Below are 59,103 nucleotides of genomic sequence, written 5' to 3' on the forward strand. Positions count from 1 at the left end.
AGGAACTGAGCGGGTTAGCCCACAGGCACTGGCTAGCCTCATGGTGGGGCACAAGGAGAGACAGCGAATGTGAGGGGCTAACGGATACTGCTACCCAAGTTCTCCGATCGGCACCGCAGGGACGTACGCACACCCACAGTGGAGCACCCACAGGGACACTCCTCGCAGGCGCACCCACTCAGGTTTGAAGCATATTGATGAGAGAGCATTGCGGATGCTTGCCTTGCCTGTGTCCATGTTGTACCTGTTCTCTGCAGTGTGCACTTTGCCGTGCATGGCTATAAATTTCATTAACACTAAATCCACATATTCTGTAGCAAATAACAATGATTTCTAAACTGGATTATTTTTCTCTTTTCCATGTACTGTCAGCAGCTGGTTAATCAAATCAAACCTGGTTTATGCAACTTCTGACAATTACCTTGCTAGTGTGATAAAAGCTGTAGTTTCCATATCTGCTCACTCCACTCGAACATTCCCTCCCCCTGAAAATGCCCACAAAAGGTCACTTTACTTTGTGCTTTTGTTTAAAAAAAAAAAAAGAAAGTTACTATCTGAATAAACTGTCTATTACATAAATGGATTGCACAATACTAACCTGAAAGAGAATTATTCATACCCTGGGTGGTCATGGGGAGAGAGAGAGAGAGATGAATAGCATCTTGAAAAGGTGTATTTCTGTTTGCAGGATATTTAGATTACTCATTCTTCTGTACTCAGCTCAATACCTTTCTTTTTCCATTCATCTGCTTCATTCACGTAACACCTGAAAAACTAGCTACATTTTGCAAATGGCTTAAGAAGGCCTTGATACTATCTGTGCTCATTGACTTTTATGGTGGAAGATAAGCACCTGAATAATACAACTGCACACACACACAGTTTCGGAAATGCACTATGTTAATAGCAGAACACTATAACTGCCCACACTACATACAAGGACTGCACAGTAACAATGTATTTTCATTTGGGACCGAAGAGTAACAAGACTTAACCGTGAACTTCTTGGGAAGTTTCAGATCTGACATTTCAAACACTGAGTATGCCCTGGGATCCCCTCCCCCCTACCCAGTTTTGCAAAATGTTGTTAGAAAACCAGTAGCAAGAATGCAGTTTAAATGAAAAATCATCTGGTTCCAATCTGATTATCACTGAGATTCCAGAAAGTGCTTTAACTGAAGCCTTACCCTGAGCTGATTGTGTCTGCCTCTGCCAGGTGCCGTACAGCTCCGGCTCTCGGTTACCCTTTCACTTGTGGCACTGGTAGGGTCAGTACAGTATTACTGTCTCAACTGGCAGGTGTGTGTATGACTTTGTTATGTTGAAAGGTGTCAATGACTGTCATCAGGTGAGTCTTTGATCCAGAGACAGTCACAGATTTACTGACCGCCAGTAAATGTGCCGCAGGTTCTGATCGATTCTAAGGGTACATCTACACTCTGAGATGAGGGGTGTCATTTCCAGTTTGAGGGGACAGGCCTGCAGTAGTTCAGATTGAGCTAGGTCGCTAAAACAGAGCGCAGTGCGAGCAGCGGGAGTCCAAATACGTGCCTAATGTCTCAGATGGGGATGTACTTGGGCAGTTAGCCCCTCCCACCACCCAGACTGCCACAGCAATGCTCTATTTTCAGTGCATTAGCTTGATCAGAGCTAACACTGGTGCGACACCCAGGCCAGAAAGGTGTTCAGTCAACAGCAGCCTTGCAACTCTGGGTGCCTAGAACTCTATGCTGCTGTGGCTCACAGCCCTGACGCCATCTGCCCACCTACAAGCATGGAGGTCTCTCCCAGGCTTTCACCGCCCAGTTACTCTTTGCAGGGAGGACCTCAACAATCCTTCCAGCCCCAAGTTCTCCCCTCAAAGTGTCTTTCTGCAGTGCACAGCTCTTCTCACTGTAGCATTCACCAAAACCGTATCAAGTTACACCCATCCCTTCGATCACAACACTGAGCTTTTTACAGTAAAAGTAAAACAAGTTTATTAACACACGGGCATAGGTTGAACTGATATAGAGTAGAAGGAATAAGGGTAGAAATGGTTACAAACAAACAAGTGAAAAATGCACTACTAAGACTGAAACTCAACCTAACAAACTAGACGCTTTTCTTCCTAGACATTCCTCACCATAGTCAATCTTCCACCATGGCTGGCTAGTCCTTCACCACGATGGAAAGGCAGAGTTCAAAGCGCTTGGTTTCTTTGTCTCCTCAGGTGAAAGATAACTTAGGGGTTCTTCTCTCCCTTTGTTTATAGCTTAGTAAACCTTTGAAATGTGTTAATCTGAAGTGTACCCCCAGATAAAGTTCCTTTTCCATGCTGGGTGTAGCTGCCATGCTAGCGTCTCCCCCGCTTATGATTTTTACAATGTAAATGCTCTTCCTGCAATCTCCAATACAAATGAATAGCCTACTGTCCTCAGCCACATCTCGCTTGAGGTGTCAGCCTCTTTCCTTTGTCCTTCTTTCAACTTCCCCTGAGATGCCTGATTTAAACACACATTAGTCACATGTTCCAGCACATCTATACAATTCTTTGTAGGTTAACTGTACACACCACGCAAGTACATCAACAATCAGTGAGTTATTGGTTTTCCAAGGATATATTACATGCCATATATTGGATAAATATTATGACAACATTGTATGAGGTGCACTGAGATGGTCAGGCCAGCTGAGACTCACTGCTACATAGGAGGGAACTCCTTGCCATCTGGTCTTGGGGTGCTTTTAGGGTCACAGTCAGTATGTCTCCTGGAGCTGGAAATCACCCTTCCAGCCCAAAGTGTAGACATACCACACAGAAGGAGCAATCAAGCCCCATGAAGTAGTCAAGATAGCTACAAACAATGGAGGGACTGCCCAAGGCACATGGCAGTTACAGCTAAATTACATGGGCTGATTGCAAACTCAGGGACTGGGATATTGGTTTTGCAGCCCGTGTGTGCTGAAGACAGAAAGCCTGAAGAAGCAGCTCTGAGGGAGATAAACCAACCAGGAAAGTTGACAGGAGTTTCTGATTTTGCTGCATTGTGACTGTACTTGTTCCTGATTTTTAGTCAATATATGTGAGCGACTGAGGACACTGACTTAGGAAAAGCCTACTGGGAGCCACAGCCTCATATATCTTGATTAGCTGCATTTCTTAGCATATGCGATACCTAGGGATTCATTTCCTATTGTCATGTGGCTGCCCAAAAGGCAGTTTGATGTATGAAAGTAGAGAAGACAGTGAGAGGATGGATCAGCTGCTGACTGAGTCTTTTAACAAATAATATATTTAGGGCTTCTGATTTTAGATTTTAACCTATAAACACTGATTAAAAAAACATACATGATACAAAAAAAAAAAAAAGGAAAATGAAACTGTTGTATACCAGATAAACACAGGAAATGCTTACTTGATTCGTGTTGACTTCACCCCTTTCCCAGTGCACTTTGTTTGTATAGGTGATATCCCTGTTCCCTGGTTTGTAACTAGGGAATCGACTACAGGGAGCAATAATGCAAACTACAGGAGTGTGATTTCTGAAGCACACTGACCTGCAGCACATTAACTGGTCCTTGTAGATCCTGCTGGTGCCCACTAAAGGTGCCCTAGCGTTTTAGCTTAGTGCTGTTTGAAACAGTCTGTGTATCTACAAAGAGAGCGCCTTGTAAACAAGGTGATATAATCTGTCTGTAAAAAAATGCCTTGGAAAAAATTAAGGCTGAAATTTTCAAAGCTCCATCAGTCAGCTTACAGCAACTTTTGCATTGGCCTTCCCCTAACCACAACCTGTCATATTCGGTATTCTGTAAGGTAATGATGTGGCAAGGGTACACACTTATCTAAAGATCTCCAGAAGAGCAGTCACATTTTTGTGTGCACCTGCTTTCACATGCAATGAGCCACATTTGCACACACAAACCAGGTTCTGTAATGTTTAACTACCCAGCATGTGTGTGTATACAATTGCCCACTTGTGCTTGCAAACATGCATATTGTTTGCACAAATGGGTGTGCTCACACAATGTTTATATGCAGGTTTAAGAGCCAACCCCTATTGGTCTTTAGGCACTTTGCTATTAAAATAAAAAAAAAAGAATTAAGCAGTAAATTCTATTATAGTGTATATAGGTTCTTATATTGCACTCACCACTGTGCTATCTGAGCATCACCCTCCAGTAGTGCATTCAGTAGTGCAAGAGTGACCTTTGGCAAGTCACTTAGCCTCTCTAAGTAAGGGATATCGTTATCCCCATTATCTGTAAAATGGGGATAATGATACCCCCCTTTGTAAAACACTTTGAAATATACTGCTGGAACATGGTTGATAAGACCTCTGTATTCTATTATTTATTAAGCAATGTGAGCACATCTGTCACATGTTACTTGTTTTCTCATCTTCTCCCCAAGGGAGAAGCATGTGTAAGGGAGTATCTTGTTTTGGTATGGACTTTTGTTTGTTTGTATTTATTTTTAAAATATCTCTCTTACTCTGTGTATATGTTAGAGAGGGCAAGGTCAAAGAAATTCTCTCAGCATTTGGAGTGGAAGTGGGGGAGGTTGCTAATGGCCCTGGAGGCCCTGGAGGATGCCAGGAAGAGATTAATGGTCCATAGTTACTGAGGGAATTCATTCCACAATCTCAGACTGCCCTCCCCCACCGAAGTTCTGTCTGCAGAACAGAAGAGCTTTACCCTGATTATCGAGAGTTCCATCACACCACAGGAGTGGAGTTGTTAACCATGGCCTCCATCCTGGAGCGTCAGACTCCTTTTGGTACCTTGGGCCTAGACCATGAAGAGCTTTGAAAATAAGACCCAGAACTTGTTTTGACATTTTATGAAAAGCCAGTGTAGGGAGCAGAGGGCAGGTGTGATGTGCTCATGGTAGCGCAGGTTGCTGAGGAAATGTGCTGCAACGTTCTCTACTAGTTGGAGTTGCTTAAGCACTAACGACTTTTGCGGTGAGGTATATGACAGCGGAGAGATATCGAAGGCATGAGTAAGTGAGGCCAGGTCTTGGTCCGGCACGATGGCATGGCGTCTCCTAAGCCAACTGGAGACAGTAGAAAGTGTTACTCATGGACACTGCTATGTGACGGCTCAGCAACAGTGAGGAATCTCAGATCATTCTTAAACTAAGGACTGAATTGACCAATTGTGGGCATGTACACTCAGCCAAAGGAGACTGCACCATGACCGGCACTTCCCTCTGCCCATCAGCATTACCTCTGCCTTGCGTAGGTTCAGTCTCAACTATCTGTTCTTCATCCATGACCTCATCCAATACACTGACCTCATCCAAGCATGGGGCCATCCTGGTGGTTGTGGTATGCTCACATGTGATGAAGGATAGGCCGAGCTGTGTGTCATTTGCAGATTGCCGGCAGTTGGGTCCATGTCATCTGACCCGTTCACCTAGTGGTTGCATGTAGTTGTCAAAAAGGACTGGAAAGAGAATTGATCCTTGTGGGACAACATTAGTCAGGGGTCTTGTGGTGAAGATGCAGTTTCCCATCACTGCTTATTGCATGTGTCCCTCAAGGAATGACTCAGACAACTTTAGTGCATTACTGTGGATCCCACCAGCTCTCTCAGGACAGAGAGCCGCATCTCTTGGCCAACAGTGTCAAATGCTGCAGAGAGGCCCTGGAGGATGCAAGGAAGAGATTACCCATCCAAGCCACTAAAGCAGTTTCAGGTCCATGTCCTGGCCAGAATCCAGATTGTGCCAGGTCTAGAATACATTAACAACTTACATTAGGGTAGGGATGGAAAAGCTTCAGACTTGGCTCCCTCAGGTCACACACACCCCCTCCCCCCATCTTGCACTGAGCAGATCTTGGTTTATCTGAGCCAAAGTATGTTAGCAGGGATGATGGAGAGCCAGCAACAACAGGATGGAAAGGTCAACAGGAGATCAAAACGGGCCATCCAGGAGTAGAAAACAATCATATCTCGTTAGTCTAACTCAGGGGTGGCCAAAGTGCAGCCAGCTAAGTTCTATCATGTGATCTGCAGACTTCCATCCTTTTTTATACAGAGATGTGGCCTGCCACGATCGAGGTAAAACATTCATTCTATTCTGGTACAAGTAGTCTTCACCTTTGCATTGAGAAGGAGGGCAGCTGAAATCTGCTCCACTTTATGTGAAATGCGGCCATTGGACTCCTGGCAATGTCTCAATCTGTTCCATGACTAGCAGATTCTGGGATGTCCTGCCCTAAACTCACAAGTGCTTAAGATCTGCAGGTTCTGCCCTAATGCCTGATTCAGGACCAATATCACAATACCATTTAGTTTATGAACACTGAGGAGACAGGGGCCCTCACAATGTTCCTAAGACTTTATATATATATATATATATATATATATATATTTAACTGTTGTTTTGAGACCGATACATATGTGCTGTGACTAACATCTCATGCTATAAAGCATGTGAATATCTGAATAGCCCTGAACTTTCTGCACCTGAAATCCAAACCTGAGCATTTTCATCTATTATCCACTTTTTCTTTCATTTGCAGCACTAAGATAATTAAGCCTCATTGTTAGCAGCCATTCCACAGCAATTACCTAGTCATCAGTGTAGCTATATTAGTGCCTCTTTGTGGCCTGAAACCCTGCATCTGTGTTTGAAATTTGAGTCTTACACTCAAAATATCATTCAAGGGGGTGCTGTGTACATAAGTGTGAGTGGTGGGGAGATGATATCCTGATAGGAAATTTGTCTGTTGGTAGGATTCTTCCACTATTATACTGGAGTGGCTGCACTGCTATAGGTCAAGTTGATCATCATTTTCTGTTTACAGGTTGACTATTTTACATGTTCTAAAATGCACATATCAACTTGGTTTGTCTTGAAATTTGCTGTATTTTGTGAGGGTCTGGGGTAGGGTTAGTCATCCAAATTTGGGGTAATTTTATCTAGGGGTTCCTGAGATAGAGCCCTTCACCTAAAAAAATCAGTTGTTTACAAAATCACCTGGGTCTTCTAACTTTTTATTTTGCACACATGTGGGGCTCCGCCTATGGCTGTAATCCTCCCCAACTCATCTCGGTTGCTCTGGACTTAGCTCAGCTAGTGCAGGGCACTGCTCCTTTGGGGAAGCAATATTGAAAAAGTTAGTAAGGGTAAGTTCGTAAATTTTGTTGTCATGAGCTAAACTGATGCTCCTAGAAGAGGGAAATGTGCAAGTGCAGCAAGGCTAGGGCTCTGTTAAAGCTAGAGGATTTGCAGGCCATCCATTGTCAGAGAAACTAGGTGACTCAAGATGATCTGCTGCGGTCATTGAACCTGGATTGCACATGGTCACTGAAAGGTCAAGCCCCACTCTGGGCAGCTTCCAGAGAACATCGGCTGTGCACAAAAGTTGCTTTCTGCCTGCAGGGGCTTCTTTTGGAAATTTCCCTGAAACCAAAGTTTCTGATTGAAGAGCAACATGTTACAGTGCTCTGAGATCCATATGCAGACTCCAATTTTACTTTAATTAAAGATAGAGACGATGCCAACATACACGCTAGCATTTCACCCTCCCAGATGCTCCCAAACGCTTTGAGAACAGAGTGCACAAGGACAACGCTTTCTCTTTGCTATGGCTGAACTCAGGTTTAGGTGAGCAGTAGCAAACAGAAGCTACTTGCACCTGGCCTACACCCAAACATTGAGTTCACTTCACACAAACTGTCCCAGACTTGCCAAATGTTACCATCCTTTCTGAAGATTCTTTACATGATACTGCTTCCATGTACCCCTCACTGTCATGCCTGCCCTAAAAGCTGACAAACCCCATGTCAAGAAGACATCCATGTGCACCTTCATTGACACAACCTACAGAACTCAGCACTGAAATGAGGCACACTTGACCGCTGAATTTGAGCACACAGTTTGTGATTCTGTCTGGATTAGGAATGACCATTTATAATATTACTGATACCGATATTACAGAAGTGCAATAAATATCATATAGGATATGCCATGCAAGGTATGGATAGAAAAGTCATGATTCGCTAAGATTGATAAGCACATTTGTGTTTTATCAGTTTCATATGATATGCTCTAAATATGTCTGGTATATTTGTATTTCAAACCTATGCTGTGTTTCTGGGTGATACCCCCCACACAGGAGGGCAGCAGCACTAAGCCTGCTTAATGCCCATCAAGGGAACTCAAATGTATAATAAATCCAGTGAAAGATTCATGAATGCAGGGGCTGCACCTTATGAATTACCAAGACATGTAGGAACATGCGTATGGACAGTGGATTCTTAGGCTTTTCCATCCCATGTGCTGTGTGACTGCGTTTGGGACAAACAAAAACTATAAAATGCAGCTGCACCATCTCCATCTTGTCTTCATTCCTGCTTACCTCCGGATCAACTATTTTATACCTGAAGCTGTGAAACAAAGGATTGAGATCCATCCAAGTATAAGATGTACTCCAGAGGAACTGTACAAGCCTGCAAACTCCACAATTCTGCTGAGAATCTGATCTATATGGACTTTGAAGTAATTTGTATGCATCTGATTGCTTTGACAATGTAATATTTCTCTTCTCATTTGTTTCTTTTCTTTTATAATAAATCTTTAGTTTTAGATTGGCTTGCAGCATGGTATTTTGGGTGAGATCCAAACTTACGTTGACCTGGTAATGTGGTTGACCCTTTGGGATCAGGAGAACACATTGGGAATAGAGGTTTAAATAACTTACCTCTTTACTGAACCTAGTTGTTAATTGGGAGCCACAGACTGAAATGCAATAAAGGGGCTGTGTATTTCTTTTTTGGGGCTTCTTGGTAACCAGTGTAGGGAATCAGGAGCACTGTTTGTGACTGGCCAGGGAATCTAACTTCTGTGTTACCCACCAGTTCTGGAAGAATCTGTTCTTTTGCAGCCTGCCCTGACCTTGGCATTTTCAAGTGGGCTACCGTAGGCATAGATGTGTCACACACCTCTCTTCATATCACAGTCATAGCTCTGCCAAGGTGCTCCAGATATTCCCTCCACCATCCAGAACAGCTAGCCTAACACAGCAAATGCAGTTTGAGTGCATGTGAATACATCTCGGAATTCAAATCTGTGAAACATAACACAATGGCACGTTCTCTTAGTCCTTCCTCATATGTCCTTACTATTGAAACATATGTTTTAAGGCCATAAGAGACCATTAGATCATTTAGTCTGACTTCCTGTATAAGAGAAGCCATAGATTTTCCACCAGTTATTCCTAATAACCCGTGTTTGCATACAGCATCTTCCAGAAAGACATCCAGTCTTGGTTTGAGAATCTACCACTCCTGTTGTTAATCCAGGGTGGACTATTCCTATTGCCAGCTCTAGAGGGCAGAGTTAAGGTTGTGTTGCAAGGAGCTGGGTGTATCATAACTCTTCATTTCCTGGTTTTCAGAAGTTTACTTTTAGCCACACACCACATCCTGGAAGGGCACGAGGCACCACTGGGCAACCTTAACCTGTGTTAATGAAGTTTTGGGACAGTCAGTATGTGCTTTGCCTAAACCCCCATGCCCTGCTTTAAGACACCATTCTCAAGATTAAATCAAAGCAACAGAGATCCTTAACAGTGAAAAGAATTAGACAACATGGAAAGCATGGCTACTGATTTGAGTCTTATGGTAAAGGCACTGAAGTCATGACCTCTGGGTTCAGTTCCTCGCATTGCCTTCTTGTGTGACTTTGGGCAGGTCACTTGGGAGAAGTTTTCAACTGCACAGAGAATTAGGTACCCAATTCCCCTGGGAAGTCATGGGGTGGTAGGAGCCCAACTCCCTTTTGTGTCTTTAAAATCTATCCCTTAATTACTGTGCAGCTCAATTCTCCATCTGTAAAATGGGGATGATAATCCTTTCCTTCTCCCACCCTTTGCCTGCCATGTGCAAGACTGTGAGCTGGTTGGCAAAGGGACTGCCCCTTTTTGTATGGGTGTACAGTGCCTTACACAAGGCCCTTAGATACTACTCCAATCCAAATAATAACAGAGGGCCTTTTCTCTCTAAGTCCTCAGTTCAAATGGCAACACAGTGGTGGATGACATGGTGATCAGAACAAAGGCCTTCTCTACAACACGTTTCTAAGTTACCATTTCCTCCAGGGCAGAGCAGTGATGGGAGTGCCAGTGTGTACTGGTAGCTGGTGTTTTAATTACTCTGTTTTCTAATCCTGCTAGAGGACACTGCAGTTGAAATGCCAGCAGTTGTTGGTAATTCATTTACACTACAGCTCCCATTGTTGCTACTGCCATTGGGGCTGCACTAGTGGTAGCAACACAGAAATTTTGAGAAAAATCTTTAGTGTAGACAAAAGGCTAAAAAGTTGAGTGTAAACAGAGCCCAGTGTGTTCACATCAGTGCTGTGAAGCCTTGTGCAGACACTCGTGTGTGGCTGTGTGGTGGGCTATCGGCAAGCTGTCACTAATGCTGGCAACCCCAGAGTGTTCTCGTTTACACAAGGCTAGAGGGATTAGATTAACTAACTCATTCCTAAACAGGTTACAGTGAGCAGCCTTGCCTACAAGCACTTTATGTTGACATCTTCAATTGATGGTAGAGTTAGGAGTGGCCCGAATGTAGACCAGCTGCTGGCACTTTGTCTGAATCTGTAAGCACTTCCAGCAGTCCAGCCACTGAGAAGAGTGCAATGGTGAGATGTTTTAACAAAAAGCTCAGTACATACCCAGCCAGTCTGTAAAACTGCTCAAACGCTTTGGGATCTTTGGATGAAAGGCACTCTAAAAATGTGCATTTTTAATAATATTTTAACATTCTTAGGTAACAAACATTCTGCACCAGCAAAGCTACACAACAGGTTCTTCAGGAGATGAAGCACAAAATAACTTCCTCAACTGAGGGAGTTTCAAGGCGGAAGAAGATGTTCTTTCATGTACAACTGGGAAGGAAATTGGGGCAATTCCCAAAGTCCTGCAAAAAGTACCATGGGGCTTTAATAACTGTAAGGGACCAGGATGTTGGTTTTGCATCTCAGTTGAAAGAAAAGCATAGCCACACTGTAGGCAGATGCTTAGGATCTGGTACTGTATCTTGCATTGTCCCAGATAACCAATGCCTCAGAGGTTCAAAATGTGACCTTAGTTTGAGAACTGTAATACTTTGTTAGGCCTGGGATCTCCTACTTGTGGAGTATTTGAGCAAACTTATACTCTAGAAGTAATTGCTGCATTTGTCATGAATTACTATTTTGACCTTTATCTCTAGTTGACTTTTGTGCTCCAATTAAGCAAAAAATACGGTAAAGGAATGATTTTTTATCTGACTCATGGGCTCCTCTCTGGGTTATTTGTATTCCCTAGGGGCTCTCAGTGGCAAGTCAGTCTGTGCTTCTGCTGCAGCACACATGGCACATCTGAGGCTGTCAAAATCAACATACCCAGTGGGTTTAATCATGACACTTATATTCTAGCTATACAGCAAGGTAGGGCTCTTAGGTGATTGTTATCCACAAAGCTGGTTCAGAATTGTGTTATTCAGTTAGCAATCAGTTTTAGAAAGGACAAATGTGAGTCTGATCAGAAATCTCAGGGGAACATTTTTAACAAATGTGAGCAAGTTGCAGTGCTATAAACAAAACAGTCGACATTTTCTGTGTGCTATTTACAGATGTCTGCATGAATAAATCACCTAGAGTAACTCAAATCCGATTCATCATAGGATATGCCAGACCTGATCAGCCCTTGGGGCCATCTAGTTCAATATGCTGCTTCCAGCAGTGGCCATGCAATACCCAATGCTAACAGAAGGTAAACTCTACAAATTGCTACTACTAACATCATGATACACAAAGCCATCTGGTCCTTGGGAAGAACATTTCCTGCCTGACTGAGTAAAGTGTGTTCCCCCTGAAACATGAGAATGGATAATCCTTATTATTTTAGGGCCAGAGTGTGTCTGCATTGTACGGGCACAAAAGGGGGAATGAAAGCAGGGAGCCATCTCCCCATTGTGCATCCATGCAGAAAGAATATGGGGTTTTCCCACACACAAAGGCAGATGGGCTAGCTCAGTTAGAAGTGCTCCATGCCCCAAACGAGTGGCTAGATATTTGCAGGTCCCTGCCTACCATAATATTAATTATTATTATTATTATTAATTTGTATGGTGGTAGCATCTAGGGGCCCCAATCATAGATGTGTGTGCTAGGTGCTGTACAAACACAGAACAAAGAGATGGCACCAAAAAGCTTACAATCTACCTTTTACATCCATTAGCCTGTGTAGGTTGGTGCTGGGGGGAAATACATGCAGCACCCTTTTAAAGGATCTTGCCTCTATTGACTGGGTCCCAGAAGCATTCTGCCTTTCTTAACAACTGCAGGGGTGCAGAAACAGTGCATTTCACCCTCTCCATCCCCCCAAGTCCCTGCAAATCTACAGTCTTGGTCTGAGATTGCATAGCTACAGTTCAAATATTGTGGTCAGAAATAAATTTACAAATGTAGCCACAGCATTTGACAGAGAATTCCACAGGATGACTGGATGCTATGAAAATAAGTATTTTCTTTTACTGATTCAGTATTTGCCACCATGTGAAGTATGCCCCTGTTTTCTAGTATCTGAGTAAAATGGATGGACTGAGATTTTTACCTTGCCTTTCGTGTTTTTTAATAGATTACTTAAATCCCTTCTTATTCTCTTTTCCAGATTAAATGATTGGTCTCCTAGTTTTGGCAAAAGTACCAGAAAACATAATCCAAAGAGCTTTCTCAATAAATATCCAGAAAAATATCGGAGTGTTCCACGTGATAGTTACAGGCCTCTAATTTAACAAAATAAATCTTATATATTAATCCACGGCAAACTACCCGCCTGTGTACCCAACTTCACAAACACTGAGATCCAATCCTAAATCCCTGGAAGGATGTAATTGTGCTTGGGTTTTGAGGCGAGCTGAATAAAAATTGTGCTTCTTGGAATAATTTCTTTCAAATATGAAAAGGCTTGAGTACCTTGATTCAACAAAGAAATTATCTAAGGACGTAATTTCCAAACCATATACTATCCTTGCAACATATAGACAGGAATGAAATAGATTACAGTGACTGGCTGTGGCTTAGATCTCATCTATGGAAGGTCTGCAGAATAAGGACATGATGCCATCTGTCGTCAAAGCAGCAGCAATACATAAAGCTCTTCCAGCCCAGGTTTATCCTACAGGCAGATTGTTTATAAACAGCTGATGGATAAACATAAACTACAAAAGGGGGATTGAGGTTTTTATCTTAGAGATTTATTTTCTGCATGAGAGACCTCCCAGTTTTTGGAATGGACTGTTGTTCCCTTTCCCACTTCCTTGTTGAGGTTTTAATTGATGCCCATGCAGCATGCTTCAGGCCCCTGGAAAGAACTTGCAACACTTTCACCAATCTATCACTAGCAGGACTGAGACCCAGGAGGGTTTGCAGACTGGAGGGTATCCCACACAAGTGTATTTATAAGAAAGACCAAAATACTTGTGTGTGTGCGTGTGACAGAAGCACAATGGACTATGCCTAGCAGTACTCATACCAGCACCAGAAGAGCAGACCATGGCACCTCATCTTGGACAGTGGTTCCCAGAACTCTCAGCCCAAAGGCCACAATTCCAGACACACTCACATACTAGTGAGTGAAGAGCTGGATGGAGATTCAGGTTGCTGCCTGGCAGGTCTCAACCAAGGAGGTTGCTTCCCTCTACTCAGGACAAGGTCATGTCCTTACTGGAGTGAGCTTTCATGCCCAGGGTGGAAAGATTTTTTCTGTGTGACCAGCCACTCATCTCTTGCTAACATCAATGCTTTCCCCTCTTTTTAGGACCTCTAAACAGCACCTAGCCTGTGGCTGTCTCTAGACCTATGCAGACAGCACGTCAGGGCTCTCACGCCACCTGAGGCAGGCTCTCCTTGCAGGGAACAGGGTCAGAGCAGACAGAGGGCCGCTGGAAGCTGATTGCTCTGAGAAGCTTGTTGAACATCAGGAAGGAACAGAACTGTGCAGGGCAGCCAGGGCCGCCCTATCTGAGGGTGCCCTAGCCAGAGAGGGGGAGCAGTGGTTGTGGCCAGGGCAGAGGGGACAGCCACCCACCCACCAGCAGCAATGGGAGAGGCAGAGGGCTGGAAGGGAGCAGAACCATGGGCACTCTCCCTGGAAGCCCCTGGAGGGAGAGGGGCTCCTGCCCGCTCACGCAAAGGCTGCCCTCTTCCCAAGGTGTTACATTTACACAGCAGGGACTGGGTCTGCAATGGGATCTGTGCTGCTAGGCTCGGGAAGGATCCCGCCACTAGTTCTCATCCCTCCTAGATTTGTCCCAACGCCCTGTCCGTAGTTTACACGAGAGGTCTCGGGAAGCGGAAGGCGACTGAGTCGCAGAGGATCCTGGGAGTAGTAGTCTTTTCTACGAAGCTGCCCCATAGGCGGCCCGCTCCGCAGCCCAAGCTAGGAACTACATCCCGCGCCGAGGCCGTTCGCCGTGGTCCCCCCGCTAAGATGGCGGCTCCCTTGGTGCTGGGGATGCTGGTGGCCGTGACGGTCCGGGCCGTGCTGTACCGCTCCAGCCTGGCCGGGTTCATCTCCGAGCGGGTCGAGGTGGCGTCTCCTTTAAACGCCTGGAAGCGAGGTGAGACCTGCGGGGTAGCAGCCCCCAGCCCGGCCGTGAGGGAGCGGCCCCCCGCACCCCTCCCTCATCGGCCCGGCGCTGCGCGCAGCCCCCCTCCCCCGCTTCCATCGGGCCGGAAGAATTCCGTGGCTGCGGGACCCTGCCCCGGCCGCGGTGAGGCCTGCAGGGGCCGCGCGCCTTCCCTCCCCCATCGGGTAACACGGGGCCGCGCTTTGCGGACAAGCGGCGCGACAGGCCCGTGGCCCGGGGCTGATGCCAAGATGCGGCTCTCTTGAGCTGGAAACGGGCGCGCCTTTGCGCTGGGTGTTAGCCCTTGGCACGGGAGTGGAGACGGGCTGCAAGCAGCCCGTAGGCCGAGACTCTTCCCAGAAGTAGAAGCCCTTAGACCGGAGGAACCTGGCAGTCAGGGGGACAGGAAAGCTCAGAGAAATGCCCTTGTTTCCTGGTTCCTCTTGTAACATCCGAGTCCGTGGCCAAAAGAGGCTTGGCAGGTTCTCCCTTCGTGGTCTGGAACCGCATCTGTTTGAGCCCCACCTCAGACTGCCCCAGTGTTAAGAGCTCTCCTGCAGGTGGGAGCGGAGACTCCATTCAAGTCTTTTCTCCCCCTCTGGCAGGAGGGTTGAAGCTGGGATTCCCACATTCCTGGTGAGTGCTCAGCTCTAACCCTTGGGCTAAAGGTGACATGGTAGGCACCGGCACCACACCCTCTCCTGCTATTTTGTGTGGAGTGTGACAGTTGCCTTAACTCACGGCAAGTGTACACTACAAAATGTAGTCGACTTAAGGTACATCAATGTATGGATGCCAAGGGCTGACAGACCCGCCGCCAGTCTGATGTAATCAACGTAGCGTCTACACTGACCTTGCATCGACCTAAGCGCTACGCCTGTCCTGGAGATGGAGTTAAGTCAGTGTAGTGGGCCACTTATATCTGAGGAGCAATATTGTAGTGTAGACTTACAGAGTTGCCTTATGTTAACCTAACTCTGTAGTATTAGACCAGGTCTCATTCTTGGAAGAAACGGCTTAGGCAGCTGACTCCATGAGAGGGATTCCTAACTAGCAGAAAGAAGTGACTAACCCTGGGAAGGTTTTAAGACACACCCCTCTCTTTGGCATCTCCCATTGGCTAGCCTAGGCAAGGAGCCGCAAAGCTTGCTGGCTTTTGTGGATTGCATTCTATAGGTACTTGTCTCTTCCCATTCGGAGCCTAAGCACCTAACTCAGGCTTTGTGGATACCACTGCTTTTCCAGTGGTTTTCTAGGTGCCTAAAAGTTAGGCACCTCAGCTCTCAACATCCTTTGTGGGTCTGGGCTTGTATTCCTCAAGATTTTACAACTAGTAGATCTCATCCCCTCACCCCTATTTTTTATTCAGATTTATTTATTGGAAGAAGAAAACAAGGTTTCCTGCTTTTTCAGCTCCCAATTGACTTCTTAACATTGGATGAAATAAGCTTTGAACTGAACTAATTGAATAAACTGAAATGAAGAAAATAGTCTCTCTGTACCAGCAGAAGAGACTACTGCTGTCCAAACCTGATTTAGGACTTCACCAAACTGGTTCCAGGTGCTTAGCCAGTGACTTCCACCAATTCAGTTTTTTTACTTTCTTTAAAACTTCAGCAGCAATCATGTACAGCTTTATATTATTTTTTTAATTTTAATTATTTTAAGACTACAGTAAGTTTAAGCCTTAATATGTTGTCATATCTTCACATTTCATTTTAACTGGCTTTATTTTTATAAGTAAAAATATATTTAATTTTAAATAAAAAATCAGATACTTTTTAAATTATTGATTTTTGTTTCATTTTTTTATCCACCTTGTCCTGGGCCCAGCACAGGGGTCATTGAGTGTACAGGACAGACTGTCTCAGTTCCAGTGCCCACACTACAGCATCCTTGAGCTGCAATTTCAGGGAAGGTTGTTCTCAATGCCACGCTGGAGCAGCATGCTCTGTGCAGATGGAATCTTCAGTGAATTTAGCTGTGAAGCTCTAGCAAGTCATTAATGAACATGTGTGATCTATGACTTTTCAAAAGCTTATAACTTGGCCACATTTTCAATGGTTCAGCAAAAGGCATATCCCTGACACTAAGTCCGTTCTGCTGGCAAATTTCACCATCATTGATAGCTATTGATAAGAACACAGAGTTTCTGAAAGAAAAGGTCACTAGAATATTTTAATGTGGGCAAAACTACATATTTTTAAGTAGACCCACTTTTGGAAATGGCAGAACCATTTTAGCTGAAATTTCCTCAAAACATTCAGTCTGAGGTATACATCCCATCAATGAAAATTTCATCCCAAATGGTTAAAGTTTGGCAGAGTTGTAAGTAACTGGAAACAGTGTCTTATAATGGGGAATGTTGGGCATTTTTAATAATAGGCAGTGCTACCAGCCTGACCTATAGTAATTATTAATCTAATCATTTTTGTCATCTGGTTCAGGACTGTAAAAGTGACATTCAGGGCTCTCCGTTGTCTGTCTAGTCAAACACAGTAGTTCACATTACAACTACATAGTTTCCATTCAAAATGCACAACTTGCCAATGACTTGATGTCTGCCGAGGGAGTGGAACATTTTGTCAGCATGGACTAGATATTAGTTCTGTGGATGTGGCTGTTATTTCAGAAGAAAAACAATGTGAGAAAATCAGGGACAGTATCATGCCTTATCATCAGACACATGACACATTCTGTATACAATTAATTACAAAATATCCCAACTGTAGTATTTTAATTGCCTGAAACAAATCATTAAATCATACCAGGTGGTGTCAGTTTTGACATTTGCATAGTAGAAATAAATCAGAAGACACCTAATTCTAGTTGCTGTGTCAGTTTTGTATGATTTTGTGTAATCTGTTCAGACAGTGATTCATTGTGAAATTCTTATGATCTCAGGTATTTTAAAAGCTATAATTCTACCATTGTGAGATTTGCTATGTCTCCAGTCCACAAGACTCCTAATGTGGATATTGTGTTTCAGTTGTTGAAGGGCTAGCTTTGCTGGATTTGGGGGTCTCGCCCTATTCTGGAGATATCTTCCATGAAGTAAGTGAACGTTTCATTTTTCCAGGATAATAATTTATCTTATCTTACCTTATACTTACACAATGCCTTTAAATACCCTGCTGTGTGTGTGTAGTAGTGTGTGAATTTAAAAAACTAAATGACTTGATTTTTAAACTTCAGAATCGTGGTTGTCTGTGAAACAAATATATTCAGTCAGTAGTCAGTCTACAAAGTACTGTTCATGAGAGCACAGCTGGCTGCTGCACAATTGATTGACATTGTAACTGGTGATTATTACTGCATATGCAAAATTAAGACCGGGGAATTCATAAGCAGCAAATATTTTGTTCACCTGCAAATTTTCCTAGTAGAAAAGAGATCATAGAAATGCAGATATTGGTATTATTGGCAGTATGAACAGAATTGCTCTGGACAGAAATGTTTGCATTTTCTAAACCTAATGGTGTAAAGTGTATCGAGACAAGAAACAAACATCAGTTTATGACTCTCTTCAGAGGAGTCATCAAACTACCGGAGTTGGATTATCAGTGATCATGCATGTGCTGTCTGTTATCCATGCTAGCACTAGTAACACAGGTGTGGTTATTGGGTCGTGTGCTCCTGTATGTCTCTACATTTTGCAGTAATATCATTGATATCCTGGTGCTCTTTCGGCTCCTCCAGAGGAGGGCCTTCATTGTCCAAGTGCTTATGCACATGAGAAAATTTGTGCACGTGAGCAGCCTTGTGGTGTATGTCTACACTGCAGCTGGGAGGCGTGATTCCTAGCGTGGGCAGGTAGACTCACGCTAACTCAGCTCAAACTAGCACACAAAAAATAGCAGTGTGGATGCTGCAGCACTGACAGCAGCTTGTGCTAGCTGCCTGAACTTGGACCAGCGGATTGGGTGGGCTTGGATGTGGGCGGCTAGTCCAAGATGCCATCCACGCAACAACTTCCATGCGGCTATTTTTAGAACGCTAGCTCGAGGTGAGCTAGTGCAAACCTGTTTCCCACACTGGTAATCGCACATCCCAGCTGCAGTGTAGATATACCAGCAAAGATCGTATGTGTAAAAAGTTACACAGTGTAAATGCTTGCAGGGTCAGTGCTATGGTCAGCTGGAGGGGAAGGATTCAGAAATAAACCGGTTGTGCCAGCGTCAGTGTAATGATACTCTGTAAACTGATTAATTCTCTGCTTTCATGGGGCAATGGCCTGATTTTGTGAATACTATTGAGTGAAGTTCTTACAGCTGTAAGTATTCTCAGTGATGTAATTAGGACTTCTCACGGTACTAAGAGTTTGCAGGATTGGGGCCTGAGTTGTAGGGGTTTCTTGTTTTTTGTTTTAAATTTAAATTTTATTTCTTTTTAATCTTAAAAAGTAATTGTATGTAGTGTCAAATATACATGTGAATCAAATTGCTGGTACTCAGTTTGAAAATACCATATCCTTTTGTTTAAAACACAAGATCCCTAGACTATAGTATTTTCACATGCTTACAGAGACTGTCCAGTTGTTCAGAATAACAAAAAAAAAAAAAAAAAAAAAGGGAAATTTAAGCAGCTCTCATGCACTGAAATAGAAGGAGAAAAGTTTTCTCATGGGGAAGGTTGAATTCATACTCATCTGTATATTATACCACTGTGTTAATCCCTGACACCAAAGGTCTAACTCTTAATTCTACCCCTCCACTTTCCCTACTATGAAGGAGCATGGGGAAGTGCCAGGATAAGAGGGCTGCTGTCAATTTTTCTTGTTTTTTAAAATCAGTTCCTCCTCTTAGTAGTTGTGTTAACAAATAGGATAAACAGTGAAACTGACTGTATGTGTATTTTACTAGTAACAGTAGTAAGTAAAAACATTTTTGATTAGAAGTGTTTGGGGTTTTTTTAAGCTGACAGTATCTCTTTAAAAAAAAGTTGAGCGAGAGATGATTTCTCTCAAGTAGCTGCCTTTTAGCCAACAGGGAATGATCCTTCATTTGTTCTGTAAACACAACTCCCACTTCAGCTTGACTTCTGCAAGTTGAATGACTGCTGGATCAGGTCTAAGATTTGGATCAGGCTTCTTACCCTGAAATAACAGCGTGATGCAAGAACATAAGGAAAAGAAGCTTTTGTAGTTCCTGCACCATAGCATTCCATTTTCAACCTTCAAACTGCAGTTGTTTGTTTAATCTGAAGGCAAATTGACAAGATTTGACTGTCTTTCTCTTTCACTCTCTCCCTAGACCCCGTTAATGATATACTTGTTTCATTTCCTGATTGAATATGCTGAATTGGTGTTCATGGTAAGTGTTGCTTCAATCTTTTTAAAAAAATAAAACAAACCATTCCAGGAATGCCCCTCTTTTTAAAAGCAAAATATATATATTTAATTGTAAATTTAAAAAATCTGTGTTTTATTTTAATTATTGATTTTTATCGACCCAGTCCTGTGCTCAACAGTGGGATCATTAAGATTAGTGAGGTGTTGAGTATGCTCAATTTCCACAACTTGCTTTCATGTCAGTGAGAATTAATGGCATTCAGCAGTTTTGTAGATTAGGCCCCTAATGAGTCCAGGAGATATTTAGAAAGAAAGACATGTCTGTACATATGCATGCTCAACCTGTACCCTTCTCCCCCTCCAAAACTAATTTTTCATTAGAATTTCTTGGCTGGCTCAATGTCATCAAGGGGGGAAATCAGGGACTTGACACAAACCCTTAAAGTTGACATGAAAAGGCAGGGGTAGGGGAGTTTTATGACCTAAAGAAATAAAAAAGGGTACAAACCCTGGTTTCAGTTTCCATTGCAAGTGACCTTTAGTGAAGAATGTAGAGATTATACTTTCAAATTCTGGGATTCTCATTGAAGTCAGTGGCAATGCCCTGAGGGAGTTGAGTGGGAGCAGGATCAGGTCCTGTTTGAGCACATTAGAGTTAAAAACACCTATGTTTGACAGTAAATTTTGTGTGTGTTGCATAATACAAATAAACAAAAGTCGCCCAGCTAATTAATTACATCTGCTCTTTGACTTTGTCATCAGAGCTGGCAATATGGCACCTCTCACAAAGGCTAAAAATTGATTATAACACATGTATGGCAACCATTTCAAATTATTTGCTCTGAGCCCTAGACAATTTGTGGTGTTATGTGGTGAGCACTGGGTCAGTTCAAGAGGCTGCTCTTCTGGTTCATTGGTGAACATGTTCTTAGTTACATGTGTAGTGTTTAATATGCTGCCTGTCTGCTGTGACTAGGTCGGTGTTTCTGTAACTCTTTTCTCTCGTGGGCCACTTGATGAAAGACCTCCTATTACAATTTCTCCTCTTCCGATTCCCCACTCCTTGATTCTCAAAATATTTACTTCTCTGTATCCTCCAGGGAGGCTTAAAGAAACACTGGTATTCCATGGACCATAGCTTAAGAGCCACAGGGTTAGAATAATACTCTTTAAAGACGTTTCCACCTTACACCCTGAACTATTACCAGTTGCTACTATGGTGAACATTCATTCAGAATATTGATGCAATATCTCAGCTTTCTGTAGTGGTTGCATTCGCTACTGTTTTCCTTGTTTTACTGACCAATCACTCTTTGCCTGCCTGCCTTCCTTTCTTTAGATAACTGATGTGCTCACTGCTGTTGCCCTCTACTTGGCCATCCAGGACTTCAACAAAGTTTTGGTAAGCAGACTTCCAGAATCTGCTGGTCCTTGTTCTCTTGACAAGTGCAAGTGCATTTCTTAAATGAAAATGTGAAGCAAGTCCAGCCCTACTCAGACAATGCGCTTATCAAAATCTGCTGCTTAGCAGTAGTTGCGAATTCAACAAAAAGGTCAGCAAACATGGATGCAGAACATGGGTGAACCAACTTGGGCCCTGTTAATGCCTCATGTTACATGTGTTTGACAGAGGATGGTTTCTGAGCAGGCTGTAGGTATTGTGGTATTACTCAAGTTAATGTAACAGCTGTTCACATTATAGTTTCAATGATGATCTCACATGTATACCTCCTTTCATCTTAAAGCATTTAAGAAACTGATATTGAAAGTATGCCTCAGGATCAGATCAACCACCAGTGAAATTCGTCCACTTTGGGGGTGAAACATGGCAGCTGTTTCACAATGCACAGTAATGGGATGCAACAGTTTAAGACAGGAATTGAGGACTCGTTTTCAGTTGTTTTGGGAATTTTAGATGTGCAAAACTAGTCACCATAGTGGGAATTTGGCAGGACAGTGGGGTTCTCATTCTTAGCTCCTGTTCTCACTACAACTTTTAAGCAGTTACTGGCATGGTTGGCTTTGTGTCCATACACAGCACAGTTAATTCACAGACTGAAAAGTACCTAATAATAACTATAAAGTTTATTAGCCCTTAAAGAAAGTTGTAGTTTGAGATCACATAATCCAGAATGGTGGAAGACTGATAATTCTGCCGCACTGGGCAAGAAATCTTGACACAAGTATGATTTAATCCATACCATTCCATTCAAAATATATATAAATGGAATTTGAGGCTAGTGGCTCTTCCTGAGGAAGCTGTGCTTTCTTTCATAAATCACTTAATCAAGGAAATCTTTGCTATAGAAGATTCTGTGTGTCTGTAATGGCAGCACAGTGCTCCCTATTGTTATTTTGGGGCATTGATTCAGTACTGATTTAAAGGATTTTCTACAGCATTTACATGTTCAATGGAGGTCTCTTGCCCAAGTAGGGACCTGGTCTAACCTTGTTTCGTTTGGGAGAGCTGAAGGAATAAATAGCACAAGGTGATATGGCTCCCGGCATCTAAAAAGCATACCAGCATGGCAGTTCTTCAGGTTCTTTGTGGGACAGTCCAGTAGGTTTACAGATGACCTTTCTTCTTCATGTCTCTGGAAAACCCGTATTTTTGTGGGGGATATATGAAATGTATTTTGGGTGCTCAGAGGATATATCTGACAGATGCTCCAAAGAAACGGGAATGCACAGAGATGCACAATCCTGAGTATAGCGTAGTGACTGGATTTGTTTGTGTAGGACTTAGATGTTACACTGGGGGATTTTATAAAGGTCACCATTGTTTGGTGACATGTGGGCTTCAGGAAGTGCACAAAAGCTACTATGTTGCATTTGAAAACACACTGGGCACTCAAAATGTACATAGAAATCACTATTAGTAACTAATTCAATAAATCCTTCATTGCAAGCACAAATTAAGCAAATATCACTATTGGTCTTACTCAAGGCAACAAACCAAAATAAACTAGAAGTTCTTTTGGAGCTGTAAGCTGAAAAAGCATTAGGAAATTGTCCAGGAAGTGAGAACACTTGATTTTTATTTGAGCTCCCATATCTCCCCAGTGCCTCTTCTGACTTCTCTGACTTGACAATAAAATCCAACTCTGGCATTCAGTCAAGTCTCTCTGCAACTGCAAGCAGAATGGCTGGAGTCAGGCAAAGTCAGCAGGGAGGGAAGTCAAAATTGAGCTTGTTAAGCAACCCTTGGTTCTTCCTGAAATACAAATAACTAGCATCTCATGGTGATGGACGAGGCTGCAGACCCTAGGTAGACACAATGTATTTCCATGTCTGACAGTTTTTGGTCATTCTCTCTTGTCCAGTTTAAAAAGCAGAAACTTCTAATAGAACTAGATCGTTATGCACCTGATGTGGCCGAACTCATCCGGACCCCCATGGAAATGCACTATATCCCCCTCAAGGTAGCACTGTTGTAAGTATTGCTTCCTGCAAGCAGATGCAAGAAACTTAGATTCCAAATCCTCCCATGGTTTTTAATTTGTCTGTTTAGGGGATTCAGCGGCTTATTAAGTATTCTCTTTAGTTGCTTTCTCTATCCTGGTAGACAGAAAAAATGTGCCAAGCACTGTATCTCTGTAGTCAAGCAACAGAAAGCTAATGTTTCTCAAAATTTATGTTTCACACAGTAAAATAAAATTTTCAACCCCTTTCTATTTGGGTTGACACTATACAGTCTCTAATATGGAGAGATTGTAGTGTCTCTGTTGTTTAGGTTTTTACTAAAAGTCCAATTTTTCCCATTTTCTAACTTCAAAACTAAACCAGTGTATCCAAGATGTCTGTCGTGTTCCCTTTCCAAAGGAGAACATTTTTGGAAAGGTTAGGGCAGTGTTTCTCAACCTTTTAAATAGCAAGTACCCCCTAACTTCTGAAAATTTTAATAAGTACCCCAACACTCAATTTTCCATGGGATTTTATATTTACAGACTAATGTGAGCCATATGTTGGAAGAAGGGCTAAGTATATAAGGCCGTGATATGACAGATGTCAGATCTAGTGTGGGTAGGGTTACCACCTTTACACCAGGGGTGCACAACTCAAGTAAGTACCTGGGCTAGAGGTGATGTTGGCCAAAGCTAGGAGGCTTTGAGCGGCATGCCAATGCTGGGGAATATAAAGCGCTGTGCCAAATTTTATGCCATAGATTTGAGAGGAGGAAGGGGTGAGAGAGGCATAGGGAAGGAGGGTGAGAGAGAGAGAGGAAAAGAGGGTAACTGGTGAAATCTGGGGCTGTCATGGTTATCAATTTCACTGCTCAGCTAGAGCAGTGAAATTGACAAGTTTTCTGGGCACTGGGCTTTGAACCAGGGAGGGGGGCTGCCACCCAATCCGAGCTGGGGCAGAGAAGGCTTCTGCGCCAGCTGGGACCCGGGGATGTGGGCAGGCGGCTGCTACCTGTCTTCAAGCTGGGGCGCTGGAGGCTGTCCCTTGGCTCGGAGTCAGAGAACAGGTGGCTGCCACCCAGCTGCGAGCCCAGCTCACGAGACACAGGAGGCTGCCACTGGGCTCCCATCTGGGAGCTGGGACCCAGCGGGAAGCAGGAGGCTGCTGCCCGCCTCCTCCAGAAGCTAGCGGCTGCCACCTGCCTCCCAGTTGGGAGCTGTGACCAGGCAGAAAGCAGGGGGCTGCCGCCCACCTTCCCCAGAAGCTGGGGGCTGCTGCTCACTTCCCAGCTGGGAGCTGTGACAGGGCGGGAAGCGGGCGGCTGCCACCTGGCTTCCCCAGAAGTCAGCAGCTGCCACCTGTCTCCCCTTCACTCTGTTTTTCCCCGGGTACCCCCTGCCTGGTGTCTCGTACCCCTAGGGGTACACGTACCACAGGTTGAGAAACTATGGGTTAGGGGTAATTGGGCAAGGTGTTCCCAGGGCAGAACAGTTTGAAAACCCAGAGGTTATTTTTAGAGGGTCTGAGGTACTCAGTTTCCAGCTGGTCATCTTTAATAACATCCCTCTGAGACATTATAGGAAAACCCCATTATTCAGACCATATGCTCTAAGTTTTTGAAGTTAGTAAAGTTCTAATTAAAACAAACAGTATAGGAGGCAGATACTTAAAATCAAAAGAAATAAGTCTATCTTTGGGCTTTCTCAATCTGAATAAATTAGATAAACCTGGAGTCTGGAATTAATCAAAAGGTATCTGCTTCTTGAATCTCCCTTTCTATTGATGTCCTTTGATCAGAAGGTTTTTCATAAAATAAACCATTAATGATTCTTTCCTGTCCTGACATGAATTGTATAGGTCAGTTAACCCCCTACCCCCATCCCCTCAGGGTGAGAACACTGAAGCTTTCCTCTTTTTTTTTTAATAAGTTAGACTCTTTCTCATTTTTATTACACACTTGTTGCACAAAGGAATACTGGAATTATATTTTAGCACAGCCTGCTGCATGTAATATCTCTCTAGTATTTGAAGTAGCCATTAGCTTTAGGCCTATGAAAAGGCCAACCTCAGACTGAGAGAACCCAGTATTAGGATAAATATTCATACTACAAAAAAGCTGGAAAATCAAAATCCCCTCTCCGGTCTCCAGGAATTGATTTGTATAATGGAGGTTGGTTGATCTTCTGTCTTTCTTATTAAATCAATAATCCATCAAAGTGCTTCTTTGCTCCTTGGAACCCAGTTAAATTAGACCACTACATCATTAATTTCAAATTTTCAGAGAGAAACTAGTATCTTTAAAGTATGTGTGCACTCTGAAGAGTGACTCTCAAAGACAGCATTATGGGGTTCTGTGTTTGCTGTCTCTCAATGATTACAGCTCATATGTGTTCAGTTTATGAGTAAAAAGATGGTTTATATTTTAAACTGCCAGCCCTGCATAGTTATCCTGGGATCTGAGCCTCAGCCTGGGTTCTCTGCTTCTCGCACGTCCCCACTGGCAATAAAGGTTCTTCAGAGCAGATTAGGCCCTGCTGTCACTTATGCAGTCACATTGCCTTCAGTGGGGTTGCACAATTGTAACTGATTGGGACATAGGAAACAGTTCCGTTTATACACAAAAAGAAATGGAATCCATCTTGCTGTCTGTTTAGCCATATTGGCTCCTCAGGGCAAACCAGAGTAAAAACTAAATAGGAACTTAGTTCAGTCACTAAAATTGGCAGATGTGATTCTGAATATAAATGGAGAGCAGATCGACTGAGTAAGAAGGGGCCATTTTTATTTGATCACTTTTCATTAGAATTGCATTAATAAATGTGCTCTTTTCCCTCTGCCATCTCCTTCTCCCCACTGGGATCTCCCATGATCACCCCTTCCTTCTCCATGGCATGAAGACCTATTATACACAAGTGCAGCACCTGAATTTGCACCATTTGAAAGGCATCAATTCAGCTGAATCCTTTTGAGGTTGAGAGAAACTACACACATGTAAATAATCAAAAAGAGATGACAAAAATCATTTCCATTTTCCTTTGATATTTCTCCCTTTGCTTTGGTATTTTTCTCTTTTTTTTTTTTTTAATGGCATGAGTTTAATTGAGTTTTTATTCTTTTTCAGTTATCTCTTAAATCCGTATACAGTGATGTCTTGTGTTGCAAAGTCCACCTGTGCCATCAACAATACTGTCATTGCATTCTTCATTTTGGCTACAATAAAAGGTAATGCACTGGGAAAACTTGTCCCTAGTCAGATCTTTCTGTAAATATTTGAACCATGTGCTATTGGAACTGAAGTTAATACTTTATAAATAGATTTAGGAGAGAGATCTCGACTAGACCCACCACAGACTGGGTCAAGGCAATGTCAAAGGTCTGCTTTGAATCACTGAAGTAAGAGGTGATTCATAACTGAGTACAAGATCTGTCATCCCAAAATGTGTCGGAGTCTCTGGTCTTGTGGGCTGTGTCTACATTACACACTAAGCCCAGGTTCAGACTGGAGTTTGAGCCCAAGCCACCCTTCCATCCACATACAGACACAGAGTCTGACTTGGGTCAGCAAGCATTTGCAACGCTGGGTCCTAGGACCCTGCTAGGTGGGCGGGTCAGAGCCCAAGTCCTGTTGTGACTCAAGTCTAAGCCCTGTCATTTTGCAGTCTGGCTGCAGCTCAAGCTGCAGACTCAAGTCAGAAGCTCTGCATGGTGCAGAGTGGATGCTTTGGCACAGCTCTGAGACATAGGTTCAGCAATTACAGTTGTTTACAGAGCAGTGTGGACACTTAAGCACAAGTTGAGTCTTCAAGCCTAGCTCGTCGGTCCCGTCTGTAGCTGTGCATGGGATTCTTCTGTACAAAGTGCAGGACTCTGCACTTGTCCTTGTTGAACCTCATCAGATTTCTTTTGGCCCAATCCTCCAGTTTGTTTAGGTCCTTCTGTATCCTATCCCTACCTTTCAGGGTATCTACCACTCCCCCTAGCTTAGTGTCATCTGCAAACTTGCTGAGGGTGAAAGCTACCCCATCCTCCAGATCATTAATGAAGATGTTGAACAAAACTGGCCTCAGGACCGACCCCTGGGGCACTCTGCTTGTGACCGGCTGCCAGCTAGACATGGAGCCATTGATCACTACTCGTTGAGCCCTATGCTCTAGCCAGTTCTCTATCCATTTTATAGTCCATTCGTCCAACCCATACTTCTTTAACTTGCTGATAAGAATACTGTGAGAGACCGTATCAAAAGCTTTGCTAAAGTCAAGGTATATCACTAACCTTAAGCCAGTTAATTAGGCCAAAATGTTCAGAAGTAGCCCCTGGTCTGGAGTGCTTCCTTTTTCCGTGTCCAACTCTAGATCCTTTGCGCTTGATCTGAGCACCCACAATTTCAGTCAAAGTTGATGAGCAGCGCAGGTGCACAGTGCTTAGCTCAGCCCAAGATGCCTCAGATTGGGCAACCAAAAATGGAGGCATTCAAAATTAGAGGTCACTTTTAAAAATTTTGGTTAACGTCTGTGCCCCAATTTCCACATCTGTAAAATAGGTTAATGTTACTTCTCTACCTTGACTTGTGATGCTCAAGTAATGTTTGCAGAGCACTCTGAGACATTCCAGTGAAATCTGCTCTCAAGTGCACAGTATTAATGTAACAGCTGCTTCATGCAGAAATTACTCCAGAGTACACAGTCTCCCACATAAATAGTGACTGACATCTATGGATTTAGGTTATGTGAATCTATCTAGGTCAGGGGTAGGGAACCTTTTTTATGTCAAGGGCCTGATGGTGGCCCTGGCGGCGGGGGAGAATTCGGCGGCAGCGCGGTTTCGCAGCGGCGGCGGGGTTCAATGGGAGGCGGGGGGCAGTGCCCGCCGCCGAAAAGGGACAAACGGTGGCAGGGTTTTCGGCGGCAGGCTTTCGGCGCCGGGCACTGCCCCCCACATGGAACCCCGCCGCCGCCGTGAAACCGCGCCACTGCCGAATTCCCCCCCGCCGCCAGGTCCAGAACAAATGATTCGCAGGCCTTATACGGCCCGCGGGCCAGACGTTCCCCACCCCTGTTCTAGGTAGATTATAGGGATATAAACCAATTGCTATTTCATGCTATTGGCTGTTTGTCAAAGCCCTTCTCCTTATCTCAATCTCCCTATAATACAGAGAGGGACAAGCTCCAGAACACGCTGAAATAGTTATTTTTACCCCTTCTAACAGCTTGTGGAGTTTTGACGTTCTGATGATCACAGCTGGTGCTATGCAGTACTTCCCCCTATTTGAGCAATGACTTCATATCTAAAGGACTGTTAGAATATGACCCTCTTCATGATCATGGTTTGTTAACTAAGTTTTGTTTCCTCCCTGCAGGCAGTACCCTCCTCAGTGCTATATTCCTGGCGTTAGCGACATACCAGTCACTGTATCCTCTCACCTTGTTCGCACCAGCACTGCTGTATCTTCTACAGGTAAATACACTTAGAAAGTAACTGTATGGGCTGTAAGCTGTGACATACTATTCAGGGTCAATTTCTATCAGCCAGCAATGGTGTGGAGGGAGGAGATTCACTGTGAAATTCTATGGCCAGTCCTCAAAATCAAGGAAAAAATCTCATCCTTCCCCAGGGCAGTGGGGATTTAACATTTTACAGGAGTCATACGTGGCTAGAGGGAGGGAAGCAGAAACTCATGTATTCCCTGCCTTCAAATTCAGTTGGTACTCTTCTTGCCTGAAACACAAAACTATGTTTGGTGTCATGTGACCAGCAAAGAGAATTTTGGAGCAGCAATTTCTTCTACACTGACTCAGCATCAGTGCCATAAAATATAGTGACAGTCCTTTTGCCTGAATCATCCAGGCCCAGCAGCATACTGCAAATGGCAATGATAATGTGTAACTTGCCCCACAGTGCCAGACGTACACTTATGGTACTTGCAAGCACCTGCTGTCTCCAGCCTCACTCCTCCTCCATTAACAGAATGTTGATCCAATTCCACCAGGGATTCTGAAAAAGATGGTATCCTTAATTATTCATGGACGCCCAATTAACCGATTGATAGGCCAAGAGCCACCTTCCCAAGACTGGAAAGGGGTATTAAATGGAGGCAACTCTTTGCTGGTGATGTCAAATACAAGTGCATGCTGATAGCTACTGCTGAGAGTACAATGTTGTGGAATAGAAGGGATGATGTAAAGAGACTGTTTGTGTTCTCTGGAAGAAGTGATAACTCACTGCAAAGAAATGGGTGTCTCCCTGTTAATCTACACTATTTCTCTAGGTGCTTCTACCATACCCACCACTATGGTATTCAATATCTCCCTTTTCTTTCCTTTTGGGGTTTCAAGTGACTTGACACTTCTCTGAAGTCTTGTGCTGATATTGTGAGAGGTTACTTGACTGAGAGCCTAACTGATCAGTTGCTTGTTTCATCTAGCTGGGAGAGCAAGGGGATACTCCAAGGACAGGCTGTGTACTGGACACTGGTGAAAGGACTCTTATCCAGCATCTGTACAGAGATTTATGAGTGGTTTCTGAAGAAATCTTGCCAGGGTCCCAGATAACTGTCAGTCATATATTTCCACTGATATGTCTCCCTCTGTGATTTTACAGTGTATGTGCATTACAAATTTCTCTCTCTCTTCCCTGATGCTCATTCTTAATTTCCTTAACTCTGAAAGAAAATGGTGAAGAGTCACTTATAGATTCATCCTCCTTCCCCCAATACTCCTGCGTAAATGTCTTTCATTTTACTTCAAAATATCCAGGAAATTTCATTGTTGTTTTAAATCTTTGCAGACAGAGAGCACCTACAAAGTCAAAGCTGTTGGTTAAATCTGAAAGGGGACCCTGACATTACTTTCGGAGCAGTTAGTTTCCTGCATATGGTCCCAATTGTGCACTTATCTCTTTATTTTAAGCAGAACATATACATGCAGTGGCAGAGCATAAGTGTAGCGTTTTCAGAGTTGGTGACCAGTGACAATACACGAACATCTAATGCCTTTGGATTTTTGAGGGGACTTTCAAAAGGATTCAGAGCTGCCAAAAGATGGTCTGTTTGTTAGGATTTGTTGGTGAACTTCACTGCCTCTTTTGTGAGGTTTGTTCGGAATTAAATGGCTGCTCTCCTGAACTTTCTATCTATCTATCCTGCCAAGAATTCTGTGTAAATTGGCTTGAGATGTTCCAGAAAGTTTTCTTATGTTAAATCTGTGTGGTCCAGCAGGACAGAGCACCCTTCCATCAGAGTCCTTTACTGTCATGAGTCAGTATGCTTTCTAAGGACGCTGGTGAGGCATGTACAGTATAAATGGGGATGCCAAATTGTGAAGCAGCTTCACAGATTCAGAGCTGCTGAATTCTGCTGGAGTTTCTGTCAGAGGTGGCCCAGATTTCCAAACCTGTGCTGGCTGCACAATTATCAATATTCTGCACGTACATCAGGGAATCACAGACACAAGTGGCCAGTTGTGATTACTTGAATGTGAAATTGCCTGTCTTTTCAGGCACAGTTCTCAACGTTTTGGGCAGAGTGTGAGATTTGATTGGCTAAGGCGGAGCTCACTGGAGCAGAGTATGCTGAACGCTGCTCTTTCCATTGTGGTAGGGCCGGTATTTGGTGCTTTCTCTCCACAGTGCAGAGGGGCATGTCTTGTTAATAGAAAACCACAGGATGTCCTTTTATTTGCCTTGTTTGTGTTTTGTTTCCAGCGTCAGTTCATACCAGTGAAACTGAAAAGCAAAGACTTCTGGATGTACACCACGCAGTATACAGCACTGTATCTCTGTAGCTTGGTGGTAATTGTCTGCCTCTCATTCTTCCTTCTCAACTCCTGGGACTTTATCCCGTCTGTGTATGGTTTCATGTAAGTAGTTGTAATTTATTTTCTGGTAATGCCCATACTGTGATAGACGTTAACCACATGTATCGGAGACCTGTTCCCTATCCCAAAGAGCTTGCAGTCTCAGGAAAAATTTACCAGCAATGCAGGGGAAACAAAAAACAAAAAACCTCACTAATAACAACAAAAAATACATAACCAAATTTCCGCAAGAACTAGAGAAGATGAACTAAGTGGGGAGTAGATAATGGAGTTTCTTCAGTCTCCCTTTAATTAATTTAATTTTTGGCATCTGCTTTGGATTAGCCAAACTGACCACTGAGTGTCACTGTTGATGCTGCAAGTGTGTGTGTCTGTATAAAATCACCTTAACGAGACAGTAAGGAAAAGGTTAGAATGATTCTACTTTAGAAAATAGTGGTGGTGATTAAATATCTTGGGGATCATAGGTGTTCAGTAAGTGGATTGCAGCCTTTTCTTATATATTCTGCTCTGTTTGGTTTCCTCCTAATTCGTCCTAAGACAGAGCCCCTCCTTCCCCCCAGCCATGCCTGCAGTGGCACACAATGATTCAATAATTTCATAGAAACAAGTAAGTCAAATACCAACTGCTTTAAAATGTTACCTTGATTTTTCTCTTTAAATTTCAGCCTTTCTGTTCCAGATCTGACTCCCAATATTGGCCTCTTCTGGTACTTCTTTGCTGAGATGTTTGAACACTTCAGTCTGTTCTTCGTGTGTGTATTTCAGATCAATGTCTTCTTCTATACCATTCCCTTAGCAGTAAAGCTAAAGTAAGTGGATTTATTTGCTATCCCTTTGTCTCTGTGATCTATCAACCTAAGGAATTGCTGTTATTCTGTCTCAATTGGCAGAAGTGGGGAAAGATAAAGGCTTTTGTGGACTCTGTTTTCTTTTCTTGATATATCTGCTACACCAAAAATGATTGCAGCCCACTGTCGTGTTACTGTCCAGTAGAGACCCATGTAGGTCATTGTCAGACATCCTGATCTGTGAGGATGAAAAAGAGCAGATTTAGGTTTTATATCAGCCTTTTCCTTCTCACTTCCTGAAGCGTCAGTGTTCTTCTCTCAACGAGGGAATGGTATTAAGCCTATGGTGTATTGAAAATGTACCTCATGTCTTTTAGGGACCCTGCACGTTAGTGTATTTTTTTACTTGTTCCCTAGAATGGTGGGATGCAGCTTTTTCTGTAGAGGAGCACATTGCTTCATGTAACACTGGGATGTACAAGACACTAGGATCCCTCAAATATTCCAGGGAGGCAATGCTGCGGAATGGTTAGAACAAGGGACTGGGTACCAGGACTTCCTGGATTCTGTTCCTGGCTCTGAATTAGCTCTGTGGCTTGGGGCAATTTTGCTGTCTCACTCTGACCTTCAGTTTCCCCATCGATAAAATGGAGACAAGAATATTCCACCTTGGAGGGAGAGGTTTTGTGAGACTCAGTCCATTAATGTTTGTAAAGCGCTTTGAGGTTGTCTCATGAAGTGCTCTGTGCAAGGACAAGATAATCTTAATATCTGGTTTTCTGAGGCAGGAGCTGCCCTCATTGCCTGTATCAAGGCTTAAGAATCTTGCTGCTCCTGTATGGGGAATTGTGGGAGCTCCCACACTTCCCCTCACCCCCCAGCATGCACCGTCCTCTTCTGCTATGGAGCTGTGAAGATAGTTTCACTACAGAGTGCCCTAGAAGTGCACACAGTTTTCTGAGATAGTAGGAGATATGTGTTCCCTGCCTCTGTTGGAGCCATGCCATTCTCTCCCTGTCTGTGAGTTTGGAAGGCTAAAATAGCATGACTGTGCCCTGCGAATTCAGTGTAAGGCAACATCTCCATATCTCTTGGCTCTAAGGTGTCAGCATCACTGTGGGGCCACAGGTGCAGGAGCGGAGGGAGGTAGGGGAGGCAGAGTTGGGGGGGGGGGGATTTCAAAGGGCCAATGCCTGTCCACTTTTGAGCAACTGAATTTGGCAGAGGCGCAACGAGGGGGGACCCCAAGGGCACAGTGCCCCCATCTGATCAGAGCTGGGTGGCATAATATTGAAATCCATTCCCTGCTGGCATGACAGAGGGATGGCTAGGCCAAATTAGAGTGAGTGGTGTTGAGATCTGGCGCATGGGGTTACAACTCCCGTTGGCCTGCCCCATTTTTGCAGTCCTTCCAGCACCCTTTGTGGGGTTCCCCAAGACCAGTGTTTCCCAAGAGGCTGCTGCGGTAAACCAGACCTCCCCAGGATATTTCACAACATCCTTTCCTCTTCTTCACCAGTACCCAGAATAGCTGTGGTGGGACCATTCTTACTCACAGCTAGCTGCTGGCTGTGTTTCAGAAGTCCGCTCTCTTTAAGAAAAAGTGTCAGTCTGGTTTCAGCCTCACTTTTTAAATGTAATATAAACAGCTCTAAAGACCAAAACAAAAAAGAGTCAGCTCTTACTGTGCCTGGAGCATGAAAAGTTGCCCCGTGCCATAGTCTGAAAGTCAAATATAAAGGTCACTCTGGTATGTTCAGTGTCTCTTTATTTTAATTTTTTTCTTCAGTACTGCAAAGCCAGTTCATTTGTATTAAAAACAAACTGTGCTCTAGACCCTATAATAAACCCTGGCACAGTTGGCCTCAGCTCTTTTCAAACTACATGTACAGCTGATGCTTTCTACATACTCTGTAGCCTCATGCTTGTAAGTGAGACAAGGTGGGTGAGGTAATATCTTTTATTGGACCAACTTCTATTGGTGAGAGAGACAAGCTTTTGAACCACATGGAGCTCTTCTTCAGGTCCAACATGGCTACAACTACTCAGGCTTGTGAAACAGGCAGAAAGCTGCACTGTAGAGATCCTTGTAAATATATCTCTTACACATGTAGCAAATGCTTGCACCATCATAAACTCTGTATGTAGGTCATCATTTTGGCCTACGGGCCTTTGACTCTAATACATGCTTTCATTCTTGGAGGAAGAGGTCTATTTGAGAAACGTGATTTGTAAAATGCCCATGTGTTTTATGCTTGTGTTGAAGTAGTTATGCAGGAAGCTGGCTGAATGTTTCTGACTCAGAGGAGATGCTGAATTCTTGCCCTAATACATATTGACCCATAGGTGGGATTATGTCATACAGTAGTCAAAAACATGAGAGGGGGCAGGTGGACAGGATGCTTGATCACAGTTGGCATTTGAGATGGATCCTGCTGTGAATTGGAAAGCAGGACATTCAAGGCCAGTTCTGTAAAGTCCTTCATTGCAAAAGTAAAGTAAAAGGTTCAAGGGAGTTTCTAATGGGTTATGAACTCTGCCATTCTGTTTGAGGGCACTTCCAATGGGACGGTTATGATGAGTTGGAATGTATACAGCTGCTGTTCTGACATGCCACAGGATGAATCTGTCAGGCAGAGAGCTTCTCAAAACAGACCTTGTGGGACAAAAGCCTCTCAAAGTGAAGTAGCACTTCCTATGACAGAAGGCAGCTGCAGGAGGGCCTGGACCCAACAGACTGATTGTGTAAATGTGTGCAGCGTGTATGTGTCCAAAGTATCCATGTGTGTGTATACAAATGCCCTTGAAATACTCCTCTGCAAAATGGCTCAATGCTTGGGAGACTTGCTGGGCAAACAGAGCAAGAGTATGAAAGCTTGTAGGAGTCTGGCCCACGGTATGTTCATGTGTCCCTACCGATTCTTGGCACCAGGTTCCAGAGATAAACGCTGCTCCTCCGGTGTCTGTTTTGTCCAGTCACTGCCTGTTTCTTTTCTCCTCTAGGGAGCACCCTATCTTCTTCTTGTTTGTTCAGCTTGCCATCATTTCTATCTTCAAGTCCTACCCAACCGTGGGAGACGTAGCGCTGTACATGGCCTTCCTTCCCCTCTGGAGCCACCTTTACAGATGTAAGTTCTTTGTGTTTGATTCTTCACTTCCCCCTTCAGTCCCTGGAACACTTTCAATTCAAACCCTGGTTTGTTGACGTGGCTGAGGTGAGGGGCTTAACTAAGGCCAGGTCTACACTACAGAATTACATTAGTATAACTGCGTCGCTCAGGAGTGTGAAAAATCCACCCCGCTGAGCGACATAGTTATACCAACCTTACCCCCAGTGTAGGCAGCTCTATGTCAGCGGGAGAGTTTCTCCCATTGACATAGTTACTGCCTCCCGTGGAGGTGGATTAACTGTGCCGACAGGAGAAGCTCTCCCATCTGAGCATCTTTACTTAAGCACTACAGGGGTGCAGCTGCATCAGTTCAGCTTTGCCAATGCAGCGTTTTAAGAGTAGACCTGCCCCAAGACTCTTCACTACAGGATGAAGCTAGTAAAACCAGATGAGGCCTGGGACTGTGCAATACAACTTCATGCCACTGGGGGCACTGTCCCTCTTGGACTGTCTGCTGCCTGGAAGAAAACAGGTCTGATCAATACAAACCATGAAGTGTCTGTGTGTGGAGAAATGTTATGACTTTTGTGAGTGACTTTCCCTCCCTTCTTACCCAGGTTGTTCTGAGGATTAATGACTTGTTTGTAAAGCTCTTTGAGAATTTTGCTTGAAGGATGCTTTAAGAGTGCAAAGTATTTATTATCATATCATTGATATCAAGTACAACCACCCTTTGAACTGGGGTGGGAGTGTCTCTAATCTCAGTTTATAGCTCTGGTAATCTGAGCCCCAACCCTGTGGTTAATCAGATCAATAGAACCCTCCATTCTAACACCATTCGTTCTGTTTGTACAGCACCTGGAACAATGGGGTCCAGGTGCTATAATAATACCAATCATTAATAATTCACAGTTGCCAGTGTATGTGGTCACATGGTCAGAGTGTGTACTGACTGGATCACCCCAGTTATCCAAGCCATTGCTTGGCCTCTCTTAAACTCTGTACTACAAAGACCCTTTCCAGCCCCACTAACTTGCAGCTCATTTTCACACTGAAATTCCATGATTACCCCCTCAGGATGACTTTAAATATCTGCTGAGATAACGTTGCAGCAGCTAATGAGCCTGGCAGTATGACATTCCAGGAAGATTTGTGTTGCTTCCTGGAGTGACTGGTTTGGGTTGGCTTTGGCAATCAATACCAACCAACCCTGCCTGGCTTTACGTTAGCTTGTGTCAGTCCATTGCTAACCCAAACATGGCCTCGATTTCATTCGTAAGCAATTTCAGCCTTAACACAAAGGGGCCTAGTTAGGCCTGGAAATGTGAAACTTGCCATGTTTGTTTCCCTTTGGCTTCTGTAATCCAAAAACAGTGGGTTAGGTTCACAAGAGTCACAGCCTGGCTTCTCTGCTCCAGTTATTTCTATTAAGCTTTAAAAATCATTACGAGTTATGCATTCTTTGAAAATCCAAGCAGCTCCTGAGTCCTTGAACGGCAACAAGAGGAAGAACAAAGGGGATTGAATGGCTGCCATGTAGTAAGGGCTTCATTGAAGTGGTCCCTGCCTGGTTCTCTGTAGCAGCACTGGATGAAGAGTAGGTGGGGCTTTTTACCTCCTTTTGAGGACAGCTGCCCCTCCATTCTTGGAATGACTATGGCTGAGGATAAAACAGCCTTGACAATATAGCCCAGTAACCATGTCAGTTAAACTTGATCCCTTAGGCAGCCAGGCCTGCCAGACCCAGGCAGCACACTTTCAAGACATCCTGGTTCAGCATGGGTGAGCTGGGAGCTCCAGGCACACCCAGCCAAGGGTCCATGGCCACCCGAGAAGGACAATCATCTTTCAGTGCCTCATTGGAGGTTTTTAAGAACATGTTAGGCAAACAGCTGTCAGGAATGGTCTAGTTAATAGTGGTCCTGCCTTGAGTGCAGGGGACTGGACCAGATGACCTTTTGAGGTCCTTTCCAGTCCTACACCTCTATGTTTCTATGTCCTGCAGTGTACTAGTATTGTTATGAAATTGGGAATTAACATACTAAAGAGAGACTGGTCTGCACCCCGCATGACAACATTGACAGCCAGTTGGAAAGCTTCTCTTGGTTCCAGGCTAATCCAAAGAGAGTTAGGTACCTTCAATGATTGATCTATCTGGCTCTCCTGTAGGCAAGCACAGCAGCCTGATTTGATGTTCAGGTGAGGTACAATATCCCTACGAAAGAATGAGCTTTAACGGCTTTTGTGGAAAGAAGGCTCCTCTATCCTAGTGATTGGGTAACACCTGCAGTACTTCTGGACAGGGATGCATGGTTCCTTTCAATCTAAAACATACCGATACAGGCTATGGCTGATGCTGGCCACGCTCTTGCATTCCTAAGTGAATGTGTTCATCAGCAGACTCCATGCACCTAGCTTCTTGCAGTTTGGCTTCTTTCTACTATGATACTTGATTTTCAGACACCATCTTTGGACTGTGTTTAAAAAGGCAAGATATCTCTTCTCCCTCCTACCATTCTCTGTAGGTAAGTAGCATGACAAAGGTTTAAGAGTGATGCCCTCCAGTCTCTTAGTCAGGCTGCTGCTGAAAAGACTCTTCATAAAATTGCTGGGTACTAGGGAAGAGACTCGTGATAATGCAGGGCTGATTGTCTGCTTCAGAAGAAGTGCCCTGTGGAGAAAGACCTTTGCTCTACTCCCCCAGCACAGCTGTTCCAAAGCAGCCAGTTCTGCCTTCAGCCTGTGTCCCTGCCTCCCATCCCCATCACACTTCCCTGCAGCAGTAGGACTCTGGGGCTTGTCCATGTGGCTTCTTAGAGAATGAATGGGTTGTTACGCAGAGACTCTGCCCCCTACTGCTGTCTTGCAGTCTCCTGCTTTTGCTGTCATCAGAGCAGCACTTGCTGGAAACCAGGAAGTGGAAGCAGGAGCTGCAAAATGTTAAATTTCAATCTAAAATTAAACAGGCCAAATTTTATTCTTTTAAAGAAAAATCCCAGTTGGTTTATTATAGAATGTAATAGGGGGTTGTTATAGCAAACATTTATCATTACAAAAGATTGTGCTGGTGGAGAGAACCACCCTTTAATTAGTGCCTCCACACTGCTGGATGGTGCTGTAGATATCTAAGCACCATCATCAGGGGACATGAGGTCACCTGCTTGTTAGCGTCTCACTGTTGTGTTATCTTTGTTTTTTCTTACAGTCCTTCGGAATATCTTTATCCTCTCCTGCGTGCTCATTGTCTGCTCGCTGCTGTTCCCAGTGCTGTGGCATCTCTGGATTTACGCGGGAAGTGCCAATTCCAATTTTTACTATGCCATCACGTTGACATTCAATGTCGGGCAGGTTAGTAAAATCAGGCAATGGGCAAAATTTATGCAGCACAGCTGGGAGCCTGGTAACATGACTGTCAAATCAGCAATATCTGGCTCTGCTACAGAATATAGCAGGTTTTGTGCATCCTGCACCAGTTGTAGCAAGCGTCCTGGCTCTCTTATCAAGCTAAGAGCCATACTTCCAAGAGCGTAGTCACGAGGTTCTAATACATTAATAAGCAGAACTATTGTGTCTGATTACTTGAACCTTAGATTAAGGTTCTGTCCAGTTTATGCTGCAAAATATACAGGCTGTAGCTTGAAAGCAGAGGAAGGATCCCAGGCACCTTGTTTGGAAGCTGACAGATTTGTAAAACAGCAGCAAAAGCTTGTATTTAAGTTAATGTCCTGCAAAGGAAAGTTAATACCCAAAAGCACCCAGATAATCTTCCTTCCTCCTCTTGAGCTTAATCCTGTGAGTTCTGGTCAGCCCCAATTCCTATTGACTTCAGTGAGAACAGAGAGTGCTCAGCCCCTTGTAGGATCGAGCCCCTTGTCCACAATTTCTGCAACCTTCTAATTTCTTTTCTTTTCTGTAAACTAGTATTTACTGGCAATAGACAGATCCCCGAGACTCCATCCACACTTCTCCCATTTACAGCTTGTGTGCAGAAAATTTGAAGGAATAACTAAGCCGCTTCATATTGCTGATCTTCATTAAGCCTTGCATCAGTTTCACATGCAGAACAATTAGACTTTGTTCTCGCTTTGAAGAAACTAAACATTCTTTTCATGTCAAAAATTAGATCACCTCTAACATGTTGGCAGTGGTCTGTGTGTATGTGTTTCACCTTGTGCTGGAGAGGCATGCTTACTGAGGGGCCAGAAATTAGCCACTTGTGCAATTAAAACACAGTAGATTTATGAAGGGGTAAAGTCCTGAAATGTGAACACAGCAGAAGACCCTTTGCAGTGCTCCCCTTCAGTCTCGTCACTTGTCAGTAGAGCTGGGTGAAACTTTCCAGAAGAAACTTGTTTTTTCCCCCCATAAAATGCAGGTTCAGGTCAGCATTGGCAGCTCATTTCGGCCAAAATGGAAAAAAAGAAAAAATTCCTGAAATGTCTAAACAAATTGTGTCAAAACAAAACATTTCATTGGGGGAGCTAGATTCACAAGGGGATTAAGGCACCATTCACAAAATGGAGGAAGAAGAGCTGCCACCACTTCCCCCCACTTACAGCCATTAGCCTACTAGTTAGGACTCTCACTGGGATGTGGGAGACCCAGGTTTGAAACCTGCTCTGGAGTAGTATGGATTTGAACCCAGGCTTCTGTCTTTCCAAGGTCAATGCCCTAACCACTAGGCTATAAGGTATTCTGGGGTGGGTTTTTCTCAGGCTGTCCTGTTGAAGCTGTTCCACTTCATATAACATTCTTGACTAGTCAAAGGGCCAGACAGAGAGTGACCCTGTATCCTGGTGGATTCACCTGGGGGGAGACCCAGTCTCTCATCCCAGATGAGTGCTATAATCACAGGGCTGTTGGGCATAAGGGACACCACCATCATCTAGATCTTCATTTCCTTTACCTTCTATAAAAGCAAAGTTTAAAATACCCAAAATGCTTTGTATGACCCAAATGAATTTTTTTTTACTTTTTCAATTAATTGAAAGTTCTGAAAAAAAAATTGGTGTGAGTTTGACCCCATTCCTGGAACAGCCAGCACTGAAAAATCACTCAGCTTTTCTTCTCAGCCCAGCTTTAGCTGGCAGTCTTATCTGTGACCTCAGCATTCCTGTTCCTTATTGCAAGGATAATTGCAAGGGCTCCCCTCCTGTCTGGACTTTCAGGTTCTCCCAGTTGCCGTTTCAAAACTGGAAGGTATGGTGCATCCTTGGGCATTAATCGTTCTGGTCTTCGGTGCTGTCCTGCAGATAGTATGTTGCAGTCATTAGAGGGCTGTTAATTACTGGCCATGCAGCATTCTGTCCAGCCCTCATCTTAAAGTTCCAAAACACAAACATGCATTAAAGCATTAAACAGAAATAATTGCTGCTCTGAAATGGACAGCTCCTTGGAAATCTCTCCTTTCATTTATTTTTGAGAGGTTGCTGGGTGTCTACAAGGTATCTAGTTATTTTGCTATTACATTCAAGGGAACAAATTGAGAATCTGTTTTTTTAGGCCCACCGTCTCAGTTTGATCGAGTGATTGTGTAGGATTGTCCAGTAGCCAATACCACTTTGTGCTGCGATGTTGTTAGAAGGTCAGGCCAGGTCAGTGCTTATGTAGGAGATCTCCAAGGGATGCCTAGGTGATGCTGGAGGTGTGGGCCATGGCAGCGCTCCTTCTTTCTGAGTGAGTACAGAAGCATACATCAGCATGCTGCTAAGCTGTTACAGGTGCTGTTGAGGTCCTGACCACTTGTGGTCATTAAAGATCCCATGGAAATCTTAGTAGAGGGAACAGTCATAAAAGACATGGCCATATTCCAGCATGGGTAATTATGTTCTGCTTTCCTTAATTCCCTTGCAGCTTCAGCAAGACATAGTATTCTTCATCCCTTGCTAACCAGTTGTATAGCTTTGCTGCATGTTGTTAAACAGCTTCCTTGTTTCTTATCACCACGTCGTTAGTGGATGGCGTTATTCCTGTGCAATATAGACTCCTCCTCCATTTCAGTTTGCAGTGTGCCTGGGGAGCCAACCGGATGAAAGATATTGTCCATGTGTGACCTTTGTTTGCTGCACTGCCAAAAACCCTTTTATCCCTCCAGATTGTCACTGTGTAACCCTTTCTTGAGATCCAGGCACACAGATTTCCTAGCTAGAAGTACAGCAAACCTTGAATTCCAGGCAGTTATTTGCCCACTGATATGGGCTGGAAGGAGCTGTGGTTTTCCCTCCTTTAATAGTTATCTTGAGTTGCTTTCATATAAACTTTCCAAACTATCCAGCTGCATTTGTAACTTACCTCCTCCTCAGCAAGAATAACAGCAATTATTTAAGGAATAATACCCAGGGTGGTCATAAAGCTATAAACATTACAAATCTGCATCCATTGGGGTCAGTGGCAAATGGTACAGGATCAGGCCTTGTGAGACTTAGGGTAACGTTTTCAAAAGAGTGTCAGAGAAGATCAATAGCACTTGGGTGCTTTTGAAAATGTTATCCTTAGTCATCTCATCACCCAGGAAGTATGTGTTTGTCACGTGAGACCCATATATCTTACGATGTTATTTCCTTAACAAAGGAGGATTTTCAATTTGTATTGCATTAAACCCACTGATCAAATGCATTTTAACACAAAATAGAATACAAAATAAACCTTTGTTTTGTGAAGATTCTTTCATATGTATCCTAAAATGCTTTTCAGAGTGTAAATAACAAGTAAAGGTGGAGAGAAATCATATGTATTAAGCAAGGAGAAAAGATCCATTTTCAGATAGATTATGGAAGTGGAGGACTTATGAGTGGATGAGACGCTGAGGTACAGGATTGAGCTACATAGGAGAAGGCTATTGTGTCAACAGGGGTGAGCTTGTGCAGATACAAGATCTGCACAACTTTCCTTTTGTTATGTTTGTATTTGTTCCAGTGTTCTTTGATCAATTGCATTTCATTTTAAGACAAAAATTGCATCCACTAGGGTTTAGATCACTTTTGTCCAAACTCTGCAGATTGCTGGGAGATTTCAGCAGCTTTGAGGAGAAGCCAGAAAAGATGATAGATCATTTTATTTTTATTTTTTTTTATTTATATCGGGAACAAGTTTTAGGCTACACTTGGGGAAAAAAGACTGGAACCTTCACTACAAGTAGCAGCCTCTTACACTCTGTCTAGTTCAAGGAACAGTAGCCGGTTGCTGTGTCTCAGAATCATACGGGGTCCTAAAACCTCTACTGTATTGTATTCATTTTCCAAAGGAAGAAGGAGAGCAATCACTACGCAAAAACTCTAAGGCTAAAATCAAACAAAAACATTGGAACCACTTTAAAGCGTTTGCTGTCCTGTTCAAGATACATTAGAAGTTGCCTGTTATGTGCTTTTAAATAAATGTGAGCACATCACATCTGTTCCCCAAGGTGCTGTTCCGTTTTAACCTGCGGACTTTTTGTATAAGGTGAGTGCAGCAGTCTTTCACAAGCTGCAACATATCAGAAAAAAGTTAGAGGGGGAATAAACCACCTCTTTGTAAGATCCCATAAGTCTGTGGCTGTTTAACAAGGAACCTGTCACTGTAATGTCGTAGGCTGACTTCTTTGGGAGCCTTCACAAAAAGGAGCTGCTGCTAGCGCTTTGGTTTCTGTCAGTGAAAGCGACATAGTCACCGAGGGCCATAAAGGAAAGGAATGAAAATAGAGATTCACAAAGGGTTGTTTCTTGTGCCTTTGTTTTTGGTGCTTGTGGCATTGTCGTTCACATGGGCAGGAAGGCCAGGGCATGTGCAGCTTGGCTCAGCTAAAGCTGGGTGTCTGGAGTGACTGGCCTGGCTTCTCAGAAAGGCAAAAGGTTTTGAGGAATGGGGAAGGAAAACAAGGGTGGGATTCAGAAAGTCCTGAGTTCTAGCCTTGGCTCTGTCACTGGTGGTGTTTATGTTCGAGCAGCACCTAAAGGCCCCAGTCAGGGAACTGGACGTTCACAGTGCACTGAGGAGTTACTGTGGCCAGATTGCTTCACCTGTCTAAGCCTTAGAGTCTTCATCTGTAGGAATCTGGGGAATGGGAAGGGCTGATATTTCGACAGTGCCTTGGAACTGGATAGGGCCATGGATCTATTCTCTCAGCAGCCAATCTTTAAGTACTTTTACCATTATTTTGTGTAATTCAGTCTCCTCTTGGGCCTGCCTTTTCCAGCGAGAAGCCCTCCCTCCTACTTCTGGATGTTGCTAACATCCCCAAGGGCAGGGCCAACAGCAACTGGGTTAATGCTGGCTGCTCCTTGTTCCCTGAGTTGATCAAGAGACTTTTTGTAATGTGGAGCCTGGAGGCTATTTTGGTTGAATTGTAAAGGATTGAAGGCTGCAGGAAGCTAGCCTGCCCTCAGACTCTGCCTGTTCTGTCCTTCAATCTGTCAGGATGGCAGTGCTGTTGTTTTAACCATTACTAACATGCTAGTCAATAACAGATTGAAGCTACCATTGCATTCAGAAAACTGTAATAATGCAAAACTGGGGCTTTGATTTCTTGATTTTGTGCCTTTAAAATCTAAGTTAGGTTCCCTGCAGCAATCATAACTTAGACCCCTTCTGTGCATTAAAAAGGCTCCATTAAAATCAGCACTTCCCAGCAGATACCATACCATGCTGTCTAAGATACCACACTTACCACCTGTTCTAACTATCCCGCTGTGCAGTAACTGTTGGTTATTGACTTTCTAATGGTGGCCACTGTATAAAATTTGTATTCTAGATAGTGGTGACTTTGGGGCTTTTAATATAGCTGTGCCATTACTGTTCCTGTAGGAAGCATCCCTGCATGTTCAATGAAGGGATGAAATCAGAAGGGAGGCAGGTGAGAAGTGCCTGCGTGATAGGGGACTGTGTGATTGGTATGAAAGATTACCCACCCTGTGGCCATGTGCCCCCCACATCTGAACTTTGCAGTGCCAGGCCCCAGGGGTCTGACAGCCTTTTTCTGTGCTGTCACACAAGGGAGACCCAGCCCCCGAACAGTTAGACTTTGAACTTAATGTGTGATCATCAGAGCTCATGCTCACTTTTTTTTATTTCAGCATACAGTCTGGTTGCACTGTCACTAATAATAGTACCTAGCTCGAATGTAGCACTTTTCATAAGTAGATCTCAAAGCATTTCAAAAAGGAGGTCAGCGTCATTTTTCCTATTTTACAGATGGGGAAAACAGAGGCACAGAGCGGTGAAGTGACTTGCCCAAGGTTACCCAGCTGGCCATAGATCCCAGGCCTCCTGAGTTCCAGTTCAGAGTTATATCCACTAGGCAACGCTGCCTCCCTCACCAACAATTCTGCCACGCTTCAGGGATTCCTTAGGGCGTCTGCAAAACTACACATACAATCTGTGGTGGAAACCAGTTACAACACAGTTGTCCCCATTCATGATTAAAGCATCATTCTGTTTCACAGTGTAGACTGACCCTTACAGTCAGTCTGCGCTGTCATTAATAGCAAGTGGATGCTGCAGGCCGAGGGGTATTTCGACATGGAGTGTCATGTTACACTTGCGAGGATAACTGAGAGGTAGAAATGCCATCCGGGACTCTGAGCTCTCTAGCATGGAGATGCTTTCTCATTACATTTACAGGGTCGCTGTCACAGTTGATTGGGTGCAGCAGAGCTGTGTGTTCACAGGAGTGCTTATGCTTTTACAGAGGGAAGATGTAAATACGTTAGTCACGTGCCAGAACAAGCCTTACAGCAAACAGCTGGACTTGTGACTGATTTATGGACTAACCTGGTGGTTCAGGACAAGGCAGATTTATAGACAATATTTTACATTTCTGTGGTGCCTCTGCGTGAGGCTGTTGAAGTGTTTTCCAGGTGGTAATGAGTCGAGTCTCACAGTCTCATGGCTGAGGTAATTAGCCTCCTGTGGAGAATCTGGGACACCTAGTGGCAGTGACTTGCCTAGGTGCTGAGTGCTGGTCTTGGCACTGCCGCTGGCTTGGTGTGTGGCCTGGAGAAAGTAATTTAATTTCTCCGTTTCCCCAGCTGCAAAATGGGACAGTTCTGAGACTTCATTAACGTCTGTACAGCACCCTGAAAAAGGACAGTGACTTGTAAATGCTAGGCATTAGTGTCATCCCTGAAGTTACTCTGGGGAAAACCTCAGGTGGCCATCACTGGCAGCTCTGGAGAGAGTGGGACTAATTGTTGTGTGTCTGTCTCTTTTACTAGTATATTGCAATGTCTGACAAGTCATCCTTGTGGGCAGTATGACTAGAAACACTTCCCGAGTAGCTTTTCTTCCTCCCCTTGCCCAGATATTTCTTAGCAAGATGCTAGGATAGGGAAATGGCCTAAATATAAATTCTTGTGGTTGCCCTGCTCAGGACTTTAACCAGTTGAAAATCACCAGCTTTCAAGGCTTAAACAAGTGGAGTCTGAAAGAAACTTCTCCCCTCCTCCCACGAGACCGTTGCAGAGCTAAGTGTATTATTTTGGGTTTTACACTTTCTTCTAAAGCATCCAGCTTTGGCTACTATTAGAGATGGGATGCCACATCAGATGGAGCATTAGCTTCGTCCAGTGTAGCAAGTCTGGGATGTTGGGGTTCCCTCTGAGACCTTTTCCACTCGGCTTATCCAGAACACCTTGTCTAGTTCTTGGAGAATGCTTCATCCAGTTCTCTGGGACCCAGAAAACTCAGTTTAACTCCAGATTTCATCATAGAATCATAGAATATTAGAGTTGGAAGGGACCTCAGGAGGTCATCTAGTCCAACCCCCTGCTCAAAGCATTACTAACCTCAGCTATATCATCCCAGCCAGGGCTTTGTCAAGCCTCAGCTTAAAAACCTCTAAAGATGGAGATTCCACCACCTCCCTAGGTAACCCATTCCAGTGCTTTACCACCCTCCTAGTGAAAAACGTTTTCCTAATGTCCAACCTAGACCTCCCCCAACTGCAACTTGAGACCGTTGCTCCTTGTTCTGTCATCTGTCACCACCGAGAACAGCCTAGCCCCATCCTCCCTGGAACCCCCTTTCAGGTAGTTAAAGGCTGCTATCAAATCCCCCCTCATTCTTCTCTTTTGCAGACTAAACAAGCCCAGTTCCCTCAGCCTATCTTCATAAGTTTTGTGCTCCAGCCCCCTAATCATTTTTGTTGCCCTCCGCTGGACTCTCTCCAACTTGTCTACATCCGTTTTGTAGTGGGGGGCCCAAAACTGGACACAATACTCTACTCTAAATGCGGCCTTACCATGCCGAAGAGAGGGGAATAATCACTTTCTGCGACCTGCTGGCAATGCTCCTCCTAATGCAGCCCAATATGCTATTAGCCTTCTTGACAACCAGGGCACACTGCCGACTCATATCCAGCTTTTTATCCACTGTTACCCCCAGGTCCTTTTCTGCAGAACTGCTGCCTAGCTCGTTGGTCCCCAGTCTATAGCTGTGCATGGGATTCTTCCTTCCTAAGTGGAGGACTCTGCACTTTTCTTTGTTGAACCTCATTAGATTTCTTTTGGCCCAATCCTCCAGTTTGTTTAGGTCCTTCTGTATCATATCCCTACCTTCCAGGGTTTCTCAGGTTCTTCTCAGGTTTCTTTATTTGGCATACAGCAAAGCTACTCTGAGTTGATCAGACTCCAGCGAAGGGGTGGGTATAGAGCGTACCACACATCCAAAGTTACACGGAAACCCTTTCCCTTCATATACATTTATACCTCACTGCATTTACTATACGTTACTGCACATTTTTTGACTGACTTTGTTACTTTGCGGGAAGCATTCTCTGTGCAGCTGGCTCTGCCCATGCGTTGTCCACATTTGACTACTCCTTACCTCATCTCTACGTTCCTAACTAGTCTTGTCCATTGTTAGTAAATCGCTCCCTGAGTGTTCTCCTTCTTATAGTGGCTGGCTCAGACACTGTGTGTTTCAACCTAATGATCTGGTTCCCTCCCTAATTTTATCCTCCAAGAAATGAGGCCTCCTTCCAGGTGTTAATTAGTCATGCCTGGTCAGGCCTAAGCTACATGGGTCTCCGAAAAGTTCCATGCAGCTGGAGATTTTGCGGTGACTGGGCAGGAATTATTTTCCCATCTGCTCTAGAGCAAATAAATATCCCAGAAGAGAACCCCCTGAAAGGAGGATGTGTGTTTGCTACACATAAGGTCCAGGCTTGCATCTTGACATGTCCACGCATAAGCAAGGCTGTCAGTCTGGAGGGAAGGTTTGTACTGGTGCAGCTCATGAGTAGATTACCTTCCTGTAATGGGCCGCAGCTATGGAGGAATACCTGTTGCCAGCACCCCTCAGGCAAGGTGACACTGGAACCGGAGAACACTAACTACAGATGTCTTTGCTGCTGCCTTGCATGGGACTTAGAACCTCTTTTGCTTGAGGCTCTTGACACCTCCTGCATTGCTGTGCCACTAGTGAGAGCAGCATGTCCAAACAAGATGCGCCAGTGCCTCTGCTTCAAGGAATCGGCCTCATCAGCAGCATCATTTTCACAGCAAGCAGTTGTGCTGCAGCAGGGTTTCAGAGATAAGCTCCTTAAGCTGCAGATTTCTTCAGTCAGAAAGGCGGAGGGTGGGGAAGGAGATGCAGAAAATGTAGGATCTGGAAGCAAAATTGTTTTCCAGATCAAAAGTTTTTTACACCTTTCCATGGAGGTGCTGACTCATCCTTATGAAGTGAGCGGTGGGGGAGAGACCGGGAGATCTGAGCCTGGGACTGGGAGCCAGGAACTTGTGCACAAATACCACGGTGAGGGTGTGTGCAATTGACATCCTGCACGGTTCTGACACTGCTTCTGCCTGTGGCCATAGGCAAGACATGTAGGCCATTTATGCCTCAGCTTTCCCATCTGTGAACTACCTCCCACAGGTGTGGGGAGAATGTTAAGTCCCTGATTTCAATGTGCTATTGTAGTGAAGTGCTGCTGAGGGTCTTGGATCAAAGGTTAGATGTGCTCCTGTGGGCACCGCAGCCTGACAGCCACTGCACCTGGCTGCTGCTTTCTCTTCTCCCTGGGCATGACCAGCCTTCTCTACCCTTCCTCCACGCACTGCCTCCCAGCTCCTTCTCACCCAGTCTTGCCTCTGCTCTCTGCAGCCTCCTGCTTTTCCCTTCCCTCTCCATCAGCCCTCCCTGACTCCACCCAATCTTCCACAGTCCCCCACTCTTCCCACTCCATCGGCCACATCCCTGCACTCCCACCTGCAGCCACAGGACCTGCTGCTCTCTTCCTGTCTCTCCCACCTGCTCCATCACCCCATTCCCTCAGTCCACTCAGCACCCAGATGAACTGTCAGGTGAGAACCTGAATGAATTCACCAAGTGGCTTAATGAATGCTCAGGAAGTGCTTTGCAGCTGTGACACGCAGTTATTAGGTTGTTATAGGGATTGCTATAGTACTAAAAAGGCCTCCAGCTCAAGAATGGGTCAGAGTCATTGGCAAATGTGACCACTTTGTTCCCAGGGGGACTGGATCAGAATGCTGGTGGGCAGATATGGGGACAAGGGTTTCAGTGGATGAACGGCAAGTGGGTAAATAATAAACAGAATGACTAAACTTTGGCACTCACGAAAAGCCAGTCCCTGTTGAGGGAGCTGCCAGGTTGGAGTTACAGAAAACAAACCCTTTCTAAACTTTGGAGTTCAGGCTTTTCCTGCACAACTGTCCATTGAGTCAGCTCTCAAGTTTTCACAAAAAAACGTGCCTTGTACTGTACATTTGTACAGGACCCAACACAATGGGACCTCACTGCAAAATAGATATTCAGTTGGGAGGAAGTGCAGCCTACTGGTTAATGCCAGGGACTGCTGTGGTTCTTTCCCACTCTGCCACTGACTTGCTGTAATAACCTGGGCAAAGCACTTAGGCCCACATTTTGAGAGATGTTTAGGCGTTGCTCCACTCAGCATTCAACACCTAAATACCTTTAAAAATCTGGGCCTTAGTCTTCCTGTGCTTTGATTTACCCATCTGTATAATGTGGATTGGTAGGATTCAAGTTCCAAAAGCTTCTATCTCGTTTCCTTTTGTGTTAGTTCCTAAGCATTTGTGGCTTTTCTTCTAGTGCCGTGCAGGCCCTTGCCCTCTCCGAATAAAACAGCAACTCAGAAGTGATCAGAATTTAAAATAAAGACCTTCAGAAGTAATCAGCATGGGGTTCTGAGTTGTGCGAAGTCGGATTGGGTTGTGTTACTGCTCTCCTGAGTGAGAGAGGAGGTTGGGGGCAGATATGGGAAATAGAGCTTTTGCATCAGTGGTCTGTAAAGCTAGCTAGTCTTTGGTCTGAAGTGTCACTTACACATCTGTACATTTCACTTCTGCAGATCCTGCTCATCTCTGATTATTTCTACGCCTTCCTCCGGCGAGAGTACTACCTCACTCATGGACTCTACTTGACAAGGAAAGATGGGACAGAAGCCATGCTAGTTTTGAAATAATCACCCTGCCCAGCATGACTTAGGGAATGGGCTTCTATAAGAAATGTGCAAAGCTTGGGATGTTTGGGGTGGGTGGGAAGGGTACACTGAGAGAGGCCTGACTGGTGGGATGTTATCTGCTGCAAAGGAAGAAATGGCTGAGGTTTGTATGGAAGTACCCTCATTGGCGGTGATGTTGAGTTCAGTGCAAAGACCATAAGAACTGACTGTAAACATCTGCAGCTAGGGCCACAAGGCCTCTGTTGAAGCACCTCCCTTCCTCCATCAGCTGTGCTTTCTGCTACGACACTAATCATCAGTTCCGGATAGACCAGCGGGAATCGGAGCAGCTGGTTGGCTGACATCAGGGCTGCATCTCAGGCCCAGAGACCTAAGGCCATAAACCCTCTAATTTATTATCATCACTTCTGGGGAAGACCACTGGAGATGTTTGTTTCTCTTTCTAGAACTGACTGGCATTGGAAAGCTCTTCGTAGACTTCTCTTGTTCCTCCTCCTTCATTGCTTTCCTCAGCGACACTCCTGCTTGGCATATAGCAAGCTCTGGGGACTTTGTGACTTGGCTGTGACTGACTCAGACGCTTTTTTCTTCATTCTGTCATTGCATCTGGAAATCAGATTACACAGTGGACAGCTCCTGTAATTAATAGGGGGGAGTCCAGGTGAAACTCCATAGCAGAGGTAAAGTGATAGCATGAACCATCTGGGAGGGCCGTACAGTAAAATCACCAAGCTGAAATACAAACCAGCAGGAAAAATGGGAAGAGAAGTGAGAGCACAACTAGCAGGGAGAGGGAAGGTTGGGGATAGTCTGATGATTTCCCTTTAAGGGAAACCAGAGACCATCCCTTTGGATGCTGGAGAGCAGCATTGTGGGGTTTTGGGGGAAGGGACAAAATAATGGAAATAACATTACATCACTTATTGAATCTATGCAGAGCGTGGCAGCATGTGGAATATAGACCGTCAGCCCTGGGCTTTGGCTTCCTAGGAAGGTCCCTCCCATTCACTCCACTCTTTTATTATTTGGGGCTGGTATCATGGAGCTCCTCCACTCTGGGATTTTGGGAGACAGGCCAGGAGGGAGAATTCCTCCCTCTAAAAATAAAAAACAAAACCAGAAAGAGCCTTAGTGCTTTTCCATGGGGTGCCTGGCTCCAAATGATCTGCAGCCACTTAGCAAGGAGAGACGTTTACCCAAAGTGTTATCAGCTTGCAGTTGGAGCAGCATTAAAATGTGGCTACACTTAGAAAAGTGACTATGCAAAAATGGCATCTTCCTCCCTAGTTCTGGTCTTTGTGTGTCAGAGCCACTCACTTTAGGGACCAATAGAAGTTTTGCTGTTGCTATTAACTCCTCAGACCTGACGCCGCTACAAGAAACCGAGCAGGATCCTAGCCAGGATTTTTGGCACTGGTGTTGGCAACAGAATGCAGAGCAAACCCAGCTCAGCTCTCAAATCCCAAGGGGGTTTGAAGGACGGCTAACTAGGAAACCCCCTTTCATTATTTTGCTTTTCAACTGAGCACGTTCAGCAGAGAATGCTTGAGACAAGGCCAGGCCCACCCCTTGCCCATACCACTTTTACAGAGTCACTCCGCAGGATGTGGTGCCCTTTCTCTTACACTTTGTCTCGTCGAGCAGCTGTTCCGATGGCTTTTTGTAAGAAAAAGACAAACTCTTGCCTTGTTACACTACTGTTGGCACTTTGGCTGGCTGGCAGGTTTGGGCCAAGCCTGACCCGATGCACACAACACCCAGCTGCTCCCGCTTGGGAATCCTCCCAGCCCAGCTGCAGAAGGGTGCTCAGAGCCAGCTTTCCCCTCGGCTGCCAGGTGTTTGGGGTACATCACGAAGTGGATAATAAACCATGCAAGTTTTAAATGCTTCTTGTGTGCTTTGTGCAGCAGTGATGCTGGGGGGGGCCCTCAGGGGCTTGTTACCCCTTACCCCAGGCCATTGCTTTGTGCTTGTGCTTGGATGAAAACTCCAGGGTTCGGGGTCATTTCCTCTTTAAATAAATCCAGGATTTTTCTCTTTCCAAAACCTGAACTGCCTTAAATTGTGGCTAATGTGAATCTGGCTAAGGAGCCCAGACTGGCTCAGACTGCTGTATCTGGCAAAAGGGAGCAGGACTAATAGTTTGGTAATGTGCACTTCCAGGAGTGGAGCAAATGGGTGGCTTTAGGCTGGATTCATTGTCCCTATAACCCCATGCAAGCCAATGGCATCAGGCCAGCTGTGAATTTCCACCATAGAAAGTTGTCAAACTTAGCGTTCAAAGTCATCAGCTTTTCCTGGTCTCCGACAGCTCCTGCCCAAATGGCTGCCTTCAAAGGCCAAGTCAGAGCCATTGACTGCTCAAGATAGCAACATGGCAGTAATGCTGTCAGAGTGCGCTCGGAGTGAGACTTGGTCCCTTTTAGAATAAGGTGGGTAAGGGAATATCATTTATTGGACCAACTTCCACTGGTAAGAGAGACAAGCTCTTGAGCTACACAGACTAGAGGTAAAAGATATTCCCTCACCCACCTTGTCTCTGATGCGCTGGGACTGACACTGCTACAACAAGCACTTTCAGAATGTCATTTGTGTAGCTGACCCCGACTGAAGTTTTCGCTTTAAACAGTGAGAGGTCACAGTGGTGTGTCTCTTAGAGCTTACTGCATGGCTTGTGTGCGTTGGGTATACAGCCAGTCACCACCTCTGCCCAGCCATTCAGCACAGCAGGTGCCATCGTACCATGAAGATAAGAACCATGGGACGTCTTTGGTATACATTTATTGGGTATCGTCCTGCCTGTGTGAGAGCCCTGTTCATTGTGCCTGTCTGACATGGGTGTTTCAGAGGCACTTACCACCTTAAAGCCATTAGTTAATGTAACTGACAGTCTGGCTTCTCTGCCCAGTTGATGTGTGTCCCAGTTTTACTGTGGGTTCCTCCCCGTCCCTTTTTCATCCTCTTAATCCTAATCTCTGCTGGTACGCAGGGAGCCCTGGAGCTGCAGTATCCGGGCCTGGGCAGTTGTCATGGTGGTAGCCATTTGCTCTCCCATGTGTTGCAGGTGTGGGATAAATGAGGTTTGTTTTGCTCCAAAGCGGATTGCCTGGCACAGGGGGTCCTTTTCCTCATGAGGCTCCTACCTCCCCCTGAACTATGGAAGGCAGAATCCTGTGTTCAGACCCAACTGTTCTGGCAGATTATGTAAAACCTATGGCCATTGGCTGACCCTTTGCTGATGCTTTTTTTAAAAAAACATTTCTGCTCATCTTGGGCATCCTTGAGGTTTGCAGAGTTAGACACACATGGCAGCCCAGCACTCTTGATCGCTTTCCATCAGATGACCCAAATGGGCCTGTTTCCTCCAAGAACTGGGGCCCATCTGAGCTGGAGGGAGGGGTGGACTGTGGGTATGAAACAGCTTGTGTGTGTGTGTCTTGGGATGGAAATCAGAAACACCTACCTTCTTCCCCTCAGAATGGCTGAAATCTTGTAACCGCAGATAGCGCCAAGCTTAGGGTGGGGGTCACATCTTCACAGACTTGGCTTGATAGCTTTAAACCCCACCCCTCAAAACACATTTCTGCACCAAGGGACCAAAGCAGCAGAATGTATGTCTGAACTCCACGGCAGACAGCTCTTCCCTTTCAGCTCATTTGTTGGTAGCTAGAGAACCCCCGCAGCAGTGCTGTTGGCTTGCCTTGGTGTCCCTCGGAGCAGTAAGGGGAGCCCGAGGCATGGGGAACACTTGCAAGGTTGAAAATTTCCTCAGAACAGACCCTCTTTCTGGACCTCTTGCAGCAGAGCACAGGACTGAGAGTTGGGAGACCTGGTTTTTAATCCCCCAGCTCTGCCTCTGCCTTGTTGAGTAACTCTGGGCAAGTCACTGCCATCCTCTGTGCCTCGGTTTCCTCTCCCGAATGACGTCTGTTTTGGCTATTTCGACTGTAAGCTCTTTGGGGCAGGGACTCACTGTAGGTTTGTACAGCCCCTAGCATGCTGGGCCCTGATCTTGGGTGGGACCTCTAGGTGCTGCTATGGTATGTCTTGCTTTTTCCCAAGGGACACTTCATAAGGGTTGGGCGCCCGGTGGGGAAGCAGAATGTGCCAATAGGGTGGCACCTTCTGAGGCTATATTCTGTGCTTGAATTAAGGGATTTTATTGCTGTGGCTAAAACTACCATTAAGCCCAATACACTGAAGACCATGAGATGGGGGAGCTGTGTGGCTTGCAGGGGGAGGGAGGGATAAGAAACTGGCTAAAGGGGAGACTACAATGGATCATACTGAAAGGTGAGCTGTCAGGCTGGAGAGAGGTTACTAGAAGAGTTCCTCAGGGATTGGTCTTGGGACCAATTTTATTTAACCATTTTATCACTGATCTTGGCACAAAAAGTGGGAATGTGGTAATAAAGTTTGTGGATAACACAAAGTTGGGAGATATTGCCAATACAGAGAAGGATCAGGATATCATATAGGAAGCTCTGGATGACCTTGTAAACTGTAGTAATAGAAATAGGATGAAATTTAATGTGGAAAGTTCAAGGCTGGCTGAGCAGGCTGAGGGGTTGGAAATCATTTGGGAATTAAAGGGGTGCTTGAATTGTGAGTATCAGGTGGAAAGACAATACAAAATTACTCAAGGACGTTAAGTCCAAAGCAGACTGCGAAGAGTTACAAAGGGATCTCACGTGACTGGGCAACAAAATGGCAGATGAAATTCAATGTTGATAAATGCAAAGTAATGCACATTGGAAAACATAATCCCAACTATACATACAAAATCCCAACTACACATATAAAATGACGGGGTCTTAAATTAGCTGTTACCACTCAAGAAAGATTTTTAAGTCATTGCGGCTAGCTCTCTGAAAACATCCACTCAAAGTGCAGCGACAGTCAAGAACACTAACAGAATGGTAGGAATCCTTAGGAAAGCGATAGATAATAAGACAGAAAATATTATAACACCACTCTATAAATCCATGGTACAAATCCTTGGTATAAATCCCACACCTTGAATATTACATGCAGTGCTGGTCACCCTAGCTCAAAAAAGATATATTAGAATTGGAACAGGTACAGAAAAGGGCAAATAAACTGATTAGGGGTATGGAAAAGCTTCCGTAGAAGGAGAAATTAAAAAGACTGGGACTTTTCAGCATGGAAAAGACGACTAAGGGGATATGATAGAGGTCTATAAAATCATGATTGCTGTAGAGAAAGTGAATAATGAAGTGTTATTTACTTCTTCACATAACAGAACCAGGGCTCACCTAATGCAATTAATAGGCAGCAGGTTTAACCCAAACAAAAGGAAGTATTTCTTGACACAACAGTCAGCCTGTGGCACTCCTTGCCAGTGGATGTTGTGAAGGCAAAAATTACAGGGGTTCAAAAAAGAACTAGATAAGTTCCTGGAGGATACATCCATCAATGGCTATTAGCCAAGCCAGTTATGGATGCAGCCCCAGTGTCCCTCACCTCTGATTGCCAGAAGTTGGGAGTGGACCATACTGGATGATTGCCTGTTCTGTTCATTCTGAAGCACCTGGCATTGGCCACTGGTGGAAGACAGGCTGATGGGCCATTGGTCTGACCCAGTATGGCTGTTCTTATGTGTTTAGGTTGCCTGCACATCTGGGCGATTTTGAACAGCAGGAGAGTGCCTGGCTGACATGCATATATTTTTAAGGTCATGGAAGCGTTAGCCCTATTCGATTCTGACTCCTCTAATTTAGGGCCTACGCATGATAGCCTGGGCTGTTGTAAAAATAGCTATAAAGCACTCTTGCGGACAAGCCCACATTTGCCATCCACATTTCTGGCTTATGAGTGTGTTAGAAGCAGCCTATACAGTACCCTTGGCCAGGCTAAGAATGCTCTGGATATACAGTGACGCTGGGTGCAGGGAGGGTGATGTAAGGTCATGCCCATGTGCTTGCCAGATGCCTGGCACTGGCATAGTCTGACATGAAATGGTCTTGTGGCCAGTCCAGGGTGCCTGTGCGTGGCAGAGAGAGGATGGACACGGCTCTCGTTCCACCACAGCTGTACCTGGCAGATCCTCCAGGACTGTCTCAGCATCCCACCTCGGAGCAGCAATCGGAACGTGGCCTAGCCGTGATTGTGGAGCAGACCGCATGCTCCTGCTGGTGGCTGGAGCGAGGTGGCTGACAGTGCATGCTGCAATGGATTTGTGTGTTTGTCACAGACCAGGCTCTGGGGTGCAGGATCTCGGCAGAGCCCTCCAGAACCGGGGCGGGGGAAGGGAAGCTGGTGGAGATAGGTTTTTATCCCCGCTCTTACTATAGTGTTTTTTCAATCCTTTTCTCCACTGACTTGCCGAACTTTATTTTGACATGATGGGGGTTATATGCCTGGCCTTAGGCTGCTGGCAGCTGCAGCCATTAAGTGGTGTTTGGCTTTGAGCAGCTCCAGCTGTGTCACTGTAGCAGCTGTGTTAGAATCCCCTCTTTTTTCTCTCACCACATCAGAGCCCAGGCCTAAGCATTACCCCCACCCTCACTCCAGCTGGACTCCAGCCAGAGGGCAGATAAGCACCAGCCCCAGAGGAGCGCAAGGCCGCAGTTAGGCCCAGCGTAGTTTTTTTTTCCCTTTAAGGGCTAGGGCACGCTGCTGCTGCTGCTGCTGCATGTCTGCCCCAGGAGGAAGCCCACAGCCGTCTTGGTGCTCTGGTGTACACCTTTCTTTGTGTCTTTTGACAGGCTAGTGCCCTGTCGCCCTCAGCATGCACCAGGCACTAGCCACAGCTTCTCCTAACGCCCAGCTAGTGGCAATTGCACAGAAGCAGAGAAAATTGTGAACCTGGAGGTAGGACAGAACATGGCTGAGGATGTAAGGGGTCTGTTAGCCCCTTACTGAAACTTAGTGGGTCTTTTTGGTTGGCCATCTCCTTGAGGAAGCAGGACCCTGCAACAGACACAGCCCCCAGAGCTAGTGGAGAGAGGCCAACTCAGGTCAGTCTGATTGACAGGGTGGGCAGGCCAATGAGGGAGCCAAGAGTGTTGGAGGAATCCCGCCCTCCATGTGAGCTGGAGCTGTCTACCTGGGCACAATGGGCAGAGCTAAGGACAAAGCAGTCAGCAGCTAAAAGGCCAGAAGAGGAGCACAGAAAGCTGATCTGAGCTGGCCCACAGCAGCAGGCCCAGAGAGCTGAGCTCAGCTGCACTGAGCAGAGCAGAGCAGGAGCTGGGGCTGGAGCCATCCGGAGCTGGGTGCAGTGAGTGAGCAGCTGGAGAGAGTGAGGGGGACCCTGGGCAGAGTCCGGTGCAGGGAGATGCCACCAGCCCAGAGGCCTCGCAGGCCAGACTCAGAGGAGGAGCGTGACCCCGACAGGGGAGCCGACGCTGGAGAGAAGGGCTGAAGGGCTCTGTCCCTAGAGCCTGGGAGTGTGCGGCCACTGCCAGAGCAAGTGTCTGACTCTGTGTGTCCCTGCAGTGCAGCCAGGGTCTGGACAGAGGGCTTTCAACATGTGTCACAGGCTGTGAACCTCCCTGACACCCCAGAGATGCTGTGTGTGGGGCCCCTGTGCCAGGGGGCAGTGTCTGGTGTGTTCCTTTAACCTCTTTTCTTATTTTTTTATTTGATTGCTGTTTGTTTAATAAATTGTATTGCTTTGCACTGTATACAGTGATCAGTGGGTCAGGGAAGCGCCCAATGCAGAGTTAGTACCTCGGAGTGGGGAACACCCTAAGGGACCACGTCAAGATTGGGGGTTGAGCCCCTGGAATCCTGGGCCCAGCCTTGTTGGGGTTACAGGGACCCCACCACACAGGAGAGTGGGCAGAGAGCTCTCGAGGTCAGGCGGGCCTCTGGGTAACGGGCGTGGGAGCAAGGATTCAGATCCTTTTGCTAGCCAACTCCACCAGGGTAGTGTGAGAGCCAGGAAAGTTCCCCACAAGAGCGGGACCATTCCCCCACTTACAAGTAGGAGAGAGAGCAGCATGGGCCAGGCGTTCAGCTGAGCGAGGCCGAGGGAAAGATTGCCTGCACCCGGGCTCTGCTTTTCACCTCTAGCTCTTTCTTATCAGAGCATGCTGGGATGGCTGCTGCAGCGACGACGCTCCTATCGAGTGGGGGGCTGCAGCCAGAGCCGCCCCCCCCCAGGCCTTATAGTCCATGTCAGGTCTACAGGGAGGTGTCCTGGCTACACAGGCCCTAGGTGTTGGGTCAGAAACCAGCCTCTGACCCAGCCCTCCCTGGGCAGCAGCTCCTGCTGCCTGGCAGCTGCTGAATGCAGACTGACTCCCCCCCCAAGGACATGTTGCTGTTCCCTTGATGCCGCCCCTGCACACACATCCCTCACCCCGCCATGCCCCTTATGCAATTAAGCATGTGCTGGGGGGGAGGGCACACCTCCTGTCACAGCTCTGTATGGGGGGGGCCAGGCCATGTGGAACGGGCAGAGTGTCCAGCAAAGGGCAGGGACTTTTATTTGCCTGCTAGGAATTCTTCCTCCACTAACACCGGAGCCGGGCAGAGAGCTGGGACCTGCCTTACTGGGCAGGTGGCACAGGAGCCAGCAGCACTCCCTGCTGTGAGGTATTGCAGCCATGGCATGTGACACTGAGCCGCGTGGGCTGCCTGGCAGCTCAGCGAGGTGCAGCCAGGGCATGTCAGTCGGCTGGTCCCCGGCAAGGAGTTTCTCTCTTAAGACTGCAGTGCCCTTCACAGCAAGGGGTGTGGCTGCACCTTGTTTGTACAGTGCCTGGTGCACTATAACGATTGACTGGGACGTGCTCCAACAAGGAGCATGAGGCAACTACCCCAGCACAGAGAAGCAGCGGGGAGAAATGCTGGCACCGCAAAGGGCCGGCTGGGCTGGGGCCAGACTCAGCCACTGACAGGGACAGCAGCGCCACGACTGATGCCCAAGCATAAGGCAGGCTGGGCCCAGACACTATCCTCAACGGTGCCAATTGGGCAGAAAATACTCACATTAAACCCATTAAAAAAAAAGCTATGTAACAAAAAAATAAGGGAAGGGGTGAGGGGGACCTTCAGGGGCTCCAAGGGGGGAGGGAGCCTTGTACTGTGCCATGCTTGCGGGGGGCAATGAGACGGGCCGGTGCCCTTACACAGCCTCAGGTGGGCAGCAGGCAGGAATGGCCACAGCAAGAGTCAGGACACAGGCGTAGCCCCACCAAACCAGGCTGGCCGGGCCCTCCCGTGGGTGGGGGGGGGGGGGGGGGGGGGGGGGGCACTGCACCCCCCCCCCCCCCATATGCCCTCAGCCGGCTCAGCGGCTCTGACCTTGCAGCGCAGACTGCATGTTGTGAAACACTGGGTCAGAGCAATGGGCAAACGCTTGTTGTGCAGCCGGGCCCTGCGCTAGGTTCAGGCAACTGCTTCCATGAATGGCAGGGACCCGGCGTAGTTAACGTCGTCATTACTGACACGGCAGAGCGTATACGCAGCACAGTAATGAAACGCCGCCAACACTGGCTGCAGAGAACTCCCTGCGCTCGTGTGGAGCCAGCAAACAAGAGCCATGGACAGCAAATACGACTGAGATTCAGTTTGGGAAGAGACATTACTATGCACGATGTGGGGGGGACTAACCGGCTCTGTGAGCCCTAGTCACTAGGGGCTGCCGGTAAATCTGCCTGATGCTGTAATGCAACATGGTGGCAAG

At 45.4% G+C, this 59,103-nt stretch overlaps 1 protein-coding gene across 2 annotated transcripts; it reads left to right on the plus strand.

Annotated features, from left to right (window-relative positions):
- Positions 1-14,440: 14,440 nt before the first annotated feature.
- Positions 14,441-52,687, plus strand: PIGU (phosphatidylinositol glycan anchor biosynthesis class U). Of its 2 annotated transcripts, none has more exons than XM_067554463.1 (12): positions 14,441-14,610; positions 17,609-17,673; positions 19,872-19,931; positions 21,249-21,311; positions 23,233-23,342; positions 26,436-26,536; positions 28,671-28,768; positions 31,013-31,167; positions 31,794-31,937; positions 34,920-35,044; positions 38,232-38,374; positions 49,332-52,687. In XM_067554463.1, exons 1-12 carry the CDS (start codon positions 14,481-14,483, stop codon positions 49,443-49,445), a joined length of 1,308 nt encoding a protein of 435 aa, XP_067410564.1. In that variant the 5' UTR covers positions 14,441-14,480; the 3' UTR covers positions 49,446-52,687. The 2 variants fall into 2 exon arrangements, with proteins under 2 accessions (XP_067410564.1, XP_067410565.1); XM_067554464.1 differs by lacking the exon at positions 49,332-52,687 and adding an exon at positions 44,195-44,337.
- Positions 52,688-59,103: the final 6,416 nt, after the last annotated feature.

The sequence above is a fragment of the Emydura macquarii genome, unplaced genomic scaffold (genome assembly GCF_026122565.2).
Source record: "Emydura macquarii macquarii isolate MOO-44397 ecotype Brisbane River unplaced genomic scaffold, CSIRO-AGI_Emac_v2 contig_1483, whole genome shotgun sequence".
Classification (NCBI taxonomy): Eukaryota; Metazoa; Chordata; order Testudines; family Chelidae; genus Emydura; species Emydura macquarii.

Excerpts from the sequence above, each read along its gene's own strand:
- PIGU (XM_067554463.1), top strand. The coding sequence starts at position 14,481 with ATGGCGGCTCCCTTGGTGCTGGGGATGCTGGTGGCCGTGACGGTCCGG. Across the intron at positions 19,932-21,248 it reads ATGCTGAATTGGTGTTCATG|ATAACTGATGTGCTCACTGC; the intron begins GTAAGTGTTGCT and ends TCCTTTCTTTAG. Across the intron at positions 38,375-49,331 it reads TGACATTCAATGTCGGGCAG|ATCCTGCTCATCTCTGATTA; the intron begins GTTAGTAAAATC and ends TCACTTCTGCAG.